At 56.3% G+C, this 65,050-nt stretch overlaps 5 protein-coding genes across 5 annotated transcripts; 1 reads left to right on the top strand and 4 right to left on the bottom strand.

Annotated features, from left to right (window-relative positions):
* Positions 1-7,786: 7,786 nt before the first annotated feature.
* CDK5RAP1 (CDK5 regulatory subunit associated protein 1) lies at positions 7,787-14,435 on the bottom strand. The gene is made up of 13 exons (XM_036395905.1): positions 14,154-14,435; positions 13,461-13,564; positions 12,964-12,998; positions 12,188-12,288; positions 11,841-12,051; positions 10,995-11,115; positions 10,488-10,718; positions 10,131-10,228; positions 9,965-10,020; positions 9,719-9,849; positions 8,693-8,842; positions 8,152-8,292; positions 7,787-8,028 (listed from the first exon to the last, which is right to left on the bottom strand). The coding sequence occupies exons 1-13, from the start codon at positions 14,392-14,394 to the stop codon at positions 7,948-7,950; spliced, it is 1,701 nt and encodes a 566-aa protein (XP_036251798.1). The 5' UTR covers positions 14,395-14,435; the 3' UTR covers positions 7,787-7,947.
* Positions 14,436-15,461: 1,026 nt separating this feature from the next.
* LOC118694696 (bactericidal permeability-increasing protein-like) lies at positions 15,462-22,286 on the bottom strand. Its single transcript, XM_036395879.2, has 15 exons — positions 22,172-22,286; positions 21,253-21,352; positions 20,513-20,641; positions 19,933-20,088; positions 19,494-19,557; positions 19,006-19,069; positions 18,472-18,563; positions 18,131-18,307; positions 17,856-17,915; positions 17,563-17,730; positions 17,209-17,276; positions 16,940-16,982; positions 16,526-16,589; positions 15,957-16,033; positions 15,462-15,691 (listed from the first exon to the last, which is right to left on the bottom strand). The coding sequence occupies exons 1-15, from the start codon at positions 22,284-22,286 to the stop codon at positions 15,644-15,646; spliced, it is 1,425 nt and encodes a 474-aa protein (XP_036251772.1). The 3' UTR covers positions 15,462-15,643.
* Positions 22,287-23,236: 950 nt separating this feature from the next.
* LOC118694721 (bactericidal permeability-increasing protein-like) lies at positions 23,237-30,387 on the bottom strand. The gene is made up of 15 exons (XM_036395906.1): positions 30,273-30,387; positions 29,345-29,444; positions 28,605-28,733; positions 28,004-28,159; positions 27,561-27,624; positions 27,056-27,119; positions 26,518-26,609; positions 26,177-26,353; positions 25,896-25,962; positions 25,611-25,777; positions 25,257-25,324; positions 24,988-25,030; positions 24,574-24,637; positions 24,005-24,081; positions 23,237-23,398 (listed from the first exon to the last, which is right to left on the bottom strand). The coding sequence occupies exons 1-15, from the start codon at positions 30,385-30,387 to the stop codon at positions 23,351-23,353; spliced, it is 1,431 nt and encodes a 476-aa protein (XP_036251799.1). The 3' UTR covers positions 23,237-23,350.
* Positions 30,388-34,313: 3,926 nt separating this feature from the next.
* Positions 34,314-42,396, bottom strand: LOC118694564 (bactericidal permeability-increasing protein-like). The gene is made up of 15 exons (XM_036395700.1): positions 42,282-42,396; positions 41,201-41,315; positions 40,822-40,950; positions 40,230-40,385; positions 39,817-39,880; positions 37,877-37,940; positions 37,329-37,420; positions 36,988-37,164; positions 36,730-36,789; positions 36,437-36,604; positions 36,083-36,150; positions 35,814-35,856; positions 35,400-35,463; positions 34,830-34,906; positions 34,314-34,564 (listed from the first exon to the last, which is right to left on the bottom strand). Exons 1-15 carry the CDS (start codon positions 42,394-42,396, stop codon positions 34,517-34,519), a joined length of 1,440 nt encoding a protein of 479 aa, XP_036251593.1. The 3' UTR covers positions 34,314-34,516.
* Positions 42,397-47,950: 5,554 nt separating this feature from the next.
* On the top strand, positions 47,951-61,153 carry KIAA1755 (KIAA1755 ortholog). Its single transcript, XM_036396001.2, has 14 exons — positions 47,951-48,148; positions 50,828-51,025; positions 51,522-52,809; positions 52,918-53,082; positions 53,619-53,742; positions 54,048-54,165; positions 54,794-54,880; positions 54,965-55,081; positions 55,414-55,512; positions 55,753-55,901; positions 56,792-56,930; positions 57,202-57,324; positions 57,940-58,131; positions 58,211-61,153. The coding sequence occupies exons 1-14, from the start codon at positions 48,146-48,148 to the stop codon at positions 59,195-59,197; spliced, it is 3,789 nt and encodes a 1,262-aa protein (XP_036251894.1). The 5' UTR covers positions 47,951-48,145; the 3' UTR covers positions 59,198-61,153.
* Positions 61,154-65,050: the final 3,897 nt, after the last annotated feature.

Raw genomic sequence — 65,050 nt, 5'->3', positions numbered from 1 at the left:
CCTCCAGGTTGCCCCTGCAGGTGATTCCCCAGGAAGAGGAGGGAAGGGAGGAAAACGACTCAGTAGGTGGAGAATAGACATAAAAATGGAGAAACCCAACCAAGAAAAGACTCTTTCCTCTGTTCTACATTTCAGCCTTCTCAGATTTTGGTGTCTCTGTCCAGCCTAGAGTTATCTGTGCCAATGATATTCTGTGCCAATAATGATAAGTCAGTAATTAGCCATATTGATAATTAGCTATGTCAGTGATCAGCCATGTTGATGACACTGTCCCTCCTGGCTGTCATGGCCACAAACCACTTGTCATGGCACTCACTGATGAAGGGATGACCTTGATCCCTTGGTTTTCCCTCACACCCATCCCAGCTTCACTTGGGCTGGGGTTTAGGCCAGGTAATGGCTCAGCACAGAGGGAACATTCCAGGTGCTGGATGCAGACAGTCAGGCAGGGGGGTTTGGTCCCCTCAGGAATTTCAGAGACTGCACCAACTGCCCAAATCCTTCTGAGAAAGGAAGAGAGAAAAGGGACGAATTCAATGAGCTGTAAACACATTGTCTTTGCTCTCCTTCTGCTTCTTGATTGGCTTACCATTTCAAAAGGGATTTTTGCTGTTTCCAGTGATTTCATACTGTTAAAAAGAGGCAAAAAAAGCCCCCAGCCTAATCCAGGCGCACACTCAGCCTATTTGTTCCCAAACAGCAAGGCTTTGAACTGATCAGAGTGAATGCTATCCTGCCTTGTAATCTCCAAGTGGATTTGGACGTGCTGCATTGTGGGTGAGGTGGATTTGAGGCAGATTCACACCCTTCTGTTACTCCTTACAATAAAAATGATTTTTCTTCATCTGCATTCAGCACGTGACTTGGTTCCTTTCCAAACTGCCAAAGGATTTTTGCATTTGCAAGGGTTTTGTTATTTATCTCTCCCATCAGCTACAGGAGTAACTCACATGTGAGGAATATTGAATAGGTGAGTCTTCTGGAAAGGTGGGGAACCACAGGGGCTGCAGCTCCAGAGCCAGGCCTAAGGGAAACCCAAACCCTGCCCAGGCTGCTGGACCCCCACTCTCACAGCTTAAAGTAGCTACAGAAACATGGTCAATGTGGCAAATAAATATTCCCCTCATTTGTATTTATGCAGATTTATTCTGCCCCTGTCCCTGAGCTGCTGGTTCTTTTAGTGTGTATTCCTGCTCCTGCCTGTTGCCAGTGAGCTGGGGGCTGTTTGACATGAACAAACACATCCCTGGGGCTCCAGGGAGACAGCTCCCCCCTAGGCTGGGGTTGGGACCCCCAGGGAGGGCAGTGGCAGTGGCAGTGGCAGAGCTTGCTCCTGGCTGCACTGGCATCAAACCTCATGCCAGGCTGGCAGTGCCACAGCCCTGGAGCTGAATGGCTGCAGGGTGAGAGGGGCCAGGGACAGATGCCCAAGCCCTGCAGCCTCCAGACCCACTGGCACAGCACTGTGTGCCACCAACCATTTCCAAGTGTCCACATTGGCTCTGTTGTGCATTCCTGGTGGGCAGCACCCACACCTTTCTCTGCCTCTGCCCAGCATGGGTCCCTCTGGTCCTGCCCAGGGCCCCAGAGCCCCATCCAACAGGCACAGGGGAATTCTGGTGCTGTTAGCTGAGAGTTTGCAGCCAGCATCCTCCTGGTACCACACTGCCAGGGCCAGGGCTCCTGCTCATATCTTCTGAGGGGCAAAATGTTCCCCTGAAAACCCTGGAGGTTTTCGCTGCTCTTTTCCCAAGGTAAAGGTGTGGCTGATGTGTCACCAGTGCCACAGGACCACAGCCCAGCCTCTCCTGCTGCTCCTTCAGTCCCTTTACCTCACCATTGTGAGCAGACCATACCCTGAGCAGCCAACACCACCCCTGCCCTGCCAATTAATGGCAGAGGTAACAATGCCAATGAGATGTGGGCACAGCCAGAACACCTCACTCTGGCTGCAGCAACACCCACACCTGGGGGCTCGGGGAATGGGTCTTGGTGCTGACGATCTGTGTGTGTGCTCAGTGCACAAAGATGAAGGGCAGATGCTGGGTGTCCTTTGATGACAGTGGCAGAGCTCTGTCACACGAGGACAGGATGGGTGGCAGCCTTTGGCCCGAGCTATTGAATCTGTAACACCTCATTGGGCACCTTCAGTTTCCAGTTCCTAAGGAAACAGAAGGAGGAGGGTGAAGTAGGCTCGTTTGCTGTGAATGATTGCAAAAAGAGGTGTAAATATTTCCTCAGCAACCCTAGAGCCAAAATGCCAAACGCCAAACCTCTCCTGGTGGCATGGTGCCATCAGGCTGGGTCCCACCTCTGCTGCCCCCGAGGCAGGGTTGGGCAGCCCCTGGCCACTGTGAGCCCCGTGGGGACAGCAGCAGCACCTGCACTGCTCTGACCCCACCGATATTAATGAAAACAGTGCCATGGGGAATGTCCCCACTGCTGGCACCACCCAGCCCCAGGGTGCCAGGACAGGTGACTCTGGAACAGCTCAGATCCTCGCCAGCTCTGGCTTCAAGGGCGCTGATGGGGTTTTTCCTGAGGTTCCTCTCACCCTACTGGGTTGCCCTGTGGAGTCTCTCTCAGGCTTCTGCACCCAATGACGCCTGTGTGCTGTGCAGAGCACCCCAGGGGTACTGTCAGCACTGCCACTGCTCTACTGGCTGCTGAGTGCGGCATAGGGAAAGCTTTGCCACCAACAGTATCAGGGCTTTTCAAAATGGATTTGGATAAGAAACTGTGGGAAGAATCTTCCCTTTAATGAAATGTCAGAATGTTTCCCATTTTTAAAGGAAAGCTGGTTGTGGAATTGCCTCCTGTTTGGTTCTGATAGCTTCAACCAAAGCCTCCTACTATTATTTTTTAAACTTCCTGTAGTTAAATTACAGAAAGATGACATAAGAAAAAAAAAAAGAAAAAGAGAAGGAACAGATTAAAAGACACTAAATAACCCAAAGAGAAGGGAGCAACTTGTTTAGTTTCAAAACCCCATAATCAGCCTGACCAAAAGTGAATCTCATTTCTGTTCCCATCATTGTCCTCATGGATGCAGGAAGGGGAGGAGGACAATCCTTTCTGCCTGTTCATTTTCACAGCAGTGTGTTGAATATTAATCACTCTCAGACCCTCTGCTGGAGGCACTGCTGCAAATTGCCTATCCTGCAGCCACTCTGTAATTCCTACATGTGAGCCACAGCTGGGGCAAGCGAGGGATCCCACAATGACCTCGCTCTGTAAGTGGCAAACACACCCCCAGCAGTGTCCCTGAACACCCTGACAGCTCCATTAGACATGCCACTGTGCATCAGGCTGTTGTCATCCCTGGGCTTGCTCTCCAGGAATTAGACACCTTTCTCCTCCTCCTTAATGCAAGAAGTCGATGTAGGGCAGTGAGGTTGAGATTTGGGTGTTTTCAACACTGATGGACTTTGCTTTTGACACCCTTGAAGACATAATGAGAAAGCCCCAAGCCTTGTCCTTGTGCTGACAGCCCTGCCTGTCCCCAGGCTGGCCACCCTGCCTGTCCCCAGGCTGGCAGCACTCCAGCTCCACATTCCTGGTGGCAGTGGCAGCTGCCCCAGACTGGCTGCTGGGGAAGGTGGCTCGGGCCCAGCAAGAACAGGGACCCTGGGCAGGGACCCCCTTGAAATAATGTGAAATAATTCCCTTTCACATTTCCTGGTGGAAGTTCTGCTGAAGGGGAAGAGCCCCTGCCGGGCACACAAAGCACAGAAAGCAGTCCTCTGTTTTTCACAGATACAGCTGTCCAAATGAATTGCAGCACCTTCGCCTCACGGGAGGCATTTTAATTACTCTATTGACTCGTGTTCCTGAGAGCCCCAGGCGTGTCAGAGCTCAGGCTGGGATCAGAGGGATGCAGAGAGACAGGGAGGGAATGCATGACCACCCCTGAGAGCGCAGTGCTGCCCCACTGCTGCCCCATCACAGTCCCAGTGCTCTGCCCTGCACACCAAGTGGTGCTGGGCCATTCCACGCTGTCCCTGACCAGCATCAGACCATCTTCATGTCTCTGATCTGTGTCTGACTGTTAAATAACTCAGCAGCAGGAGAAAAAATACTTGAAAAAAATATCTGGAAGATATAGAGCCATTAATGAAAAACATCAGAAAATAGATATCAAGTAATGACACCGCGATGAGAGCTTATTAATAGGAAAGGCTAAAGATAAAACTAATTTAAACCTGATGAGACAAGACATCTCATCTTCAGGAGAATGAGAAGTCAATAGTTGTCTGTCAGCAAAGGAAATAAATTGCTCACAAGGGAGGAGGGAAAGCTGCAGGACTGCTGGGCCCCAGAGAGCAGCAGTGCCTGTGACAGACTGTGAGATACCCTCTGAATTCACAAACCCCACAGCTCGGAGCTGCCACTCACCACCTCTGTCATTGCCATGCAGGTCACAGCCCAGGAGTGCTCCAGGGAGGCACACAGACATGGAGGAAGGCTGGAGACACACAATGCCAACCTGGGGGGGCTGCAGAGCAGCCTGGGGCTGGTCTGGGGTGCACCAAGCAATGGCAATGGAGAGCTCATTGCATTTCCAATGGCAATGGAGAGCTCATTGCATTTCCAGCACAGCACAGAGTTCACCATCGGCTGCAGAGGAGCCTGCAGGAGCAGCTATACCTGCCCTGCCAGAGCCCAACCACTGCCAGTTTCAGAAAGGAGGGAACTGTAGAACTGGTTTTGGAAGTGGAAAACAGTTTTGAAAGCTCTTTATGTTGCATTAAATCCCAAAGCTCTGTGCAAAGAGCTGGCTTCAGAAATGGTGATGAAAAACTGCTGAAGGAAAACTCGCAGGACCCTCAGCCCACAGCAGTCCCAGAGCAGGGAGGAGGAGGAGGCCTGGGGGAATGGGCTGGCAGGCACATGGAGCCTGTCTGCTGAAGTGAAAAGCCACGAGAAAAGAGGAGGAAAGCATTTCCCCTGGCACAGGCTAGCAGGCTGCTGGCATCACTCAGAGGCAATGCCTTGTCACCTGCCACCCCCTCAGCAGAGCAAGCTCCAGCTGACCTAAAGCAAACTGTGCTTACAGGCTTCCATCAGGGAAAACATCCATCCTTCCCTCCACCAGCACCATGACATGCAGAGGGAACACAGACTGCAGAGCCCAAGGGCTTCTGGGGGAGGACATGACACGCCATGGCCAGCTCTGGCACTGGGAAAAGCCTGACTGCTCTGCCCAAACTGCTTCAAAAGTTTGGAGAAGGGAGCAATTTTGGGCAGGAGACTGTAGGCAGTGATTGGACTCAATTTTGAGGCTGTCCTTAGGCCAATAAAAGCCAGTGCTGAGCAGGGAACAGGGGCTGTGAGCACCTGCTGCTCTCTGTCCCTCCACTCCCTGAGCACAGCCAAGACCTGAGGACAAGCAAGTTTGTCCTCTGATGGGGGCCAGGGGAACAAACAGGCTCTTGTTCTCCCTGACAGCGACCTTTCTGCCAGGTGAAACTATTTGTGTGTGCCGGTGATGTCCAGCCTCACCCACACCCTGCCAGCAGAGAGGAAAGTGCAGGCTGTGATTTACGAAATTCCGGTGTCAGGAGACACCCTCAGGCCACGGCTTTTGGAAAGTAAATGTCATCCCAGCACTTCAGGTCTGTACTGGGAAACCTGATCTGCCAAAAGCCTCCTTAGGTGTTTGCCCATGGGTGTAACTGGGGCAGGACTGACTGTAAGGGCACAGCTTCGACCTGCAGAAGGCACAGGCGTACATCAGGGAGATGGGAGGTCTGGGAGGGTTCAGGTTCTCATCCCTGCTCAGGGTGGGAACAGAAACGTGCAAGAACACAAAGGAGGTAGGAGTCCAGCTTTCCCAACAGCTGGATTTAGGCAGCAAACCTGAAAAGTGACACAGAATCCGCATCCCACCTCCAGGCCTCAAGAAAAACAACACATTCCTTCTTCCACGCAGTGCCAAAGGACTGACTCAGCCTCCAAGGTCACCGTAAGCACTTCCTAATGGATGCTTTGCTGCCTTAAAACCTCGGTCTTCATTCCCGAGGCCTATAAAAACTAAGGAGGCGAAGCAAATGGTGAGTGCTATGGCTCCCCGGGGAGCCCGTGCAGTGAGCATTATCACCTCCTCATCAAAATGTAAAACCCAGCTCTCCTCCTCATTAGTCTCCCATTTTTAAAATAATGATTGTAAAACGGCCACAGCTGGCCTCAAAGCAGGATGGAGGGGGGAGGGCACAATGTGTTCTGCATTTCCTACTTGGAATAGATGCTCCTTGGGAGGTCAAAATGAGCAGGGAAAGGTGGGTGTCAGCCCTTTTTCCAGGGTGCTGGCTTGGGCCCTAGTCCCAGAATGCCTGGGAATTATGAGCTGAAAGATTTGCCACAGGGCAGTTAAATCTGGAGACGGCTCAGTGGGCTTGATGAGCCAAGCACGTTGGCCTCAGTGCCCATCTCCTCTGAGGGCTGTTGGCTTATACATGCTGCTGCTTCCTTTGGGATTTCACCCAAACTGCTGCCTCTTCCTGAAACCCCCCTGGACCACAGGCTCATGCTCACTGAGCAGCACAGATTCAGGCCCTGGTTTGTGAACTTGGGCCAAATACACATTCCCATGTGGAAGCAGGAGGGCAGATCAGCCCTGTGTGCCTTTCAGCCCCTCAGAGCCCACATGGACTGTGCTGTCTGTGCAGATCCACTTCCTGAGAAGGGACTCAGCTCTGATAATAAACAAAATGTATTTGTTTCTTGACGTCTAATGAATATTCAGTGAACCATGCTGTTTTCAAAGAGAAACAATTATAGCCCAGGAAGAGCTGAGCAGGAGAGGCAGCTTTTGAGCAAAACCCTTTCACATTTATTTTAAAATTCTGCAAATTCATGTTGTGACTGCCCTGCTACCAGCTGTTCCTTCAAAACTGGTCACTGGCTTGAGCCTTTTACAAGGATTTATTTTAATGACATGATTATCTGTATGAAAAGGGGTGATCCTTTCTCACATCTCAGTTTACTCACAAGTGCAGGTCACAGGTCCTTGTTTGAATTTCACAGAGCAGGCTGGAATGTGACACTGTGCAGCCAGGGTCAGCTGCAGGCTGATGAAAACAAGGAACTGTCAGATGCACTTGAAGAACTTACTGGCCATTTAAATCAGTACAACCACTTCTCTTGGTAAGCAAAGGGAAGGACATCCATAGATGTTTGGATTACAAAACTGCACCCCATGTTTTAAGCAGCCATCTCTTCCCTCGCATTCGCCAGGCCTGGAAACAAGGAAATCTTCTCCAGACAAGATCCAATCCTCCCCAGTACCAGAGGATTGTGTCTGGGGCTGCATTCCTTCAGCCCCAGACACAACAGATTCACTGGAGCATGTTAAACACCATTTTTCATTCCACAGTCCAGTGCCACATTCCAACACACAAGTGTGGTGTGGGTTCTTGCATCTCCTTTCCAAGCATTTTGCCAATATTTGGAAAGAATTAATTAATCTTCTGTTATTTCAGGTCTTTCTAGCCTTTGACAGTACTCCTGCCATTCTCCAGCAGCTACTGGGGCTGTGTTTTGTAGGTACTACCAGCTTTTTGCTCCTAAATTCAGCTGAGCTCATAGGAAGCAACTGCTCTGCACATGCATCTCAGGCTGGGCTGTGCCAGAGAACGTGATCACAGTCAGAGGACAGACCTGCAGCACTCTGAGGGTGGGACAAGCCTCAGGGCAAGTTAAAATACACAATCTCACAGTATGTGGATTTTGCAAGTTCACACACAGCTTCTACCCCTTTGAACCTGCACACACTATGACAGATAACTTGGCACCAAAGCAAAAATACATATGTATTTTATTATTTCATTAATAAATTTTAATATACATATATATCTTCCTGGTTCTACCATATCTCTCCACCTCACCACACTTCTTATTTCTTCAAGGAGAACATGTGCTGCTTCCATCCAGGGCAGCAGGGATCCCTCAGTGAGAAGCAGCAGCACGGGACAGGGTGGTCCGGCAGAGCGGAACTCCCCGCAGGGTCTGCGAGCTGGCAGAGGTTACCTGAAAGAAACAGCACAGGCCTTCAGGCACTGGGGAGGATCCATTCTAATTTTAGGCTCTTCTGGCAGCAGCTGCCCTAGAGAACAGCACTGTGCAAGGAAATGAGCACTGCAGGTAGGTCACCTTCACCATCACATAGTCCCCGGGCTGGGCTCTGCCTGGAGCCCCGGGCTCAGCAGCATCCTCCAGCTCGGCGTCGGGGAAGATCACCTTGATGTTGCCATCGTTCCTCCCACACAGCTCCAAGGCAGAGCGTTTGCTGGGCTGGAAAGAGGACAGGGAACATTACCTGCATGGCAATTGCTCTGATTCACTGCTGGGCTTTATTGCCTCAGGAATTAATTGAGCACTATTGATGGTATTAAACCCACATTAACCAAGCCCTGGAACACAGCACTGTGTCCAGAGCTGCTGAGTGACACTCACACACCAAAGCACAAATTCTGTGCTTGGCCAGAGATGCATCCCTAACTGATCCCATTCCCTGTGCTCAGCTCAGTGCTCTGGCAAAGTCAGGCTGTCTGCTTAAGTGTGAAGAAATGGTCTTGGGAGTCCTGGGATTACAAGGGGAAAGTGAGAAGGGAAGGCAGAAGTGGTGACTGCTGTGCACAGCCTCAGATCCAGCAAGAAAGGAGGAAGACAATTCCATTCCAGGCCCACTCACCCCTTCCACCAGCACCAGCTGGGCCTGTCCCACCAGTGCTGCGTTGGCCCTCGCAGCCTCCTCCCGGAAGGTGGCAATGAGCTGCTCCAGCCGCCGCTTCTTCACATCTGCGGGGACATCGTCCTGCAGCCGGTGATGTGCCCGTGTCTTCTGCACACACAGAGCCAGAGCAGCCCCTCAGCACCCAGCCTGAGCCCAGAGCCTTGTCTGACCCATTGCTCCTACAGCAACAGCTTCCCACATTCCAACAGCATTTCAGTTTGTATCACAAAGGAACTATTCCAGTGCCAGCCATGCCCTCATGCTCCTCACATCTTTCTCTTCCACCTTTTAGGCAGAAGGTCTGATGCAGGGCACTGAGTATCAGTGGCTGTGAAACAGTTTTGCAGCTCCTGTGTGGGATGTGCCTGTGCCTGTCCATCCATAGACAGGCAACAGATTCTACTACTTCTAATCTATATACTGAATGGCAATCCAAATCCCTTTGCTTCCTTAAGTTTCCCAACCTTTTGTCCTCTTCCCCAACAGTATCATACACTCTGGAGAGCATTCTAATGGAGACTTACCAACTACCCACTCTTCTCATGGAAACACCTTCTCAAAAAGTGTGAAAAATTCAAATTCACCACTTCCCTCCAGAGTTGACTGACAGACCCTCATAGCTGGGCTCCAGCCCAACTCCATTAGCACATTCCTCATCAGCAAATAATGGATTCTCAGCCTCTGCTGACACAGTTACTTCCCTGCAATGACCCTGCAGCATCTGCAGAGCCAGGTCACCAAGCAGTTACCAACCCTGACACTCCTACAGAGAAGGTGGAAGCCTCCCAGGCACAACAACAGCCCTTGCAGAACCACATACCCTACAAGGGCTACCTGGGACAAATGACATCTACCAGTATACCAAATCTTTGGGTATGATTTTCATCAGCTTTTTAAAAAATGTGTTAATATGAGAAAGAGTACTGAGGAGTTTAGGGGACACAGCCAGAGATAACAGCCTTCTCCACGAGGGCCTGCGCTCACCTGTCTCATGCTGTAGGCAAACAGGAAGCCAACGTTGTAGCGGACTTCCCGCAGCAAGGACACCGTCTGCAGGTGATCCTCCTCTGTCTCTCCACAGAACCCAGCAATGAAATCACTGCTCAGGCTCACTCCTGTAACAGAGACACAGCTGTACACTTCCCTCATGGAAGACAGGAATGCTGCACTCAGGAAAGGACAGTGAGATACAGTCATGCTGAATTCAGACCAAGCCAAAGGAACACGCACCTGGAATAGAGTCACGCACGTGGTGCACAAGCTCTAAATATGCTTCTCTTGTGTATCTGCAATGAACAGCACATGGATTTGCTAACTGGAAACCCACAACATCAGTGAGGAGAAACCAGCAGGCAAATCAAAGGGCAGGACACAGGGCTCCTCATGCGTGACCCACCCTCGCCGCATGGCCTCCAGGATTCGTGTGCTCCCACTCTGGGCTGGGAGGTGCAGCTGTTTGCAGATGTTGTGTCGCTCCTGGATGAGCTGCAGGACCTGCGGTAAGTGATCAGGACATGTCTCAGACAGCTTAACTGTACCTGGGTGCCAAAGGAAAGAAAGTCTTCCCTGGTTAAAAGCCAGCAAACTGCAAACCTGCCAGCTTTAGCCCCAACATCCAACTCCCAGGAGCTGCTGTTCCCAGTTTGGGAACCCACATTCTCTTTGTTTGGGAAGGCAGCACAGCCCATACCTCACATTTCAGAGCTGCCTTGCTGCCTCCAAGCAGAGGCCAATGTGTTTATTTTACACCTGCCTCATCAGGAAAATCCTTGGGGTGTGGAGAGGTGAAACGGATCCTCATTTCTGGATCAATCCTAGAGACCTGGTCCAGCAGGTGTGAGAAGCGCAAACCTCCCGCTTTGGCTTTGTAGACTGTGCTAAAGCCACGGCTGAGGCCCGGGGCAGCCACTGACTGAAACTGCACCTCAGACAGGTCTCGAAAGCTGTTGACATTCTGACCCAAGAGGGTCACTTCTTTCACTCCCTACAAAATAGAGAGGAAGAAATATAACCTGGGCAGGATGGCTGAGCTGCAAGGTCAGCCATGGTTTTACTGCAAGGAGTTTCCAACAGAAGCCCTCCCATCCCTGTCAGTGCATATTACAAGGGGAATCCAAAAGCCACTGGTGGAACCCCACCACAACCTCATCTCTGCAGATAAAGGCAGTGACACTGGTTACAAGTAGCACTGAAAACATTGTTACCAGGAACTACCCTTCCTCCCATGGCTTGGGACAGGCAGGAGGAGGCTCTGCCTCACCTGATCCGAGAGCATCCTCACTTCCTGCAGGATGGAGGCGATGGGGCGGCTCCTTTCCCGGCCTCGGGTGAAGGGCACGATGCAGTAACTGCACATGTTGTCACAGCCCCGCATGATGGACCTGCCCAGAGGTAAAGCATGGGTCACCTCCCTCCTGCAGAACCATCCACGCTGCATCCTGGCCAGGATGAGCCCAGAACTGCTGCCTGCAGCCAGCTCCACACACACACCATCCACATTGGATTCAGCTTGCCCTGAGCTAACACCTCCTGATTTTTTATGCACATTTTTAAGAAAGGTGGAAAGAGCTAATGAAGCACAGACAGCCACTGCAGCCTGGCAGTGATCAAAGATCCTTCTACATCCCACTCCTGCAGAGTGACACTGTCCTTCCATACACTATGGGCACACTGAGCAGATTTCATGTCTGACAATGCTACCACCAAAACTAAACAATCAGAAGTTATAATATGTTTCTCTCAGCAGAGAACGAGAAATAGCAGAACCTGGGGCAGGGGACCACAGAAGGAAGGGGATGAGAGAAGCATGGACTTCAGGAAGGGACAGTGGCACAGAAATCACTCAATGCAGCATCAGGCTGAAAGTCAGCATTCCCAAAGCAGAGGGAGAGAAGTCCACAACAGCCAGAGTTCAGGGAATGCTCTCCAGGGCTCAGTCACACAGCAAAGCAACAGCAAAAACACACACACACACACACACACACTCTGGGAGAGACAGTGCAGCCAGGCACTGCATCTCCTGGGCAGCTGTTGTCACTGACACATCTACTCTGCACAGATTTCCAAATCAGAGCCACGGAAACAAGCACTGGGAAAAGGTACTCACACAAATGCTGTTGTGCCACCTGCACTAGTCTGGACAGGCAGAATGTCAGCATAGGTCTCATCTAGGGACAGCAGGACGTTGGCAGCTTGCTGGCCAGACTCTGCCACTGCCAGCAGCCGGGGAAGATCACGGTAGGCATCAGGGCCTGCCACGACATCGACCAGCTTCTCCCTGTGCAGAATCTCCTCCTTAAGCCTCTCAGCCATGCATCCTGCCACCAAAGGAGAAGGCTCCTTGTGAGGCAGTGCCTGCTCTCCGTTACTCCCCTGCAGCCCCTTCCAGCTGCTTTCACCCCAGGCCAAGGTGTCTGCTGCCAGCGGGACTCAGGCCATGCAGCCCGGCCGTACCCAGGATCCCGACGCGGAGCGGAGCTCGAGCCTGGGGCCGCCGGGCCTTCAGCGCCTTGAGGTGCTGCAGACGGTTCCAGATGGCCTGCTCTGCCTTCTCCCTGGGGAGCCAGCACAACGGGCTACTGCAGCTGCTGCTCCTGCACTGAGCCCCAGCCTGAGCGCCCCAAGTGCTCTGTAAGGAGAATTCAGCTAAAGCAGGGAACCTAATGGCACCTGAGAGTGCGTTTGTGGTGTGCAGATTATGTCTTGTCTCTGTCTTATCTGCTATCACTTTGCTTGCCTCAGAGCATCTCCCCTGCAGAAATACTTTAGGGACTAGGCTCTTGGGGAGAAAAAGTGCCTTGGCCACACTACAAAGTACCCTGCAATAAGCATTTGGTGTCTTCTGTATTCAGAAAAAACAAGGAAAGTTCCCTTTGTATCAAGCTGCCCCTAAACATATTTCTTACACTTTTTAAGTACAGACACTGTACTAGAGAGTCGCTTCAAGAGAAGATAGACTATTTTAAAATAAAATCATTAATTGTGCAGGTCTCTCACTGCCCATGGCATATACACAGAGATTATACTACCAAAGAACTTCTCACTACCCAGAGAAGCAATTCACAGCACAATTAATGTTGTAAATCATAGCACCAGCCAGCCCTACCCTCAACTGAATAGCCAGTTTCACACCTGCACACTCCTTTCCTCATGCAACATCTTTATTGCCTTGGTTTTCAAATGGTAATTCCTTAAAAAGTGTCCCAAACCAGCGAGAAACATCTCCTTACCTCACGGAACAGGTGACAAGAAGAACCACATCTGCCTAAATCGAAAGCAACAAAAAGAGAAGAATCTATAAAAATCAAACAATAAGTTCTCATGCCCTGCCCAGGTAACCTGAAGAGGTAGACTATAAAACTCACTAAACTCAGGGAAAAAGACCTACCTGAGTACACAGTAGGTTTCAGCAAAAAGAGTTGCAAGAAAGAAACAGAAGACAAGCAGAGTCTTCACTAAATGGTAAAAGTAAACTCAAAGATGAGACAGGAGGATCCCGCTGTGTCCAATCCCTCTCCAACTGAGACAGAGCCCAGTAGTTTAAAGAAAAAAGACAACCCACAGCTTTCTACCACACTTGTTAAGCAGTTTCCTTCACTTCACAGAACTCAGACTGCAAAACTCGTAACATCCCACAGGGTTGCACTCCAGAGAAAAGCTGGGACTTGCAGGCACAGCCAGGGCATGAGGGCTGTGCTCCAGGAGAGCTGCCAAGGTGCTGCCTTACCTCACCCAGCTCCTTTGTCCTGGCATAGCCATTCTTCTGCAGGATGGCCCAGACGATCTCGGTGTCACTGACGTTCATCTGGCAGCCGTAGGTCTCCAGGTACACTGCAACAAAGGCCATGTGACACAGGAGCCTGCTCAGCTCCTATCCACAACCTGTCCTAGCCCCTGCTCTGAGGGAACAAGCCCTCAACCTCACCACTGGAGCCAGGCAAGCAGCACAAAAGCTGCCTGCACCTGCAGCCCACAAGGGATAAACCGAAGGGCAGGCTCTGGAAAACTGTGTGCTCTGCAACATGGCAGGGCTGGGCTGTGACTGCAGAGCAGCAGCAGCTGTGTCCTTACTGAGATACAACACTCAGGGCACTGAACACCATCCTCAACGGGGCACCACAGCCCCACAAGGGCTACCACAGCCCCACTGACAGCCAGCACACAATGCGGGCAGGTGCTAGAGCAAGCTGCTCTCTGCTCAACTCCGTGGTGGAAAAACACGACTTTGTAGCCAAGAACTAAACTCCTTCTAGCGTCAAAACCCCCTCAGGGCTCCAAAAGCAACCAAACAACCCATTTCCCCACTCTGCTCTGACTGGGAAGCACCATTGTCTGCACCTGCCTTACGGCTGCGCGCAGCAAGGCCAGAGCAGGGGGGTTCGGCTGACTCCAACAGCTCCGACCCCGAAGACCCACAGACCTTTCGGGGCCCCGGGGGTAGAGCCCGGCTCAGGCGGCAGCTCTGGCGACGGCCCCGGCTGTCCCGCGGCAGCTGCCTTCAGGAAGTGCCGCAGGTCGGGCCCCGCGGGCAGCGCGAAGCCGCGCCACGCCGGCCACGGTCCCGGCCCGCAGCGCGCCCTGCGGGCGGCCCCAGTACGGGGAGCGGCCCCGGGCGGGCGGAGCAGCCCCGCCGCCCGCAGCGCTCGGGCCCCGGGCAGCATGGCCGCGGCCGGGGGGGGCGCTTTGGGGGACGGACCGACCGGCCAGGGACGGAGCGGCCCCGCCGTGCGCCGACAATGCGGCTCCGCCGCCGCCTCCGCCCCTCGGCGCCGCGTTCCGCCCCGCCGCCATTCCGGGCCCGCCCCGCTGCTGGGCGGCGCCGCCGTGGGAATCCCAAAATCACAGAATTAATTAGGTTGGAAAAGAACTCCGAGGTCATCGAGTTCAGCCTGTGACCCAGAAACACCATTTCAGCCAAAACAGGGCACTGAGCGCAATGTCCAGTCTTCCCTTAAACACCTCCAGAGACGGTGACTCTACCACCTCCCTGGGCTGCCCATTCCAAGGCCTGACAACCCTTAATGTGAAGGAATTTTTCCTAATATCCAAAGTAAAAGTCCCCTGGTGCAGCTTAAGACCACGTCCTCTCAACCTGTCCCTTTTTCCCTGGGAGCAGAGCCTGACCCCCACATGGCTGCTCCCTCCTGTCAGGGAGTTGTGAGGGTGAGAAGGTCCCCTCTGAGCCTCCCTTCTTCCAGGCTGAGTCCCCCCAGCTCCCTCAGCCTCTCTGATGCTGCAGCCCCTTCACCAGCTCCATTGCCCTTCTCTAGACATGCTCTGAACCTCCATGTGCATTTTGAAGTGAGAGACCCATAACTGGAAAAAGGACTTGAGGTGTGGGCCTCACAAACGCCAGGGGGACAATCCCTTCCCTGGTCTGGCTGCCCTACTGGTTACAGGCCATGCTGATAGAGGCCAAGATGTCCTTGACATTCCTGGCCACCTGGTGCTGATGTTCAGCTGCTGTTGACAGCAACCCCAGGGCCATTTCCACTGTGCTCTTTTACACCACTCTACCCCAAGGTGAAGTGAAGGCACAGGACAGCAGGACACAGGTGATCCATGGTGCCTCGCTACAGCCATGGAAACAGACCAACGAAGTGGTCCTGATCCAGCTCCAGCTCCTACCTGGCCCAGTGCAGCCCCAAGCACAGACAGTGACACCAAGAGCAGAGCCGAAGCACGAACACCTTTATTGCTGCTGAGAGGGAGGAGGAGAGCGGGTGGCCCAGGGCAGGGGACCCCCAGCTCATGGTAGCACCGGGTGAGGCCCCAGCAGGAGGATGGAGGGTCCGGGCCAAGGCAGCAGTGCAGGACAGTGGCAGGACTGGTGGTCTTCAGCTCAGGCAGGGAAGGGCAAAGTGGTGAATGGAGCAGATTTAGTGCTGAAGGGCTCTCATCACCCTGTCTTCATCCCCGGGGCTGGAAGCGAACGTCTGCTCCAAGCAGCAGGAAATTCTGGGAGAAAGAGAGAAAGCGCTGGGCTGCTACGGGCCCTGGCAGCTGCACTGCCCAGCGCCCACCACATCCCTGAAGGCAGAATGGATTGGGACCTGTGCTCTGGTTTGCTGCTGGGCCATTGGGATCTCAGTGAAGAGCACCCTCCCATTTGTCACTTTCCAGCACAGCTGAGGGAACTGGATTTGGAGGCTGTGCTGGTAAGCAGGGCTTTGTGGGCAGCAGGATGGGCCCCAGCTGGGGCCAGCTGCTCCCTCTCACTCACCTGGTGGAACCTCACAAGGATATTGGAGAGCTGAATCCTGTCCAGAAGTGGCAGAGGGAAGCCCTCATCTAAGCGGGCTGGAAAAGACAACACATGTGTCTGCACTGGCATGGGAATAGGAGTCAAGGGAGCACGGAGCACTCAGAGAAGGTGGCCACCTCCTTCCCCCAGCCCTTTCCTCTCCTCCACTGCTCCTGGGGCAGGCAGAGGAAACTCCTGCCAAGCTCCACAGAAGGGCTGCCTGTTGTGCCATGACAGCCCCCTTGGCCACTCCTGCCACCAGCCCCACTCTGGTCTGAGCTGCTGGCGAGGCAGGAGATGCAGGGATTCGGGGAGAGGGTCTGGAAAGCATTAGGATCTGCACAGGGCTCATATTTTCCATTGCGTTTGCTGCTGGGAGCCTGTCAGAGCAGCAAGAGGCTCCCTCTGCTTCACTGCCGCCTCCTGCACACACTTTGCCCTGCATCAGCCTTGGCAATGAGGATTTAATTAGTGAGCTGGGACCCCTTGGATGGAGCAACCTGAGTCGGGGGTGCTCCAGCAACACCATTCCCTCAGTAGGTTCTCACCATTAAGATGTGGGAGGAGAACATTGGAAGTCAGGATGTTCATTATGGACTGCAGAAATTGCACCTGGGGAGTGGGGAGAGAGGGAGGAAAAGCTTTAGTCTGCAGGACAGGAGACATGCGGGCACTGGAGGACAATTCTAAAAAGAGACAAGAAGCTGGGCTGTGCACAACACTTTGCAGAGACCAGCAGCTTTGTCTGTTCACACTGGCAGTGTAGGAAATGTTTGGGGTGAGAGCAGCAATGGATCAGGCTCTGCATCCTTTCCCAGCCTTGCAGGCTGAGGCAGGAGGTGGCTGCAGGGTCAGTGTGGGGTCCCATGTTGGGAGGCAGCGAGGAATGAGTCCCTGTCCTGGCCCCCAGCAGGCTGCCAGCTCCATGCTGGGGGCTCTGGTTGTGGTCAAGGATAGCTTACCTGGAAAGTGCCAACAGCTGAATCCTTCAGAGAGAGCCTGATCCTGCACAGAGACAGAAGTGGTGCTGTGGAGGATGTGCCAAGGGAGGGAGCAATCCCACCCATCCATGGCCATGCAGATCCCACTCCCTCCAGCTCCAGCTCATTCCTTCCCTCCACAGCAAGCCCACGTCCCAGGGACCTTCCCATCCCCTCTCTGTCCCTGGGCACCCAAAACAGAAGGACCCCCAGCCACCCCCTGCCCAGTCAGTGGCTGCTCCCCTCTGTACCTGCCCACATCCAGGCTCCCAACTATGCGGCCGGATCTCACGTTGATGACAGCGGACACGTTCCCTGTCTGGGGAGAGAGCACAGAGCTCTGGCAGTGCTCACCCCACCTCAGCCCAAAGCAGACAGCCAGGGGAACAGCCCTGACCAGCTGAAACACACCACTGCCCATCCAGGGGTGTGTCTGCATCCAGCATTAAACCTGGCATTTGTCAGCTCAGGAATTGTTCAGTTGGGGACACCCTCACTGTGCCTGGACAGCACCTGGGTGCGCCCCTGGCAGGATCTGGGCAACAGGACAGGGCACAGCTCAAACTCCCTTCTGCCCCATCACCACAGGCCGTGTCTGAACTCACCAGGCTGAGGAGGAAGAGAGGAGCCAGGCTGGAGTTGGGAAGGATGGCATAAGCCTGGATATCCACAATGGGCTGGAATGAGATTCCTCCTGGTCCAATAGTCAGGAATGGAGCAGTGGGAGCGGACAGCCTGAACTTCATTGGCATGTTTGGATACTTCTCCTCCAGCTGTGTGGGAGTAGGGAGAGGATGGGAATGATGGCACAAACCCCCAGTCCTCAGGGGAGAACACCTGGCACAGAGCAAAGCCTGTGTGTGCAGGAGCTCTGGGCAGGCAGGGCCAGACTGCTCACCTGGGGAATGAAGGCTGAGAAGATAGAGGTGTCCAAACTGAATCTCGCTTCCTTTGGGATCTGCAGGGAGATGATTGTCACACTGGGGCAATGTGGCACAGAGCAGCCCATGGCGAGCCCATTGCATCCCCAAATGCTGCCATGTGTGACAGCCCAGCCTCATCCCACAGCCCCCAGGCTCTCTCTCTGTGGCTTCTCCAGGATTGCTGGCTGCTCCTGGAGCTCCTCAGCAAATGGAACCTCTTTCCCTGCCCTGTCCCACTCATGCCACTCACCATGGCCTCTGTGATTTCAAAGACCAGTGCCCCAGCCTCGTGGTAGGCAATGCCGGCTGTGTTGAAGAAGTAGCTGGAGGCTCCAAAGTAAACCATGCGCTCGTGATCCGAGGGGAAGGCCAGCGGCAGAGGTGAGAAGGGGACGGAGGAGCGGTGGGCCAGGGAGTAGAATTCACCCTGGGAGGAGGGAGAGACGTGGAGAAGGGCTGCAAATAGCAGTGGGTCTCACCTGCTGACTCACGCTGGCAAACAGCATTTGCAGCAGGTTCCAAAACCTCGGCTCCCACCTGCCTTTGGCAATGGCATTGGCCAAATCAAGTGTTCCCAGGGCTGCTTCTCACCTTCAGGTCTGCATCCAGAGACTGGGCGGTAGCTCTTGGGGGTGCCACCAAGGAGTAATTGATCCCAGTCTTGTTATCTATCCTGACTGTGACTGCAAACCCATGGAAGAGAGATGAGTATGAATGACATGGTTGGCAGCAGATGGCCTGCAATGGCATCTGGGCAGTGCCGTGATTGGGCTTCCTGGTGCACCAGCTCACTACCCACTGCTCCTCTGCTTGCTTTTGCTAGGAAGCAAAAACCCCCACTTTTCCCCTGTCTTTTTCACAGCCATTTCCTGGACCTGAGAAGTGGCCATCACCCCCAGTTAAGGTAGCCTACGCCCCCACCAGCCCATGGGCACAGATACTGCAGGTATTCCCACAGCCAGACAGGACACACAGTGATTTCTCTCTGCTGAGAAGGTGCTCCCCAGCTCCCAGCTTGGGTGCCAGAACACCCCGAGATGGAGAGTGGACATAAAGTAAAACTTTCCTCACAGCTGGGAAAAACAGGAAGAGCAGCTCCTAAACCCACTTAAAGCCCCCCAGTACCTGGCATCGTCTGGACCTGCTTCTGGAGCTTGTTTTGTACAGACTTGGCCACATTATCACACACCTGTGGGACAGAAAGGCCACAGAGCTGAGCAGGGGCAGCTGGGTCACAGCTCCATGACAAAGCTTGCTTAAGTAAATGAGCACACAGTGATGATTGCCTCCATTCATCAGGCAGCACATTAAGTGTCCAAGACACAAGCAGGGTTTATACCTACAAGCATCTGCCTGCAGCAATTTCCCCTCAGCACAGTTCAGCTCTGGGGAGACCCTCGGAAGGGAAATCTCATGTGGCCCATACAGGAATGAACCGTGCTGAGTAGCCAGGGAATGGCTGAGGAAGAGCAACAGAGAGGATTATCCTACCCACAGGGGTGTGCTCTAGCTATATTTGGATCCCTATACTTGATCCTTTGAGCACATTACCTACAAGTGAGGACTAAAGACAACCAGGAATCCCAGGGCTCTGCCTTTCACTGCTCACATACCGTGGTCTCTAAATGATTGTGCAACAGGGACGTAGCAGTCTTCTTGAATGTGTTGTAAAGCCACCTACAGAGAAACACAGAGAGAAGCCCTGCCTAGCTCAGTTCCATACTGCAGAAGTATATGCCCAGGAAAGGGAGACGATATAGAACATCATTCTCAAGCAAGACCCGGGAACATCATTCCTACACTAAACTGGCATCTGGCTTTGCCCCAGGGTTTACATTTGAAAACAGACTCACTGGTAAACCCCACTCACCACCTTAAATGTCCAGCCACAACAGGAGAAATTCAGGCAGATTTAAGACCAGGCAACATCAGATTTGCCAACAACATACTCCTCACACGAGGGCCCCATTCTAATGGCAAAGCATCATTCCCATGGCATTCCCATATGGGCTAACACACAGCATTTCCAGAACTTCCAGTGAAGTCACATACGCAAGCTTGCCAGAAAAGCGCAACCCAACTTTGGAGGCGCGGGCACTGCAGTCCGAGGTGCTGATGGTGGGCCTCCCAGTGGTGTCACTGCCCAGCCTCAGGATGAATTTGATCGAGATATTTTCCACCTTCAGGTCAAAAGATCCGGGCCCACGGCTGCAGGGAGAAGGGGTAATAAGAAAGAGATATTTGTCAAAGCCAAGGCCTGGTGAAGAGACCTCAAATCTGCTTGAGGATGCATCAATCTGGATCAGTCTCCCCTTTGTATGGTGCATCCAGAGGAGATTTGGAAAGTGTTTAAATTCAAGGGGAAGCAAATTTCACTGGCACATAAACTAGGAGAGGTAACTTTTACACAGAGAGGAGTGAGAGCAATTAGGGGTGGTGAAAGAGAGACCTGAGGGTCGATGTATAACTCCCCTTTCATGTGCCTTGTTCCTGCCTCCCACCCTGTTTTATCCGGGGGATCAAAGTGACAGCTGCCCAAAACAGAAGGGAGAGGAGAAAAAACCTGTCGAATTCAAGAGTGGGAGACACAGAGTAGGTGCCTGAATAGGGAAAGGAAGAGCTGGCCACTCACATAAAGAGAAACTTCACCAAGCAGTCCCCATTCAGCTCAACAGAGGCATTGGAGATGGAGACCTGCAGGCCCACATTGGGCACTGGGGTAATCCGTGAGTGTGGCAAGCGGAAAGTGGGAATGTGCAGCCTAAAATATACAAATAAAATGAAAAATCATGTTACAGTGGTTCCACACTCCCAAGGACAAGGCAAAGGAGGGATGGAGGGAGGGAGACAATCAGGGAGGGAAGAAGGGTGAGCAGGATGGAGTCACTGCACTGGCAGCATTTCCAGCTGCAGTTCTGATGCTGCAAAGCTATGCCTGGCAGGGTCACACAGTGCAGAGTGGCACCTTTGGGAATGGGGCCCTTGCAGCCACCCAAGGCAGCTCCAAACACTGCGCTGCAGAAGAAGAGAGGCACCCGGGCAGCAGGGAGCTGGCATTTCCACAGGAACTGGGCTCCTGCTTCACATGCCTTGTCCCACAGGCAAGGCCATCTCCACTACCCAGGCTGTGATTGCACACAGTCCACCCATGCCCACACTGCTGTGACCCTCGTTCCATTTTTCGCCTTGGGCAAGGAGAAAAACAGGAACATGCACCAAGGACACAGGCCAACATCTCAGGGAGCTGTGGAGGGGACAGGATGGTCCTCACTGCTCAGGGGGCTCTCCACCATCCCCACTCCTCCTGCCCCTCGCCCTGGTCAGGAGGGCAGTGGGTGGCTCCAGGCCACTGGCGAGGCTCACAGGGCTTACCTGGAGAGCGAATAGTGCAACTCCCCCGATTTACCCGAGAAGTCTGGCAGCTTCAGCTGGGCCAGCTCCTTCTCCAGGATCGCGATCCCCTGCTCTTGGGCTACAGGGACACAGGGACAGCGTCACTCCACCACTCCATCATTCCAGCCACAGGAGCTGCAGCACACACTGGGCATGCAGCAGAAGGATCAAAGGAGAGATCCAGGTGATGCTGCCTCCCAGGCTGGTTTTAAAGCAAACCTCCGTGCACACAGCCCTGAGAGCACACAGGCAATGCTGCCTGGAGCCCTGCTTGCAGCCCCAGGGGAAGGTGGTGGCTGCAGAAAGGAGAGAGGTGTCCCAGCCTCACTCTCCAGGCAGTGCACTGGGGGAGAGCTGCATGAGGTCTGAGGCCCTGGGATGCTGTGTATTACTCACACAGTGTATTTCAATCCATAACTGTGCTCTGCTGGAGCCAGGGCCCTGCCTGCCTCGATAAAACCAGCACGGGGCCCATCCATCTCTGTCACAGCCCCTCCCTAAACTCCCCAGCTCCTCTCTCCTCTGCAGCTCCCTCTCCAGGGCTCATGGCTCAGCTGCCTGGATGTGCTGTGGGACCAGCACCCTCCTGCTGTGCCAGCCTCCCACACTGCCTGGCTGCAGCTCCCTGAGACCCCACAGGGCTGGGCCCCTCTGCAGGGGCTCCATCAAGCTCTGGTGTAGGGGGCAGGCAGGTGCAGCAGGGGAAGCCCTGGCCGATGGTGCATTTGGCACCCTTGGCCAAGGATTTCCCCACCCTGTCCCTGTGCTCCTCACATGGGCACCCATGGCCAAGGATCTCCCATCCTGCCCCAGGACCCTGCACTTCTCACAGGGTACCTGGCTCCACACCTCTGCCACCAGCACATCTGTCAGGAGAGAAATCAGAAGCAGAACCCACCATAGTCCAAGCCTGCCTGGGTGATCCTCACCACGAAGCCGGGGTTGGTGGCTGTGCTGAGTGCCAGGCACAAGGCCAGTGCCCCACAAGCCACAGCCACGCTCTGCATGCCCATCCTGGCTGCCCACATGCCACGTTGTGCAGGGCTCTCCCTGCCCACACCACCTTTATATCCCTGCCAAAACAGGAACCTTGGGCAAAGGTGGTGTTAGGAACCATGGGGGCCTCTCTGGGACTTCCTGCTTGGCTACCACCCTGCTCAGCTGTGCTGCTGGCACCGTGGGCACATGGCCCAGCACAGAGGCACACCTGGTGCCACTCTCTGAAGGCAGGGAAGGAGCAGTGGAAACTGGGAGGCAACAGCCCAGTTTCCAGCTCTCTGTCACTGCCAGCCTGGGAATTCCCCGGGCAGCTTGTACCAGTGCCAGAGGCAGGACTGCTGCTGCTCTCCAGCCTCACACTGGCAGGTGTATGTGGGCTGGGAACCAGATGGAAAACCCGTGGACACAGGAAGAAAAATGAGACCACCCTGCCTCAGTTTGGAGAGAACTTGGAAAGAGAAGTCATCAGCCCAAAATAAAGCCTCTCTTAGCCATATCCAGGAGAAGTTCATTGTCACCCATAGGATTGGTCAATGGTCAGGATCAGTGACAACTGAGGTTGTCCCTAGACCTACAGGAACTTCAGCACAGAGAGGTCATGGTAGGCATCAGGGCCTGCCAGGACATCAAGCAGCTTCTCCTGTGCAGAATCTCCCCCTTAAGCCACTGTACTTTTTCCAATCACTCTGTCTCAAGGCTGGAGTGAAGGCACAGGAGAGCAGGACACAGGTGTTCCGTGGTGCCTTGGAATGACCATGGAAACAGCCAAACCAGGTGGTCCCAATCCAGCTCCCACATGGCCCTGTGTGGCCCGAGGTGCAGACAGTGACACCAAGAGCACAGCCCCAGCACCGACGCCTTTATTGCTGCTCAGAGGAAGGAGGGGAGGAAATGGCCCAGGGCAGGGGACCCCCAGCTCATGGTAGCACCGGGTGAGGCCCCAGCAGGAGGATGGAGGGTCCGGGCCAAGGCAGCAGTGCAGGACAGTGGCAGGACTGGTGGTCTTCAGCTCAGGCAGGGAAGGGCAAAGTGGTGAATGGAGCAGATTTAGTGCTGAAGGGCTCTCATCACCCTGTCTTCATCCCCGGGGCTGGAAGCGAACGTCTGCTCCAAGCAGCAGGAAATTCTGGGAGAAAGAGAGAAAGCGCTGGGCTGCTACGGGCCCTGGCAGCTGCACTGCCCAGCGCCCACCACATCCCTGAATGCAGAATGGATTGGGATCTATGGCTCTGGCAACCCCTGTGCCAGTTTTTCCCCCGGCAGGCTCTGGAGGCATTTCACAGCCACACTTCACTACAGATTTTCAGCATCCCCATTGTGACCCTGCTTTGGGGTTTCCCAAAGGCACCCCACAACAGGGGCTCTCTCTGCTCCTCTGGACCTGGTACAGCTGCTAACAGCTGAGGAGGCAGGGGACTGCATCCTAGCAGGCATCACAGCATCCATCCAGGCACTGCCAGTCAGGGAGAGCAGGGATTTGGGGCTGACACTGCTATAAAAAGCAGCATTGGAAACTCAGACCCCAGGCTTAAGAACTGGAGAATGATGTGGTGCCATCCCAGACACCCAAAATGCAGCCAAGAAAAGCAGAGAACTGGTTTTTGCTGAGAGCTCCCATCGATCACATCATGGCACAGCTGAGGGAACCGGATTTGGAGGCTGTGCTGGTAAGCAGGGCTTTGTGGGCAGCAGGATGGGCCCCAGCTGGGGCCAGCTGCTCCCTCTCACTCACCTGGTGGAACCTCACAAGGATATTGGAGAGCTGAATCCTATCCGGCAGTGGCAGACGGAAACCCTCATCTAAGCGGGCTGGAAAAGACAACACATGTGTCTGCACTGGCATGGGAATGGGAGTCAAGGGAGCACGGAGCACTCAGAGAAGGTGGCCACCTCCTTCCCCCAGCCCTTTCCTCTCCTCCACTGCTCCTGGGGCAGGCAGAGGAAACTCCTGCCAAGCTCCACAGAAGGGCTGCCTGTTGTGCCATGACAGCCCCCTTGGCCACTCCTGCCACCAGCCCCACTCTGGTCTGAGCTGCTGGCGAGGCAGGAGATGCAGGGATTCGGGGAGAGGGTCTGGAAAGCATTAGGATCTGCACAGGGCTCATATTTTCCATTGCGTTTGCTGCTGGGAGCCTGTCAGAGCAGCAAGAGGCTCCCTCTGCTTCACTGCCGCCTCCTGCACACACTTTGCCCTGCATCAGCCTTGGCAATGAGGATTTAATTAGTGAGCTAGGACCCCTTGGATGGAGCAACCTGAGTCGGGGGTGCTCCAGCAACACCATTCCCTCAGTAGGTTCTCACCATTAAGATGTGGGAGGAGAACATTGGAAGTCAGGATGTTCATTATGGACTGCAGAAATTGCACCTGGGGAGTGGGGAGAGAGGGAGGAAAAGCTTTAGTCTGCAGGACAGGAGACATGCGGGCACTGGAGGACAATTCTAAAAAGAGACAAGAAGCTGGGCTGTGCACAACACTTTGCAGAGACCAGCAGCTTTGTCTGTTCACACTGGCAGTGTAGGAAATGTTTGGGGTGAGAGCAGCAATGGATCAGGCTCTGCATCCTTTCCCAGCCTTGCAGGCTGAGGCAGGAGGTGGCTGCAGGGTCAGTGTGGGGTCCCATGTTGGGAGGCAGCGAGGAATGAGTCCCTGTCCTGGCCCCCAGCAGGCTGCCAGCTCCATGCTGGGGGCTCTGGTTGTGGTCAAGGATAGCTTACCTGGAAAGTGCCAACAGCTGAATCCTTCAGAGAGAGCCTGATCCTGCACAGAGACAGAAGTGGTGCTGTGGAGGATGTGCCAAGGGAGGGAGCAATCCCACCCATCCATGGCCATGCAGATCCCACTCCCTCCAGCTCCAGCTCATTCCTTCCCTCCACAGCAAGCCCACGTCCCAGGGACCTTCCCATCCCCTCTCTGTCCCTGGGCACCCAAAACAGAAGGACCCCCAGCCACCCCCTGCCCAGTCAGTGGCTGCTCCCCTCTGTACCTGCCCACATCCAGGCTCCCAACTATGCGGCCGGATCTCACGTTGATGACAGCGGACACGTTCCCTGTCTGGGGAGAGAGCACAGAGCTCTGGCAGTGCTCACCCCACCTCAGCCCAAAGCAGACAGCCAGGGGAACAGCCCTGACCAGCTGAAACACACCACTGCCCATCCAGGGGTGTGTCTGCATCCAGCATTAAACCTGGCATTTGTCAGCTCAGGAATTGTTCAGTTGGGGACACCCTCACTGTGCCTGGACAGCACCTGGGTGCGCCCCTGGCAGGATCTGGGCAACAGGACAGGGCACAGCTCAAACTCCCTTCTGCCCCATCACCACAGGCTGTGTCTGAACTCACCAGGCTGAGGAGGAAGAGAGGAGCCAGTTTGGAGTTGGGAAGGATGGCATAAGCCTGGATATCCACAATGGGCTGGAATGAGATTCCTCCTGGTCCAATAGTCAGGAATGGAGCAGTGGGAGCGGACAGCCTGAACTTCATTGGCATGTTTGGATACTTCTCCTCAGCTGTGTGGGAGTAGGGAGAGGATGGGAATGATGGCACAAACCCCCAGTCCTCAGGGGAGAACACCTGGCACAGAGCAAAGCCTGTGTGTGCAGGAGCTCTGGGCAGGCAGGGCCAGACTGCTCACCTGGGGAATGAAGGCTGAGAAGATAGAGGTGTCCAAAGTGAATCTCGCTTCCTTTGGGATCTGCAGGGAGATGATTGTCACACTGGGGCAATGTGGCACAGAGCAGCCCATGGCGAGCCCATTGCATCCCCAAATGCTGCCATGTGTGACAGCCCAGCCTCATCCCACAGCCCCCAGGTCTCTCTCTGTGGCTTCTCCAGGATTGCTGGCTGCTCCTGGAGCTCCTCAGCAAATGGAACCTCTTTCCCTGCCCTGTCCCACTCATGCCACTCACCATGGCCTCTGTGATTTCAAAGACCAGTTCCCCAGCCTCGTGGTAGGCAATGCCGGCTGTGTTGAAGAAGTAGCTGGAGGCTCCAAAGTAAACCATGCGCTCGTGATCCGAGGGGAAGGCCAGCGGCAGAGGTGAGAAGGGGACGGGGGAGCGGTGGGCCAGGGAGTAGAATTCACCCTGGGAGGAGGGAGAGACGTGGAGAAGGGCTGCAAATAGCAGTGGGTCTCACCTGCTGACTCACGCTGGCAAACAGCATTTGCAGCAGGTTCCAAAACCTCGGCTCCCACCTGCCTTTGGCAATGGCATTGGCCAAATCAAGTGTTCCCAGGGCTGCTTCTCACCTTCAGGTCCAGGTCCAAGGACTTGGGTGTAGCTCTTGGGGGTGCCACCAAGGAATAATCAATACCAAACTTGTTATCTATCTTGGCTGTGACTGCAAACATAAGGGAGATAAGTAAGGAGATGGTCAGGAAAGCTGGCAGCAGATGGCCTTCACTGGCATCTGGACAGTGCCATGATTGGGCTTCCTGGTGCATCAACTCACTACCAACTGCTCCTCTGCTTGCTTTTGCTAGGAAGCAAAAACCCCCACTTTTCTCCTGACTTTTTCACAGCCATCTCCTGGATCTGAGAAGTGGCCAGTGTCCCCCAGCTAAAGTAGCCAAAGCCCCTGACATTCCGTGGGCACAGATTCTGAAGGAATTCCCACAGCCTGACAGGACACACAGTGATTTCTCTCTGCTGAGAAAGTGCTCCCCAGCTCCCAGCTTGGGTGCCAGAACACCAGGACATGGGGAGGGGACACAAAGTAAAACTTTCCTCACGGCTGGGAAAAGCCAGGAAGAGCAGCTCCTAAACCCACTTAAAGCCCCCCAGTACCTGGCAGCGTCCGCATGTACGTCTGTAGCTCATTGTGCACAGACTTGGCCACATTATCACACACCTGTGGGACAGAAAGGCCACAGAGCTGAGCAGGGGCAGCTGGGTCACAGCTCCATGACAAAGCTTGCTTAAGTAAATGAGCACACAGTGATGATTGCCTCCATTCATCAGGCAGCACATTAAGTGTCCAAGACACAAGCAGGGTTTATACCTACAAGCATCTGCCTGCAGCAATTTCCCCTCAGCACAGTTCAGCTCTGGGGAGACCCTTGGAAGGGAAATCTCATGTGGCCCATGCAGGATTGAACCGTGCTGAGCAGCCCCCCGGGGTAGGGGGCAAGGGCGTGGCCAAGAAAGAGCAACATTAAGGATTAACCCACCTACAGGGGTGTGCTCTTGCTCTCCTTACATCCCCACTTCTGAGCCTTCTGGACGTTACCAACAAGTGGGAGCTTAAACACAACCAGTAAACACAGGACCCTGCCCTCCACTGCTCACATACCTTGCTCTCTAAATTCTTTCGCAACTTCCTCTCAATAACGCGGTGGAAGAGGTTGTAAAGCCACCTGCAGAGAAACACAGAGAGAAGCCCTGCCTAGCTCAGTTCCATACTGCAGAAGTATGTGCCCAGGAAAGGGAGATGATAGAGAACATCATTCTCAAGCAATTCTTCAAACATCATTCTCACCTGGGAACATCATTCCCACACCAATTTGGCATGTGGCTTTGCCCCAGGGCAAAGCCCTGTTTGAAAACAGAAACAGACTCACTGGTAAACCCCACCCAGCCCCTTAAATGTGCAGCAACAGCAGGAGAAATTTAGGCCAGATTTAAGAGCAGGCAACATCAGATTTGCCAACAAGCTACACCTCTAAACAAGGTCACATTCCAGTGACAGGCGGGCTAATACACAGCATTTCCAGACCTTCCAGTGAAGTCACATACCCAAGCCTGCCAGAAAAGCGCACCCGGACATTGGAAATGTGGGCACTGCAGTCTGAGGTGCTGATGGTGGGCCTCCCAGTGGTGTCACTGCCCAGCCTCAGGATGATTTTCATGTTGACATTTTCTACCTTCAGGTTGAAAGATCCATGTCCCTTGCTGCAGGGAGAAAGGGGAATAAGAAAGAGATATTTGTCAATTCCAAGGCCTGGTGAAGAGACATCACATTTGGTTCAGGATGCGTCAGTCCGGATCAGTCTCTCCCTTGTATGGTGCATCCACAGGAGATTGGGAAAGTGTTTAGATTCAGGGGAAGCAAATTTCACTGGCACATAAACTAGGAGAGGTAACTTTTACACAGAGAGGAGTGGGAGCAAGTAGGGGTGATGAAAGAGAGACCTGAGGGTCGATGTATACCTCCCCTTTCATGTGCCTTGTTCCTGCCTCCCACCCTGTTTTATCCATCATATCTGGGAGAGCAAAGTGACAGCTGCCCAAAACAGAAGGGAGAGGGAGAGGGAGAGGGGAAAAAACCTGTCCAATTCAAGAGTAGGAGACACAGAGTGGGGTGCCTGAATAGGGAAAGGAAGAGCTGGCCACTCACATAAAGAGAAACTTCACCCGCCAGTCTCCATTCAGTTCGGCAAAGGCGTTGGAGATGGAGACCTGCAGGCCCACATTGGGGACTGGGGTAATCCGTGAGTGTGGCAAGCGGAAAGTGGGAATGCGCAGCCTAAAATATACAAATAAAATGAAAAATCATGTTACAGTGGTTCCACACTCCCAAGGACAAGGCAAAGGAGGGATGGAGGGAGGGAGACAATCAGGGAGGGAAGAAGGGTGAGCAGGATGGAGTCACTGCACTGGCAGCATTTCCAGCTGCAGTTCTGATGCTGCAAAGCTATGCCTGGCAGGGTCACACAGTGCAGAGTGGCACCTTTGGGAATGGGGCCCTTGCAGCCACCCAAGGCAGCTCCAAACACTGCGCTGCAGAAGAAGAGAGGCACCCGGGCAGCAGGGAGCTGGCATTTCCACAGGAACTGGGCTCCTGCTTCACATGCCGTGTCCCACAGGCAAGGCCATCTCCACTACCCAGGCTGTGATTGCACACAGTCCACCCATGCCCACACTGCTGTGACCCTCGTTCCATTTTTCGCCTTGGGCAAGGAGAAAAACAGGAACATGCACCAAGGACACAGCCAACATCTCAGGGAGCTGTGGAGGGGACAGGATGCTCCTCAGTGCTCAGTGGGGCTCTCCACCATCCCCACTCCTCCTGCCCCTCGCCCTGGTCAGGAGGGCAGTGGGTGGCTCCAGGCCACTGGCGAGGCTCACAGGGCTTACCTGGAGAATGAATAGCGCACCTTCCCCGATTTACCCGAGAAGTCTGGCAGCTTCAGCTGGGCCAGCTCCTTCTCCAGGATCGCGATCCCCTGCTCTTGGGCTACAGGGACACAGGGACAGCGTCACTCCACCACTCCACCACTCCATCATTCCAGCCACAGGAGCTGCAGCACACACTGGGCATGCAGCAGAAGGATCAAAGGAGAGATCCAGGTGATGCTGCCTCCCAGGCTGGTTTTAAAGCAAACCTCCGTGCACACAGCCCTGAGAGCACACAGGCAATGCTGCCTGGAGCCCTGCTTGCAGCCCCAGGGGAAGGTGGTGGCTGCAGAAAGGAGAGAGGTGTCCCAGCCTCACTCTCCAGGCAGTGCACTGGGGGAGAGCTGCATGAGGTCTGAGGCCCTGGGATGCTGTGTGTTTCTCACACAGTGTATTTCAATCCATAACTGTGCTCTGCTGGAGCCAGGGCCCTGCCTGCCTCGATAAAACCAGCACGGGGCCCATCCATCTCTGTCACAGCCCCTCCCTAAACTCCCCAGCTCCTCTCTCCTCTGCAGCTCCCTCCTCCAGGGCTCATGGCTCAGCTGCCTGGATGTGCTGTGGGACCAGCACCCTCCTGCTGTGCCAGCCTCCCACACTGCCTGGCTGCAGCTCCCTGAGACCCCACAGGGCTGGGCCCCTCTGCAGGGGCTCCATCAAGCTGTGGTGTAGGGGGCAGGCAGGTGCAGCAGGGGAAGCCCTGGCCAATGGTGCATTTGGCACCCTTGGCCAAGGATTTCCCCACCCTGTCCCTGTGCTCCTCACATGGGCACCCATGGCCAAGGATCTCCCATCCTGCCCCAGGACCCTGCACTTCTCACAGGGTACCTGGCTCCACACCTCTGCCACCAGCACATCTGTCAGGAGAGAAATCAGAAGCAGAACCCACCGTAGTCCAAGCCTGCCTGGGTGATCCTCACCACGAAGCCGGGGTTGGTGGCTGTGCTGAGTGCCAGGCACAAGGCCAGTGCCCCACAAGCCACAGCCACGCTCTGCATTCCCATCCTGGCTTCCTGCAAGGCTGCACTATGTTGGGCTCTCCCTGCTCACACCACCTTTATATCCCTGCCAAAACAGGAACCTTGGGCAAAGGTGGTGTGTGGAGCCACGGGGGGCGTCCCCAGGATTTCCTGCTTGGCCACCACCCTGCTCTGCTGTGCTGCTGGCACCGTGGGCACATGTCCCAGCACAGAGGCACACCTGGTGCCTCCCACCCAAGACAGGGAAGGAGCAGTGGAAACTGGGAGGCAACAGCCCAGTTTCCAGCTCTCTGTCACTGCCAGCAATCCCTGCCTGTGGCATCCTCAGTGGAGCAGAGCTGGGTTTGGCACTGGCAGCTGAGCCTGACAGAGCCACATGTCTGCAGCCTGCCCCCAGAAAAAGCTGGGAACAGCCTGGGCTTCCCAGGAGCAGGGTCCCAGCCCTGCTGCTCTCCATCTCTGTCCCTGTCCCATGGCTCTCCTGGCTACTCTGTGAGCTGCTTCTGTCACACCATGGACCTGCCAAGGGCACCAGAGCAGCCATGGGCCACCAGAGCAGCCATGGGGCACAGCAGTGGCTAAAGAAGGCGGGTCACAGCTTCTCACCTCATGTGAGCAGATCACAGGGACCCCCACACCCAGCAGGGCTGGCAAAGGGGCACCTGCCTGGGCTGGACAGCTGCACCAGGGCAACTACCTCAGTGCAGTGCCCTGCAACTCCAGATCCTATCACGGGTTCCTGCACAGAGCAGCCACGCACAGGAAGAGACATTCATCACCCCAGGATCAAACTCCAAAGACATCACTTCTGAGGCTTGATATGTCCCAGCTCCTGTCATGATGGCTGGATACAGGGGCAGGATTTGGGTGCAGCCAGGCAGGTGTGAGGGAGGAACACCCCTGTGCCCGCCCAGGCAGGACAGCTGGGCTGGCTGGTCTCTCCTTGCAAGATAAGGGTGATGGAGGAAGAAATAATTCAGTCAATTTCATTTCCTGTGCCTGGTGTCCAGGCAAAGGAAACCTGATGGCTGCTGATGCAGGGAGATCTCATGCTGGATCCAGGGAAGTCCTGGCTGCCAGAGGCAACATCCTTCAGCCTGTGAGAAGAGCTCCTTGTGCCCAGAGCTTCTTTTGCCCAGAAAGAAACATGTATGAACAAAGGAGAAAGGCAAAAGCCAAATCCTCACTCACAGCCTCCTTGGCATTGTGACCCTCCCTGTCACCCATCATCAGCTCTTAACTGGGTCTGGCTCAGTTCAGAGCAGGAGATCCCAAACCTGCCATGGTGACAAGCCCATCTCACTGAAGGGCTGTGACAAAACAACGTTCAAGATGTTCAGGAAGAGCATGGAGGAAGCAGAACTCTTCCATAAGGAGAAATGAAATTTTATAAGGAATAGCATAGAGAGGAAGCAAAACCAGGAAGTCTTCCCCCAGGCTTTGAGCAAATTTTGAAGTTGAACTGAAAAACAAGCCTTCAAAGAGCCGAACTCTGACCAAACACTGCTGTGTTTGGCAAGGAGCAGCCAAAACCACATCTAAAGCTCAACATATGTGCCGGTCCCGGTAGTGCTTCCTGCAAGTGGTGACAGAGGGAATGGAACATGAGATCCTGCCCTGCTGGTCCCCAACCCTTTGGACGGGTAAAGGCTTCTCCTGCTGAGCTGCTCTGCCTGTCCTGGGAGTGTGGGGTCTGCTCCACTGGGGAAAGGCTGGCTCCCCCAGGCTGCTGGAGAAGGAATGGGAATGGTCACATGGGAACCAGGAGCCCAGGAGGAGTCCTGTGCTGCTGCTGTCCTTTGCCCAGGACTGCAGGTCAACACCCCTCTCTCCACTGTCTATAGGCTCCCCCCCTGCTCTGCAGGTCAGAAGTCCCTCTGGCCCCACACGCTCCTCAGCACGTGTGGGCAGTTCCCCATCCTGTCCCTTCTCTTTCCACATCTTTCTTGTGGTGCTGTGGCTCAAGACCCCCTGCAGCCACGTGCTGGGGCTACCAAGTACTACAAACCAGACAGGGGTTTGCTCTTTGGGCTCTGAGCAGTGCAGGCACATTTGCCATCTGCAAGAAAATCTGAATACATCTTTGTTCTGTGGTGCCATAACCTGCTCGTTTGCCATCTGCAAGGAAATCCAGACACATCTGTGTTCCCTGGTGCCATTACCAGTGGGGAATTCCCCGGGCAGCTTGTACCAGTGCCAGAAGCAGGACTGCTGCTGTTCTCCAGCCTTCCACTGGCAGGTGTATGTAGGCTGGGGAACCATAATGAAAAACCTGTGGGCACAGGAAAAAAAGTGAGAGCAGTGTGCCTGGGTTTGGAGAGAACATGGAAAGAGAAGTCATCAGCCCAAAATAAAACCTCCCTTACCCGTTTCCAGACAGTACAAGTTCATTGTCACCCATAGGACTGGGCAGTGGTCAGAACCAGTGGCAACTGAAGTTGTCCCTAGACCTACAGGAACTTCAGCACAGAGAGGTCACGCTAAGCATCAGGGCCTGCCATGACATCAACCAGCTTCTCCCTGTGCAGAATCTCCCCCTTAAGCTTCTTCGCCATGCATCCTGCCACCAAAGGATCCAGCTGCTTTCACCCCAGGCCAAGGTGGCTGCTGCCAGCGGGACTCAGGCCATGCAGCCTGGCCGTACCCAGGATCCCGATGCGGAGCAGAGCTCGAGCCTGGGGCCGCCGGGCCTTCAGCGCCTTGAGGTGCTGCAGACGGTTCCAGATGGCCTGCTCTGCCTTCTCCCTGGGGAGCCAGCACAACGGGCTACTGCAGCTGCTGCTCCTGCACTGAGTCCCAGCCTGAGCGCCCCAAGTGCTCTGTAAGGAGAATTCAGCTAAAGCAGGGAACCTAATGGCACCTGAGAGTGCGTTTGTGGTGTGCGGATTATGTCTTGTCTGTCTTATCTACTATCACTTTGCTTGCCTCAGAGCATCTCCCCTGCAGAAACACTTTAGGGACTAAGCTCTTGGGGAGAAAAAGTACCTTGGCCACAGCACACAGGGGAGCGTCGGGAACGAAGCCGCCGGCGAGGGACGGGAAGACACCGCCGCCGCCTCCGCCCCTCGGCGCCGCGTTCCTGCCCCGCCGCCATTCCGGGCCCTGCCCCGCTGCTGGGCGGTGCCGCCGCGGGAATCACAAAATCTCAGAATCAATTAGGTTGGAAAAGAACTCCGAGGTCATCGAGTTCAGCCTGTGACCCAGAAACACCATTTCAGCCAAAACAGGGCACTGAAATCCTGGCCATGTCCAGCCTTCCCTTAAACACCTTCAGGGACGGTGACTCCACCACCTTCCTGGGCTGCCCATTCCAAGGTCTAACGACCCTTAATGTGAAGGAATTTTTCCTAATATCCAACGTAAAAGGCCCCTGGTGCAGCTTAAGACCATCTCCTCTCAACCTGTCCCTTGTTCCCTGGGAGCAGAGCCTGAAACCCACATGGCTGCTCCCTCCTGTCAGGGAGTTGTGAGGCCTCACCCTGAGCCTCCCTTCTTCCAGGCTGAGGCCCCTCAGCCTCTTTGGTGCTCCACCATCTCCCCTGGTTCCATTGCCCTTCTCTGGACATGATCCAGCACCTCCATGTCCTTCTTGAAGTGTGGGACCCAGAACTGGACACAACACAAACCCTTCCGTGGTCCTGTTTCCCCACTATGGCTGGTACAGGCCAGGATGCCCCTGGCCTTGTTGGCCACCTGGTGCTCATGTTCAGCTGCTGTTGACAGCACCCCAACGGCCTTTTCCACTGTGCTTTTTTCAACCACTGCCCCAAGGCTGAAGTGAAGGCACAGGACAGCAGGACACAGGTGATCCATGGTGCCTTGGAATGACCATGGAAACAGCCAAACCAGGGGGTCCCAATCCAGCTCCCACATGGCCCTGTGTGGCCCGAGGTGCAGACAGTGACACCAAGAGCACAGCCCCAGCACCGACGCCTTTATTGCTGCTCAGAGGGAGGAGGAGAGCGGGTGGCCCAGGGCAGGGGACCCCCAGCTCATGGTAGCACCGGGTGAGGCCCCAGCAGGAGGATGGAGGGTCCGGGCCAAGGCAGCAATGCAGGACAGTGGCAGGACTGGTGGTCTTCAGCTCAGGCAGGGAAGGGCAAAGTGGTGAATGGAGCAGATTTAGTGCTGAAGGGCTCTCATCACCCTGTCTTCATCCCCGGGGCTGGAAGCGAACGTCTGCTCCAAGCAGCAGGAAATTCTGGGAGAAAGAGAGAAAGCACTGGGCTGCTACGGGCCCTGGCAGCTGCACTGCCCAGCGCCCACCACATCCCTGAAGGCAGAATGGATTGGGACCTGTGCTCTGGTTTGCTGCTGGGCCATTGGGATCTCAGTGAAGAGCACCCTCCCATTTGTCACTTTCCAGCACAGCTGAGGGAACCGGATTTGGAGGCTGTGCTGGTAAGCAGGGCTTTGTGGGCAGCAGGATGGGCCCCAGCTGGGGCCAGCTGCTCCCTCTCACTCACCTGGTGGAACCTCACAAGGATATTGGAGAGCTGAATCCTGTCCAGAAGTGGCAGAGGGAAGCCCTCATCTAAGCGGGCTGGAAAAGACAACACATGTGTCTGCACTGGCATGGGAATGGGAGTCAAGGGAGCACGGAGCACTCAGAGAAGGTGGCCACCTCCTTCCCCCAGCCCTTTCCTCTCCTCCACTGCTCCTGGGGCAGGCAGAGGAAACTCCTGCCAAGCTCCACAGAAGGGCTGCCTGTTGTGCCATGACAGCCCCCTTGGCCACTCCTGCCACCAGCCCCACTCTGGTCTGAGCTGCTGGCGAGGCAGGAGATGCAGGGATTCGGGGAGAGGGTCTGGAAAGCATTAGGATCTGCACAGGGCTCATATTTTCCATTGCGTTTGCTGCTGGGAGCCTGTCAGAGCAGCAAGAGGCTCCCTCTGCTTCACTGCCGCCTCCTGCACACACTTTGCCCTGCATCAGCCTTGGCAATGAGGATTTAATTAGTGAGCTAGGACCCCTTGGATGGAGCAACCTGAGTCGGGGGTGCTCCAGCAACACCATTCCCCCCATTGAGTTCTCACCATTGAGACGTGGGAGCAGGGTACTGGAAGTCAGGATGTTCATTAAGGACTGCATCATTCGTACCTGGGGAGTGGGGAGAGAGGGAGGAAAAGCTTTAGTCTGCAGGACAGGAGACATGTGGGCACTGGAGGACAATTCTAAAAAGAGACAAGAAGCTGGGCTGTGCACAACACTTTGCAGAGACCAGCAGCTTTGTCTGTTCACACTGGCAGTGTAGGAAATGTTTGGGGTGAGAGCAGCAATGGATCAGGCTCTGCATCCTTTCCCAACCTTGCAGGCTGAGGCAGGAGGTGGCTGCAGGGTCAGTGTGGGGTCCCATGTTGGGAGGCAGCGAGGAATGAGTCCCTGTCCTGGCCCCCAGCAGGCTGCCAGCTCCATGCTGGGGGCTCTGGTTGTGGTCAAGGATAGCTTACCTGGAAAGTGCCAACAGCTGAATCCTTCAGAGAGAGCCTGATCCTGCACAGAGACAGAAGTGGTGCTGTGGAGGATGTGCCAAGGGAGGGAGCAATCCCACCCATCCATGGCCATGCAGATCCCACTCCCTCCAGCTCCAGCTCATTCCTTCCCTCCACAGCAAGCCCACGTCCCAGGGACCTTCCCATCCCCTCTCTGTCCCTGGGCACCCAAAACAGAAGGACCCCCAGCCACCCCCTGCCCAGTCAGTGGCTGCTCCCCTCTGTACCTGCCCACATCCAGGCTCCCAACTATGCGGCCGGATCTCACGTTGATGACAGCGGACACGTTCCCTGTCTGGGGAGAGAGCACAGAGCTCTGGCAGTGCTCACCCCACCTCAGCCCAAAGCAGACACCCAGGGGAACAGCCCTGACCAGCTGAAACACACCACTGCCCATCCAGGGGTGTGTCTGCATCCAGCATTAAACCTGGCATTTGTCAGCTCAGGAATTGTTCAGTTGGGGACACCCTCACTGTGCCTGGACAGCACCTGGGAGCGCCCCTGGCAGGATCTGGGCAACAGGACAGGGCACAGCTCAAACTCCCTTCTGCCCCATCACCACAGGCTGTGTCTGAACTCACCAGGCTGAGGAGGAAGAGAGGAGCCAGGCTGGAGTTGGGAAGGATGGCATAAGCCTGGGCATCCACAATGGGCTGGAATGAGATTCCTCCTGGTCCAATAGTCAGGAATGGAGCAGTGGGAGCGGACAGCCTGAACTTCATTGGCATATTGGGGTACATCTCCTCCAGCTGTGTGGGGATAAGGAGAGGATGGGAATGATGGCACAAACCCCCAGTCCTCAGGGGAGAACACCTGGCACAGAGCAAAGCCTGTGTGTGCAGGAGCTCTGGGCAGGCAGGGCCAGACTGCTCACCTGGGGAATGAAGGCTGAGAAGACGGAGGTGTCCAACTTGAATTCTACATCCTTTGGGATCTGCAAGGAGACGATTGTCACACTGGGGCAATGTGGCACAGAGCAGCCCATGGCATCCCCAAATCCTGCCACGTCTGACATCCTCATCCCACAGCCCCCAGGTCTCTCTCTGTGGCTTCTCCAGGACTGCTGGCTGCTCCTGGAGCTCCTCAGCAAATGGAACCTCTTTCCCTGCCCTGTCCCACTCATGCCACTCACCATGGCCTCTGTGATTTCAAAGACCAGTTCCCCAGCCTCATGGTAGGCAATGCCGGCTGTGTTGAAGAAGTAGCTGGAGGCTCCAAAGTAAACCATGCGCTCGTGATCCGAGGGGAAGGCCAGCGGCAGAGGTGAGAAGGGGACGGGGGAGCGGTGGGCCAGGGAGTAGAATTCACCCTGGGAGGAGGGAGAGACGTGGAGAAGGGCTGCAAATAGCAGTGGGTCTCACCTGCTGACTCACGCTGGCAAACAGCATTTGCAGCAGGTTCCAAAACCTCGGCTCCCACCTGCCTTTGGCAATGGCATTGGCCAAATCAAGTGTTCCCAGGGCTGCTTCTCACCTTCAGGTCTGCATCCAGAGACTGGGCAGTTGCTCTTGGGGGTGCCACCAAGGAATAAGCTATCCCAAACTTGTTATCTATCTTGGCTGTGACTAAACACAAGGAAGAGAGATGAGTAAGGAGATGGTCAGGAAAGCTGGCAGCAGATGGCCTCCGCTGGCATCTGGACTGTGCCATGATTGGGCTTCCTGGTGCATCAACTCACTACCAACTGCCCCCTCTGTTTGCTTCTCTTTAGAAGAGGAAAAACCATTTTCTTCCTCCATGTTTCTCAGCGATACAAACCATCTACTGGACCTGAGAAGTGGCTCGGGTCCCCCAGGTAAAGCAACCCAATCCCCCCAAGTCCGTGGGCACAGATTCTGAAGGAATTCCCACAGCCTGACAGGACACACAGTGATTTCTCTCTGCTGAGAAAGTGCTCCCCAGCTCCCAGCTTGGTTGCCAGAACACCAGGACATGGGGAGGGGACACAAAGTAAAACTTTCCTCACGGCTGGGAAAAGCCAGGAAGAGCAGCTCCTAAACACACTTAAAGCCCCCCAGTACCTGGCAGCGTCCGGATGTACGTCTGTAGCTCATTGTGCACAGACTTGGCCACATTATCACACACCTGTGGGACAGAAAGGCCACAGAGCTGAGCAGGGGCAGCTGGGTCACAGCTCCATGACAAAGCTTGCTTAAGTAAATGAGCACACAGTGATGATTGCCTCCATTCATCAGGCAGCACATTAAGTGTCCAAGACACAAGCAGGGTTTATACCTACAAGCATCTGCCTGCAGCAATTTCCCTCAGCACAGTTCAGCTCTGGGGAGACCCTCGGAAGGGAAATCTCATGTGGCCCATGCAGGAATGAACCGTGCTGAGCAGCCAGGGCGTGGCCGAGAAAGAACAACATAAAGGATTATCCCACCCACAGGGGCAGGAGCACCGACTGCCCTGAAGCTGAGCTTTGCTCAGTTCCTACAGTTCTGCGTGCCAGGACAGGAGAGTGCATCCCTCTGCCTCTGTCATGCACAAGTGAAGCCCTGGCATTTGTGGGGATTTTATTGCTGGCTAATCACTACCCTGGGAAATTTATTGCGGGGCACTGTCCTGCAGATGGCTGAGGAAATCCACACAAGCTCTTTTCAATGTTTTCACTGTAACATCACAGCAACCACGGGCAGGATCTGTCTGTCATCTGTCTGACTGGGCATGCAGCCCACAGAGCTGATGGTCAGATGCAGCGCTGCGGAGGGGCAGCGACCACACTGACAGAGATGAGGAGGAGGAGGCGACACAGCTTTGGGCATGGCCTTAGTGACGGCAGGTTGCAGCTCTTCCCTGTCCCCAGTGATATTTTTCTGTCTGTGCTGGAAATGCTCCATTGCTGCCTGTGAGGATGTCGCTGCAGGCAGAAGAATGCAGTCCCAGTGACTGGGATTTCCCCATGACCCTCATTTCTCTGTGACCTGGATTTCCCTGTGACAGGATCTCCCTGTGAATGGACTCCCAGAACTGGGAGTACTAGAACTGCCCAAGCATTGCAGCAACAGCAGGAGGCAGACACAGGCTGCCTGGCCTGGGTCGAGGCCCAGCTGTGCCCAGGGTGCAGCTCAGTCCCTGCTCCTGCCCTCTCCTGCCCATTGCCCCTCACACCATGACTCCACAAAGACAATGAAGAATGTGTGTGGGGCAGAGGGAGTTTGGAGGAGGAACAGAGGGCAGTGGGGTCCCTTTGCAGTCCCAGAGCTGTCCTCCTTCCAGGTGACAAAACAGCAGAAAAGGCCTCTGAGCCCTGGTGCTGTTCCTGCTGCCAGACCATCTGCTGCCACACACCCCAGGGGACTTGGGAACAGTGTTGCATGGAATTGGGAATAGAGCCTGGGCAGGATGGGATCTGCTGCAGGAATGGGATTTGCCTGTTCTCCAAATGCCTCCTTCCCAAGCAAGGTTCACATCCAGAGAGGCTGTAACTCATGCCAGTTATCCTTGTAGTAATTATTGCTAACAGCTTGTTTCCGTGTCTTGTTGCAGGTCTCCTGCACGTCAGTGTCTGTAGTAGGCAGCGGTACCAGAACTCCCTGACCCCCTCAGTAAAACAAAACACCAAATGTCTCAAATCCAGGAATGAGAGTTTCCCCTCAAGTGCTCCCCAAAGCCCTCCAGAATATGGCTGGTTAAAGGACAGCTCTGATCAGGTTACAATGAATTTGGCTGAGACATAAGATCAAATTAACTGACCACATGGAAAGAAAAGTCTTTGTTAATTAGGAACCAATTATGCTGGGCTTTGGCAAAGTCTCGAGGTTTCAAATTCAGCCTGAGTCACTCTATCCTATGGAGCCTGTGACGCCCATTCCTTTGTTTTTACTGAATTGGCAACACAGTCATGTGCTCTGGCTATAGTTACATCCCTACCTCTGATCCTTCCAGCACATCAACCACAAGTGAGGGTTAAAGACCACCAGAAAACCCAGGGCCCTGCCCTCCACTGCTCACATACCTTGTCTTCCAAAATCTTTCGCAACCTGGACTCAATAACGCGGTGGAAGAGGTTGTAAAGCCACCTGCAGAGAAACACAGAGAGAAGCCCTGCCTAGCTCAGTTCCATACTGCAGAAGTATGTGCCCAGGAAAGGGAGACCCTAGAGATGCAAGCCCCTGGGAACATCATTCTGGCATCTGGCTTTGCCCCAGGGTTTACATTTGAAAACAGACTCACTGGTAAACCCAACCCACCCCCTTAAATGTGCAGCCACAGCAGAAGAAATTTAGGCCAGATTTAAGACCAGGCAACATCAGATTTGCCAACAACATACTCCTCACACAAGGCCCACATTCCAATGGCAGAACCACATTCCCATAGCAGGTGGGCTAACACACAGCTGTTTCCAGACCTTCCAGTAAAATCACATACGCAAGCTTGCCAGAAAAGAGCACCCGGACTTTGGAGATGTGGGCACTGCAGTCCGGGGTGCTGATGGTGGGCCTCCCAGTGGTGTCACTGCCCAGCCTCAGGAGAATTTTGATGTAGATATTTTCCACCTTCAGGTCAAAAGATCCATGGTCCCGGCTGCTGGTAGAGGGGGATGAGAAAGGGAAGTTTGTCAAAGCCAAGGCCTGGTGAAGAGACCTCAAATCTGCTTGAGGATGAATCAGTCTGGATCAGTCTCCCCCTTGTATGGTGCATCCAGAGTAGATTGGGAAAGTGTTTAGATTCAGGGGAAGCAAATTTCAATGGCACATAAACTAGGAGAGGTAACCTTTAAATAGAGGGGAGAGAGAGCAAGTAGGGGTGGTGGAAGAGAGACCTGAGGGTCCACGTATAGCTCTACCTTCACGTGCCTTTTACCTGCCTCCCACCCTGTTTTATCCATCATATCTGGGGGAGCAAAGTTACAGCTGCCCAAAACAGAAGGGAGAGGGGGAGGAGAAAAAACTTGTCCAGATCCAGAGTGGGAGACACAGAGTGGGTGCCTGAATAGGGAGAGGAAGAGCTGGACACTCACATAAAGAGAAACTTCACCCGCCAGTCCCCGTCCAGCTCAGCAAAGGCGTTGGAGATGGAGACCTGCAGGCCCACGTTGGAGATCGGGGTAATCCGTGAGTACGGCAACTGGAAATCACGAAGGCGCAGCCTAAAAATATACAAATAAAAAGGAAAGTCATGTTACAGTGGTTCCACACTCCCAAGCACAAGTCTAGGGAGGGAGGGAGAAAATCAGGGAGGGAAAGAGGGCAAGCAGGATGAACAGGCCAACATGTCAGGGATCTGTGGAGGGGACAGGATGGTCCTCACTGTTCCAGGGGCCCCAGCCTCCCCACTCCTCCTGTCCCTCGCCTGGGTCAGGGGGCAGTGGGTGGCTCCAGACCACTGGCAGGGCTCACCTGGAGAGCTCATAGTGTACCTTCCCCACACGCAAGACACGAGAGTCCCCTGAGATATCTGGCAGCTTCAGCTGGGCCAGCTCCTTCTCCAGGATCGCGATCCCCTGCTCTTGGGCTACAGGGACACAGGGACAGTGTCACTCCACCACTCCATCATTCCAGCCACAGGAGCTGCAGCACACACTGGGCATGCAGCAGAAGGATCAAAGGAGAGATCCAGGTGATGCTGCCTCCCAGGCTGGCTTTAAAGCAAACCTCTGTGCACACAGCCCTGAGAGCACAAAGGCAATGCTGCCTGGAGCCCTGCTTGCAGCCCCAGGGGAAGGTGGTGGCTGCAGAAATGAAAGAGGTGTCCTAGTCCTCACTTTCCAGGCTGCCAACCAGGCGAGGTGTGTGGGAGGTCGGAGGCACTGGGCTGCTCCATGCCCATTGCTAGCAGGTGAAGCTGGATGGAGGTTATGTCCTAGGGAGCAGCACAGCATCAGTGGGTGCTGCACCCCAGCCTCCGTCTGAGAGGGGGAGTCACGTTCTCTCTCACACGGCTGGCAGAGCTGCCTGGTAAATGAGCTGTTTCTCACACAGTGTATTTCAATCCATAACTGTGCTCTGCTGGAGCCAGGGCTCTGCCTGCCTCGATAAAACCAGCACGGGGCCCATCCATCTCTGTCACAGCCCCTCCCTAAACTCCCCAGCTCCTCTCTCCTCTGCAGCTCCCTCCTCCAGGGCTCACGGCTCAGCTGCCTGGATGTGCTGTGGGACCAGCACCCTCCTGCTGTGCCAGCCTCCCACACTGCCTGGCTGCAGCTCCCTGAGACCCCACAGGGCTGGGCCCCTCTGCAGGGGCTCCATCAAGCTCTGGTGTAGGGGGCAGGCAGGTGCAGCAGGGGAAGCCCTGGCCGATGGTGCATTTGGCACCCTTGGCCAAGGATTTCCCCACCCTGTCCCTGTGCTCCTCACATGGGCACCCATGGCCAAGGATCTCCCATCCTGCCCCAGGACCCTGCACTTCTCACAGGGTACCTGGCTTCACACCTCTGCCACCAGCACATCTGTCAGGAGAGAAATCAGAAGCAGAACCCACCGTAGTCCAAGCCTGCCTGGGTGATCCTCACCACGAAGCCGGGGTTGGTGGCTGTGCTGAGTGCCAGGCACAAGGCCAGTGCCCCACAAGCCACAGCCACGCTCTGCATTCCCATCCTGGCTTCCTGCAAGGCTGCACTATGTTGGGCTCTCCCTGCTCACACCACCTTTATATCCCTGCCAAAAAGGGAACTGCTTGTCATGGTGGTGTGCGGAGCCACGGGGGGCGTCCCCAGGATTTCCTGCTTGGCCACCACCCTGCTCTGCTGTGCTGCTGGCACCGTGGGCACATGGCCCAGCACAGAGGCACACCTGGTGCCTCTCACTGAAGGCAGGGAAGGAGCAGTGGAAACTGGGAGGCAACAGCCCAGTTTCCAGCTCTCTGTCACTGCCAGCAATCCCTGCCTGTGGCAGCAGTGGATGCTCAGTGGAGCAGAGCTGGGTTTGGCACTGGCAGCTGAGCCTGACAGAGCCACATGTCTGCAGCCTGCCCCCAGAAAAAGCTGGGAACAGCCTGGGCTGCCCAGGAGCAGGGTCCCAGCCCTGCTGCTCTCCATCTCTGTCCCTGTCCCATGGCTCTCCTGGCTACTCTGTGAGCTGCTTCTGTCACACCATGGACCTGCCAAGGGCACCAGAGTAGCCATGGGCCACCAGAGCAGCCATGGGGCACAGCAGTGGCTAAAGAAGGCGGGTCACAGCTTCTCACCTCATGTGAGCAGATCACAGGGACCCCCACACCCAGCAGGGCTGGCAAAGGAGCATTTGCCTGGGCTGGACAACTGTACCACTACTTCAGTGCAGTGCCCTGCAGTAGTCACTTCCAGACCCTGTCACAGGGCTCCTGTACAGAGCAGCCATAGAGATGAGGAAACATCCATCACCCCAGGATCAAACTCCAAAGACATCACTTCTGAGGCCTGATATGTCCCAGCTCTTGTCATGATGGCTGGAGACAGGGGCAGGAGCTGAGTGCAGCCAGGCAGGTGTGAGGGAGGAACACCCCTGTGCTCCCCCAGCCAGGAGAGCTGGGCTGGCTGGTCTCTCTTTGCAGGACAAAAGTGAGGGAAGAAGAAATGATTCAGTTACTTTCATTTCCTGTTGGGGTCCAGGCACAGGAAACCCATGGCTGCTGATGCAGGCAGATCTCAAGCTGGATCCAGGGAAGTCCTGGCTGCCAGAGGCAACATCCTTGAGCCAATTAAGGATGTTGTGAAACGCAGCTGTTGCTCAAGCGCAGCAATCCCTTGGGGCTGCAGCCTCAGGAGACCCCAAGGGATGAGGCCATGTAGTTCCTGCTACAGGAACTCGGCACGTGAAGATCGAGGATAGAGAGACCAAGGCATTCTGTTCCCCTTTGCCTTTCGTCCCACAAGTTTTCAGCAGGGTCACTTGCAGGCTGCCTGTCAGACAACCAGTAAATGCCCACCAGGCTTGTATGAGTGGCTACAGCTTTTGAAAGGGGCACAGCAGTCACTGTCAGCTCTGGGACCTGGGAAACAGGGACATGGCAAGGATGGTGCCTGCAGAGAGGGACAAACCACCCAAGGAAGAGCTGTGTCCCACAGGCACCCACCATCACCACCCACAGTGACTCTCCATCAGTGCCAGCCCAATCCATCGCTGGGAGCCAGGAGCCTGTGAGCAGAGCTCCTTGTGCCCAGAGCTCCTTTTGCCCAGAAAGAAACATGCAAGAACAAAGGAGAAAGGCAAAAGCCAAATCCTCACTCACAGCCTCCTTGGCATTGTGACCCTCCCTGTCACCCATCATCAGCTCTTAACTGGGTCTGGCTCAGTTCAGAGCAGGAGATCCCAAACCTGCCATGGTGACAAGCCCATCTCACTGAGGGCTGTGACAAAACAACGTTCAAGATGTTCAGGAAGAGCATGGAGGAAGCAGAACTCTTCCATAAGGAGAAATGAAAATTTATAAGGAATAGCATAGAGAGGAAGCAAAACCAGGAAGTCTTCCCCCAGGCTTTGAGCAAATTTTGAAGTTGAACTGAAAAACAAGCCTTCAAAGAGCCGAACTCTGACCAAACACTGCTGTGTTTGGCAAGGAGCAGCCAAAACCACATCTAAAGCTCAACATATGTGCCGGTCCCGGTAGTGCTTCCTGCAAGTGGTGACAGAGGGAATGGAACATGAGATCCTGCCCTGCTGGCCCCAACCCTTTGGACGGGTAAAGGCTTCTCCTGCTGAGCTGCTCTGCCTGTCCTGGGAGTGTGGGGTCTGCTCCACTGGGGAAAGGCTGGCTCCCCCAGGCTGCTGGAGAAGGAATGGGAATGGTCACATGGGAACCAGGAGCCCAGGAGGAGTCCTGTGCTGCTGCTGTCCTTTGCCCAGGACTGCAGGTCAACACCCCTCTCTCCACTGTCTATAGGCTCCCCCCCTGCTCCCCAGGTCAGAAGTCCCTCTGGCCCCACACGCTCCTCAGCACGTGTGGGCAGTTCCCCATCCTGTCCCTTCTCTTTCCACATCTCTCTCGTGTGCCGTGGCTCAAGACCCCCTGCAGCCACGTGCTGGGGCTACCCAGGGGTGACAGGAGCTGGGTTGTGGCTGTGAGCAAGGACACCAGCCATTTTTGCCATCTGCAAGGAAATCCAGACACATCTGTGTTCCCCGGTGCCATTACCAGCCCGGGAATTCCCCGGGCAGCTTGTACCAGTGCCAGAGGCAGGACTGCTGCTGCTCTCCAGCCTCACACTGGCAGGTGTATGTGGGCTGGGGAAGCACCAGGGAAAACCCACGGTCTCAGCAAGAAAAGTGAGAGCAGCCTGCCTGGGTTTGGAGAGAACTTGGAAAGAGAAGTCATTAGCCCAAAATAAAACCTCCCTTACCCATTTCCAGCCAGGACAAGTTCATTGTCACCCACAGAACTGGGCTGTGGTCAGGACCTGTGGCAACTGTGGTTGTCCCTAGACCAACAGGGACTTCACCAGCCTCGGAGAAACCCTGTCATCGAGGTGTGGGGAGCTGCGGCTCCTGCCCACTGCACCGCTTGTGGTGCCAAAGCTGATGCTGTCCACTGTCACCTGCACATCTCTGACAGCCTCTGACCCAGCAGCAACTAAAAATACAGCTGAGAACATGTGGGGGCTCCTCCACGGTTGTTTTCCCAGCTGCAGGCTCAGCATGACCCAGCCTCATCTGTTCTTGGAGCTCGAAGAGCTCTGGGCCAGTGTGGGGTCACTGCTGATGCCAGCCCTGACCACTTGATCCAACACAGACAGGAGGGACACCCAGAGACCCCAGAGCTCACAGACTCAGAGCCCCATGGGGCACAGCCAGCAGCAGATGTGGGGATGGCCCCTGGATGTGGGCAGGAGCCACCAGGGTCCCACCAGCAGCCAACCCCAGAGACCAGCCCTGATGCTGGGCTCAGCATTCTCACCCTCCCTCCACCCCAGCATCCAGTGACAGCCCAGGGGACCCTTGGGACCAGCACTGCACTCAGTGTGTCTCCCCCTGCCAAGGGCTGCATTCCCCAGACAGGCGGGCTCCTCTCGCAGCACGCCAGCTTGTGACACAGTCTGGGAGCCTCATGGGAGACAAAAGGGGACACAGAGAGCCAAAGGGGTTGATTTTGCAGAAAAGTAAAAATAAAAATGCAAGAATTGTGACCTCGAGCAGAGCCTAGGGGGATCTGAATGGTGGCTCTGTGCCGGCAGAGGGGCAGGGCAAGAGGCCATATGCAGCCTGTCCCAGCAGCTGCTGAGGACAAACAGGACATGGAGAATGGGAGCAGCAGAGGAGGGTGAGCTCATGGGGTGAGGGGCCCCGGGGGCACCCGGGTGGCCCCCAGAAGCTCTGCCTTTTGCTGGACTTGCTCCCCAGCACCCTGACTCTCAGCCTTGCTGTCTGAGGCTGGCCAGAGGGCATGGGGAACTGCTCTGGGGGATGTGGGGATGCAAAGCTAGACCTGCTGATTACCTCTGCAGGTTGTCCTGACTGAGCACAGGTGGCAAGAGACACCTCAATGTGCAGGTGGGGAGCTGCTGCTCTGGGTGCAGGGTGTGGGGTCCCTCTGGGCTCAGCTCCGCATCTCTCTCTTCCTGCTTACCAGTACCACAGAGGGATCCATCCTTTGTGCTGGTCCAGGACACAGTCACACTGTCTTCCTCCCTGCCCTCAACGCCCTCTCCTGGCCCTGTTATCCATTAAGAGATGCAAGAGCCACAGCTCTTGGGTCCATTTCAGAGGTGACCATGCAATTAAAAAAGGTCACAGCCTTGAGTTCACCTTCCCCTGCACTCAGAGGAACTATGAAAAACCTGAAGCTAGTGAGTGAACTAGAGAAATTACAGGAGCAATTGGCTGCTGATGGGGATGGTGAGCTGCCCAGCTGGTCCCAGTTGGCACTGGGGATGCTGGCTTGGAGCCAAGGGCCAGTCCTGCGGTGGGCTCAGCTGGGCACCCCAGCCTGGTACCCATGGCCAAGCCTCTGCCCACCCACAGGACCAGCACTCGTGATCCATACGGGCAGCGGGAGGCTCTCAGCAGCTCCCAAGGAAATGGGAAGCGAACGCGAAGGCCTCACTGGCGCCGTCCTCCCTCCCACACGCCAGCAGCCCAGCTGCACCTCCTCCCGTCTCGGCTTGTTTTCACAGCGTGTCCTTTGGCCGCTCGCTGATCCCTGGACAAATGTTCACTAGCGAGACAGCCCCGGCAGGCTGCAGCCCACGCTGAGGCCGTCCCACCCGCCCCGGTGCTTTCCCAGCCCCAGTCCCGGCCTTGAGCCCATTCCCACGAATGCAACAGTGGAAATGATTGCAGCCTGAGCAAGGCACAGAGAGGCTGAGAGTGCTGGGTGTTGTGCAGGGCTGGCAGAGCTGGTGATGCTGTGCCCACAGTGCATGGGGCTGGGAGAGCTGTGACCAGCATGCCTGGGGTTGGGAGAGGTGTCTGTGCCCAGGACTGGCAGGGCTGTGTGAAGCAGCATTTTGCCTTAGGAAAGAACAAATCTGTGGCTTTGGCTCTTATGCTGGTTGTTTTTGTACAGTTCTGGTTGCTGAATCCCATGATCCTGCCCCTCAGTAGGTCCTTCCCATCCCTGGAACAGTTCAAAGTCCCAAGAGAGGCACTCACTGTCCTGATGCTGCGCTTTTGGGGCAACTCAGGAATGGGAACTGGGAGCCACAGGATCCATCCAGGACATAGACCACTGCCGAGGAATCACACTGACCCCGGATGGATTGGAAAAGAGGGACACCCCCGTACAAAACTCCTGTATGAGCACATCTGCACACATGTACAAACACATGTATGCACACATGCACACGTACACACACATGCCCATACAGCTCTGCGTGTTCCCGGTGTGTTCCAGGACCCTTCGCCTGCAGCTGCTCCGGGGGGACGGGGTCTCTTTCTCCCTCCACTCCGATCCCATCCCATCCTGCCGGGGGCCGCCCCCCGCCCGCGGGGACACACAGGGGACTGTCCCCGGGGGCCGGGTCTCGGGAGCGTGCGGGGGGCTCCCGCCGGCGGGCACAGGAAAGCGGCCCACCGCCCCCCCGGCTCTGTCCGGGCCACCCCCGCCAGCCCCCTCCCTCCCCTCCCCCGCCCCGCCCCGCTCCCGCTTTCTTCGCCTTTTCTTTCTTTTCTTTCTTTTCCTTCTTTTTTTTTTTTTTTTTTTTTGTTTCTTCTTTTTTTCCCCCAGAAGAGGCGCGGCGGGCGGAGGGGACCGGGGGGGCCGGGGCTGCCCGCCCCCGCCCGCGGCTCCGGAGGCGGCGGCGCCGGGAAGAGCCGCCGGCGGAACGGGGACCGGCCGGGAGCCCCGGGCCGGGGAGAGCCGGCGAGGAGGAGGAGGAGGGACGGGACGGTCTGTGCCGCGGCCCCCGGCCCCTCTGCCACTTCCTGGGAAACATGGTAATCCCTGGGGTAATAATCCCTGTCCCTGCCGCTGCCCCTCCCCGTGGCTGCCGATCCCGCGGGCACCGGGTGGGTACGGGGTGGGCAGCGGGAACGACAGCACAGGGAGGCCGGGAGCGAAGGGGGAAGGAGGTGCAAAGGCAGAGGTGGGTGTGGAGGTGGGTGTCAGGGCAGAGGTGGGTGGGAAGGCAGAGACAGATGTGAAGGTGGAGGTTGGGTGTGCAAGTTTGGGAATCAGGTGTGGAGGAGGCCGTGGCCGCTTGGGCAGGTGTGTGCGGGGCTGCATCCTGCGATGCTTAAACTTCCCTGCAAAGTTAGCGAGGGGGATGGCGTGCAGCGGCCGGGAGCTGCCGTGTGAGCCGTGCCAGCGCCGGGGACGCTCGCAGAGCGATTGGGGCGCTGCTCACCGCAGCCGGCACGTGCCGTTGCCCCGGGCTCTGCGCTGAGCGCGGGCCCCGCTCTGGGCCGGGCTGAGCGCTTGCATCGTGCCCTGCCAAAGCTGGTGACAGACAGAGGAATTGGTATTCAGGACTGGTCCCAGGCTCAAACCTCTCGTTCCTGAGCAGCGGGGAGAAAGGAGCTGGAGCTGAGTCACCCTGTGGCTTCGGGCATGGGTTAAACAACTTTACCACACCAAAACCCCAAAGCCCAGCCCGTCTTGTTGATGTAAACCAGTTTAAAAATATGGGTATTTGGGGAGAAATATCAATCTCTATTTAACAGCGCTTTGGCTTATTAAAATGGAAATAGCTTTGCAAATGTAAATCTCCTTATGCTCCCTAATGCCTTTGTTCCAGCTCCCTCCCAGCGGGTGGAGGGGCTGCTTTTGGATTCCTATGGGCTCCTGGCCGGCCCGGATGCAGCTTCGCCGAAAAACTTGGAGCTGCTGCACCATGGTTACCCCGAAAAGCCTCCCCCAGTGATGAAGTGCTTTGTCACACTCCATGAAAACATTTTTGGTCAGTCATTCCAGGCCAAAATATTCCCCAGCACAACTCAGGCTGTGTCTGGTGCCTCTATCAGTCCCTGGTTCTCTACTGACATTGGCTCACACAGTCCCTGCCACTGCATGAAGTCCTGGGTGATAAGACAACAGGAAACAGCCTCAAGTGGTGCCAGGGGAGGGTTAGACTGGATACTAGAGAAAAATTTCTTCACTGAATAAGTTGTCAAGCACTGGCACAGGCTGCCCAGGCAATGGTGGAGTCACCACCCGTGGGAGGATTTAAAAGACTGTTGGAGGCAAGGCAGGCAGTTCTGGCTCATCTCTCATGGCAGCATTCAGAGCTGGATAGATCCTCCTGTGCTGTTGTGGCTCCTCGCCTCAGTGTTGGGATGGGGAGGAAGTCCAGCTGGGTAGTGCTGGGCATGGAGGTGGTGGGCACCCGGATAAGTTCAGCACTGGGGACCAGGTGGCTGCACCAGGGCCCCACTGGAGCAATATGAAATGGGGTGCTGGGCTTTGCCCTTCATCAGGGATCTTCCAGAGTAAGGTCTCCAGTCCATTCTAGGAACTGTACACAATAAGACAAAGCTTGAGGAGAAAGGTCCAGGGGCAGAAAGCCTGGACAGGAAACACAGTGGCAGATCAGGGCCCTGAGAAGGGACTGGCTTGCCTCATCTTCTGCCCAGCTCTCTGGCTTCTCCTGTCAGGTGTAGGGGCAGGAGATTCCTGTGTCAAGACATGGAAAAAAAGTCATGAAGAATTAACCAGAGCATGACTGCAAAGTGCTTTAGCTAAAGCGCATTAAAACTAATTAAGCTGAATTAACCATGGCCCTTTTGTCTCTGTATGGGCTCCTGGACCAGGGATTAGCTGCCTGAAAGTAATGCTCACCTTGAGCTAATCCCACCAGACTTCCTGGGTGCTCTTACGGGAGGGAGGACGACCCAGCTGCTCGGATGATGCTCCTCTTCCCCACTCACCAATGGGGTCCCCTTGACAGGTGTGCCAGACTCATCTCTGAGCTGCCAGGAGCGCAGCCCGGGCATCACAGGAGCTGTGGGATGGGTTCTCTCCATGTACCAGCCATGCCACACAGCCTCCAGCTCCTGCAGCACTGAGAGAATGAACTGGGAACGGCTGGTCCACAGGTGGCACAGCACCAGTGTCCTCACCCTGCTCTGGGGCAGTGCGGGGGGATGCAACACAGCAGAACGCTTCCCAGAAAATACAGGAATAATTCTGAGTTTGGCGAATTCAGCAATGAGTCTGGACCAAAACACCCTATCCATCTTCAGATGTTTGTCCTTCCTCCCATCTGCTGCATTCCTGCAGCGAGCTGCGGAGCCCGGCACAGCCCCACGATCTGTCTGGTCTGACTCCTCTTAACCCCTCGGCTGCTGCGGCTCCTCTGCCTCCTCATGGCTGGCGGCCGAGCAAGGCGGCTGCTGCCTCGGGGCTTATCCCAGGCTCCTTAACCACAGCCCGGCGCTGGGAACCGGACCCGCCCCGCCTGCGCCGTGCTTGCTGTGCTCCATCCCGGCTCCTCCCGTTTCCAGCCCAGGAGGGTTTGGAGCCCCTGAGCTCAGCAGCATTGCCAGTGTGGGCATCCCAGGGTCCCGACAGTGGCACAGCGCAGCGTGGGATGGTGGGCAGAGACAGCGGGTCAGGCGGAACGGTGTCCCTGCTGCGGGGCCGCTCTCCCACCAGCGACACTTGCCTCTCTCCCGCAGGATGCCGGGTCACTGGATGCGGCGGTGCAAAGTGCTCTCCAGGCCCTCTACCCGCCCTTCGAAGCCACGGCTCCCACCGTCCTGGGCCAGGTGTTTCGGCTGCTGGAGACCAGCTACCAGGGGGATGGGCTCTGCTGCCTGCTCCAGTTCCTCATCCCTGCCAAGCGGCTCTTCGAGCGCCTGCGGCAGGCGGCCTGTGTAAGCCCCCGTGCCCCACCACGGTGCCCCCATGAGCCGCTCCCAGACACGGAGGTTTGCCCTAAGGGGTCCTGCCTGCATGGGCACGCTGCCCTGTGGGCTCCCTCCCTGCACGTCCACTCCTTGTCCCATCCGCTCCCTGCAGAGGGGACCACGGTACACCCGGCTCCCTGGGATTTGTCCAGCGTATGTGGTTCCTGCAATAAGGGCAGAGGGGCTCTGGGGTCATATTGTCTTGATCCTAGAGAGGCTTAAGCAGGGGTTTTCCCTCTGTAAGCACATGGGTAGACTCTGCTCTGTGGGAATAGCCATGGCTCAGGGTGGACTTGCAGGGCTGTGCTGCAGGGCCTTGGCTCAGTGACGTGCATTGGGTCACCAGGCTTTTTCATCCTCGTCATGGGAGGCACGGGGCTGGGCAGCAAGAGCATGTGGGGGTGGCTGGGAGGCACCGAGCTGGCAGGGCTCCCTCATGCACTGTGTTCTTCCTCCTTCCCAGGCTCCCTACTTTAACCGCATCTTTCTCCATGAAGGCTGGCCCTTGTGTCTGCACGAGAAGGTGGTTGTGCACCTCGCACCGCTCAACCCCCTCCTGCTGCGCCCCGGGGACTTCTACCTGCAAGCAGAGCCCTGTGAGGAGCACACAGCGCGTGTCACCATCAAGCACCTCTCCCTGGACCTGCGCTCCGTGGAGGAGACACCTGTCCCCGAGGCCACCCACGCTCTGCTCTTCACCAACGCATGGCTGGAGGAGGTGAACAGCAGCTGGGCCGGAGCTCCCCTGCACACCTGCCTGGTGGCCACCGAGAACGGCGTCACCCCACTGCCATGGAGCCGGATTGCCACGCCTGAGTTCACTGACAAGCCCAGGGCTGGAGCTGACAGTGTGCCCGCTGGTGCCTGGCATGAACCTGCTCCTGAGACTGCACCTGGCACACTTGTGCTCCATGGCACAGTGAATGTCCCCACGCCCTACAGCAACATTGTGGGCACCATCCCAGGCTGCAAGGCCACCTCTCGGAAGTCAAGCCAGGGACGATACCCGGGACTGATCAAGGTGGAGCAGGCAGGTCTGCGGAAGAAGCCAGCCACGCTGGCTGTGCCCAGCCTCAGTGAAATCATCAGCCAGAACCTGGAGGGGGAGTATGTGGACCTGCTGGAGCAATCCCAGGAGGACTTGGATGTCCTGACCAGATCCCTGTTGCCCACCTGTCTTCCAGGGAGCATAAGGGCTGGGGCTGACGAGATGCTCCCCTGGGCAAATGGGGGATCAGGAGCAGATTCTTGGCCCTGTGGGGGAGCACTGAGCTCAGAGGAGAGTCCCTGCAGCCCGTGCCTGGGGAGTAAGATAAGCCAAGAGCCAGGGTCACATGGCCCAAAGTGCCGCCAACGTGACTCCTACATGGCCGCGCTGCAGAACCCAGTGAGCTTCGGCTCTGGGCTGATGGCAGCCATCCTGGAGGAGCCCGACAGCCCTGGCTCCGAGCTGCCCCCTGCCACCCCCCGTGAGACCCCCACACAGCACAGGAAGGGGGCTGGCAGCCCCATGCTCCTCACCCGCCAGTCCCGCCGAGCGGCTCCTGCGGTGCCGGGCCGAGGGGGGTTGGTGCAGAGGGGCAGCCCCCGGCTCCCCCCAGGTTCCAGCCACAAGTTCTCCTTCCTGAAGGGCACGCGGCTCGGGGCAGCCCCCGAGGATGAAAGAGTCAGCAGCCAGCACGAGGGGGCCTGGAAGAAGATGTCGGCCATCTACTCGCCCAGGATGGGCAGAGCCAGGGCAGCAGGGAAAGGTACCATCCTGTGGGGCTGTGGCACCTGACCAGGCTCTGCTGGAGCTCTGCTATTCCTCTGCTTCGCTGAGTGTCACCAGCTCCCCTCTCCTCTATCCCTGTGCACAGGTACGAATGCAGCCACTGCTGCTCCTGTGGAGGAACGGTCTCTGGAAAGTTCCAGCTGCAAGAATGGTCCCTCTGTGCCCAGCACTGGCACTGCTGTTCGGGAGCCTCCAGCCTGGCAGGACCTGCACGCTGGGCTGCTGCGCTCAGGCATCATCTGCCTGCCAGGTACTGCTAGCACCATGAGCCTGGGGAATGGGCGGGAGAGGCCTCTGGATGGAAACACAGGCTGCTGGAGAGAGTGTTTTGCAGGAAGGTTTCAGGGCTTTGCTGGAGGCCAGAAATACTCCAAGCGGAAAATTTTTTTTCAGCTGGGCAAAAACATTAAAAACATAAATGCAGGCAGCCTGTGCAGAGCAGCTGCCCCGGTCCCAGCCGCCCCAAGCCCTCCCACACCATTCCTCTCCAGTGAAGCTGTTCAGCTTTAGCTGCCAAACACTAAACATTTGGCTCCTTCTTTTTCCCAAGAACCAAAAAGCATTAACAAAACCCATCTTCTCAGGAAAAACGTCCCCACCAGCTCTGGAATTCCAGACATTCATGCCAAGAGCACCCCTGGGCTGGCTATCCTCCTCCCAAAGGGCCAGAGGGGCTGCACCATGGCAGGCTGAGCTGAGGCAGCACTGATGGTTACCCCAGCCCATTGTGGGGTGCTCAGGTCTGGCAGCTGGCTGCCAGAGGAGTCACTCACCCTTTCTCCACAGGGAGCTCGGACAGGCTGGGCAGGGCCCTCCTCCTGGTGACCACCAGTGGCAGTGCCTGGCGGGCTGCGTGGTGCTCAGCTGCCGAGCTGGCAAGGCTCATCCTCTGCCTCTGCTCCCTCCCCAGGTAAGAGCCAGCACAACCTGCCAGGGACCCCCAGCTGCTGCCTGGCTCAGGGCTCCCAGGCTAAGTTGGGATGGATTCCCAGCATCCCACACACTCTGGTTTGGGCACATCCCTGAGGTGCCTGGACCATGCCCCTGCCAGAGGCACGTGCTCTGAGACCTTGGCAGGGACATCCCACAGGGATGAGGCTGCTGCCTGTGCCTGTGGGTTCCTGCCTGCCTGGGGGTGCAGAATGTGGGAGGGAGCTTTGAGAGGGCCCTGTCCCAGAGAAGGACCCGCACTCCTGCTGTGTTTCCCCTCGCTAGGCAAGAAGTGAAGAATGGTGAGAGGCGAGAAGCAAAGGATGCTGGGCTGACGGTTGTGGTGGATGCCCGGAAGCAGCCGCCCGCTCCCGTCCTATTCTCAGCCCTCCGCTCTGTCCAGGTATGCCAGGCTCTGTGTGCCTGTGCCATAGACATGCCAGGGGTGTCCCTGTCTGGGAGGGAGTGCTGCCTCCTTTTGGGGGTCCCTCAGAGCCTCCCTGTGCCCACTCTCCATGTGATCCCTGAAGGTCCCTTCTGAGCCCTGCCATCACTCAGCAGGCATCACCAAGAGCCCTTCAGTATCTTGATATGTGAAGTTACCAGGAAATGGGCTCTGCAGTGACAATCCACTGTCATGGCAGAGTCCTTGTGCCAATGCCCAGGTAGTGCCACAGGAGTGCCCTGTGCTGTCCAGGGGCTATGGGGTCCCCCCTGCCACAGCCTTTGTATGCCCAGTAAAACCCACATTGGCCCTGATGCTCGTCACATGGAGAAGTGTCACTGGTGTCAGAGAAGGGGTTCACTCATGAGGCTCTTCCCATGGTCCTTTGCCAGGGAGGCAAGGTGGCTGGGACAAGGTCATGGCCTGAGGGAGATGTTTCCATCTCCTACACCAGTTAGAGTGGGAGCCTTTTCCTTTGCAATGAGCTCACCAGCCTCAGCTGACCCAGGAAAGTCCCACACTGCCGTGGGTGACCTGAGGGCTTTGTGTGGGGTTTGCCCTGGTGATTCTCCCCTGCCTCCCACAGAGTGTGTCTCCAGGCTGCATTCACAGCATGCTGCTCCTGGCCGAGAAGGAGCTGGTCTCCCACCGTGAGAAGCTGTCTGGGGTGCAGGTGAGCCTGTCCCTGTCCCCTGAGCTGGTGCAATAGGGGGTTATTCTCTGCTCCAGGCAGCCTTACAAGCCCTGTGCCCTGCAGGTGGAGACCCTGACATCGCTGAAGGCTCTGGGCCGCCACGTCGACAGCTCCCAGCTGCCCCCAGAGCTGGACGGTGCCTTCCCCTACTGCCACGGCGAGTGGGTTCAATTCTTCCAGGTGTCTGTTACCACGCCATGAGCCATTGCCTCACCTCCCCTGTGTCCCTCTGTCCCCACTGCGTCTTATGTGTCCCACACACATCCCTGGAAAAGCAACAGGGAGGGCTGGGAGAGGGGAATGAACAGGAGAGCTCTGAGCACAAGGAAGGTCAAGCTCCTTCCTTGTGCTCCTGCCTGCAGCTGCCCATCCACCTCCTCACTCCCTTCCTCATCAGTTTTAACCCAGTGCCTCACAGTATTTCCTGCTCTGTCCTGGTGCTTCTCCTCCTCTTCCTCCTGCTCCTCATGGGCAGGCTGCCCCCACTGACCCACGGTGTGTGTCCCCCACAGAAGCTGCAGCCCTTCACAGCCAGCCTCAGGCGGGCATCGGAGCTGCTGCAGCACTGCATCCAGGAGCTGCAGAACACCAATGCACTGGCTGGGACACAGGTAATGGGTGGCAGCACCACAGGTTGGGGACATTCCCAATGTGCCCATCTGCAGTGCAGCCACAGCAACATTTCCCTCCAGTTCCCCAAAACTTGGCATAACCATTCCCAGACTGGCTGCTCTTGGCCACGGGGCTGTTCCCTGTCCCCTCTGCTCCTGCCTGGGGAGCAGCCCCTGTGCTGTCTGAGACCCCAGGTGAGGCCCCAGGTGAGACTCCTCTGACCCTCCCTTCCTCCACAGGATGCAGCTGCAGGCATCAGGAGGCACCAGGAGCTGATGCAGAAGGTGCTGAGTGACGCTCAGCTGGTGCGGGTGCAGCGCGAGGGGGGGTTCCTGCTGGCCCGGCTGCGCAGGGAGGCCGCCCGCCTCTGCGCCTCCGACCACATCAGGTAGGACAGGGCAGTTCTGCTGGTCAGGGGGGGGGACAATGCCAGGGACCCCTGCTCCTGCTGGCTGACAGAGCCACCTCCCCATGGACAGCCCGGTCCCCGTGAGCCCAAGCTATTGCCATGATCAATTCTGCTCTGGAAGCATGGACCACATGTCTGGGACAGCCCATTGCAGGAGTCCCCTCATCCTCACTGGGGCCAGATCCCTGAGAGGGTCTCCTGTCCCAGGCAAGGCCAGATCTGTCGCGCTCTGCAATGCCGGCGGCAGTGCCTTGGGCTGGGCTCGGGAAAAGCCACTAGAGGGGGCCAAGTCCCGGCCATGCCGCGCCCAGCCAGCTCTGCTGTGCTGTGCTGTTCTCCTCTGGCCATGCCGTGATCGTCCGGTGATGTGCACTTGTCTGGCCGTGCCACACTCATCCAGTGATGTCACAATCTGGCCGTGCATGGCTCCTCTGGCCATGCTGCAGTCATCCAGTAATGTCACCCCCACCTGGACGCGCCATACTCCTCCAGTGATGCCGTCATCTGGCCATGCTGTTACTCTCCAGCCATGCTGTAACTGGGCCATTCCATACTCACCCGGTGATGTCGCTGTCGGCCGGGAATGCTGCACCCATCTGGTGATACCGCATTGCTCCAGTCACACCATGCTGCTCCATAGTCATGCATTGAGGCAGCACTGCTCCACTGCTCCCTCCTGCTCCCTTCTCTCCCTGTACTGATAGACGGGGCTTTCCCATCCCATGGTCCCTGCTATCCATTTGCTCCATGGCTTGGGAAGATATCCAGGTGCCTGCAAGGCTGGAGCTGGGCAAGAGACCTGCTCCCCTCCACTTTGTGCTCACCTGGCAGCACCTGGCCCTGATGGCCTCTCTCCTCCCAACCCCCAGGACTGGTATGGAGTTGGCTGAGGGTCTGTATAGTCAGCTGGAGGAAGAACTTCACAACCTCGTGTCCCAGTCCAACAGCTGCCTGGAGCGCCTGCAGTTCCTCCGCAAGGTCCGGGAGCTCGAGACTCAGTTTGGCAAGGTGAGCTGGGTGTCCCTGGGGTGCCACAAGTTGAAGTTTGCCCTCTGTCTTGTTCCATGATTGAGTGCTTTGCTCACGTTTCCTTTATTTTTGATGATGATAGAAGCCTGGAGAATGGCAGGATTGCCTGAGCTTTGATTTTCATTATAGGTGTCTGTGTGTGACTGAGCATGGGCTGGGGTGCTGGGCTGGGGCAGGAAGGGGAGGTGCTGTGGACACGCTGCTGCTGCCCTGGCTGGTCCCTCCTGATCCCTGTTGTGCTCTCTCACAGCTGGGGTCCTGGCTGGATGGGGAGGCAGCAGCTCGGCTGCAGGAGATGGGCACCGAGGATTGGAGTCCCGACAGCTGCCAGGGCTCCACCGAGCACTTCAAGGAGTTCCTCACCCAGGCCACAGTATGTCTGGAAGGGCTTTACGGTAACAGACATCCCCTGGGTTTGGAAAGAGGCTTCTGGGCAGAACTGAGTGTCCCCGATCTGTTGAGTCACACTGCAGTTGCACACTCAACAGTTGGGGACTGTTGAGTCCCCAGCATTGTGGGGACTCTGGGCAGTCCTGCTCCTGTGAGGGGGTGGCTGCACTGTTCCTTGATGTGTGCTGGGCTGGGACTGCTGTCCTTGCTGCACTCCATCCTTTTTCCTACATAGCCTGGGCATCCATCAGACAACAAATAACATTGTGATGAAGATCTTCTGGTTCCCCTGGATGTGTAGGCCCTTTAGTCACCCGCACTGCAGGGAGGGTGAGGCATGGTGACCCCACTTAGGACAGGAGGTGCATTGGGTGCATTTTAAACCAGGCCAGGCAGAGCAGAGATTTGGAGAATCCCATTGCTTTGTTAGTTCTCACTTGCCCAGAAGTGTTTCCCATCCAGCTGTAATGGTGATGGATGGGCTAATGGCGATGCCAAATGCCACCTGCAGTGCATCACCCTGCACATAACCTGCACATGTATCCCAGGTCAGCACCATTCCCAAGTGTGGAGCTGATCCCTCCTCCTGTCCCTGCAGGCTCGGTACCAGCATGGCCTCACCCTGTGCCAGGAGGCAGCTAAGGTCCGAGGCAGGACATTCCCTGAGGCAGATGCCTTCCAAGTGTCTGCAGCCCTTTTCCAGTCAAAGCTGATGAGCTTCTCCCAGCAGCTGGAGCGACGGCAGGCAGAACGGGAGATGCTGCAGGAGCTCGTCCGGTTCTCCAACAAGGTGGGTGCAGGGGATCTCCCCCCGCAGGACATGGTACTGCTGGTGGCCACGAAAGCAGCCACTGTCACCTCTTTTGCAGGTGGCAGGGCTGAAGCTGGACTGCCGGCAGTGCTCGGCCCGGGCGCAGCGTGGGGAGGGCCAGGCACTGCGGTGCCTGCAGAGATCCTTCCAGAAGCTCTCGGTGGAGTTCGCCCTGGAGAAGCTGAAGGAGATGAAGGCTCAGGTGCGCAGGATGCAGAGCAGCCAAGGGTTGGCAGCCTGGACAGAGGCACAGCACAAGTACCAGGAGACCCGGCAAATCCTGGAGGAGATGCTGGCAGAACTGCAGGAGGCCTGGGGAGCACAAGCTGACGGGCACGGAGACTCCTCCAGCCCCCCCAGCCCAGGGTCTGCAGCTCCTCACATGGAAGTCCCGGTGTGCAGAGCAGCCCCCAGCCCCGAGCCAGCAGTGCTGGGGGGCAGGGGGCTGGCAGAGCAGCCAGAAACCAGCACTGAGGGGCCAGGACAGCCCCAGGGACCGGGACAGTCCCAGCCCAGCACCACTCCTGGCTCCACGCTGGGTGTGGAGCAGAGCTCTCTGCAGCCCCACTGCCAGCTGGAGCCTCAGGATGCCTGCACCTCTCACCACCACATCTCTGCTGACACCCCCCATCCCAAGCCCAAGAGCAAAGCTGGCCTGGGAGTGACAGGACACCTCACCCAGGAGCGCAGCCAGCCCCGTCGGAGGCGTCCCGTCACCCTGCCTCCCTGGACACGCTTCCCAGGAGCTGACCCACCATGTCCTACTGCTGTGTCCCATGGGACTGCCTCAGATCCCAGCACAGCTGGTGCACCAGCGGGGCCACAGGCAGAAGCTGCCCAGTACTTCCAGATTTCCAGCCAGAGCAGTTTCTCCTCTGAAGACTCAGATTCACAGAACTCCATGGAAGAAGTCCCAGCAGCAAACGTGGCTTTGCCCAGGGACCTCCAGAATCCAAGACCACCCTGCCCATCCGAAAAGGCCCACCAGATCATTTACCTGGAGAACCACCACACTGAAAGTTCAACTAAAGCAAATGCCAAGTAACCAGTCCCTCCAGTTTCTGTCCAGCTGCATAAGTCTAGATCACAGACTGGATGAGACTTCCCATGCTCAGAGGTGGGATGCTGGAACTTCTTGCCCCACCCTCAGTCCAAGAATCTTTGGTTCCCTGTTCTTAGTGTTCTACCTGCCATGGATCAGCAGTAATTCCATCATCAGCTCACAGGGTTCATTCACAATCTACCAGATGTGTAGCAATCCTCCCATAAAGTGCCTTTATCCCTACCTTGTCTCAGGCAGTGGGGAGGGTTCCCACATTAGAAACTGTGCCTGGAGTATCCTAGGGGAGTGCAGACCTGTGAGATGTTCCTGTCACTCACTATGCTCCCTGCTCCACTGGATGATTTTACCATCCCTATGCTGCTGCTGCAGCCCTGTCTGAGCCCCAGCAGTGGGCCCTGGGTTTGTATGTGCTCATTAACACAGGACTAACTCCATTAGCATTAATAAACCTGAAGAGAAGCACCTGGATGGTCCTCATGGAGGAGAATGAGAAGTTGTGTCCCACTGAGAGCCAGCTGCTGGGGTTCCAGGTTCCAACTGTTCCCACCACCCCAGCACAGTGCCCACAGGCACCTGGTGCCACCAAGAATGCCCCCTGTGCCCCCTACATGGGCTGTGCCCACAGCCTGGCTCTCCTACTTGCTGCCAGCACCTTGGCCCTGCTAAAAGGACCCTTTTGTAAGGGTTAAGTGCCTCAGTCTCCTGTTCTCCCTCCCAGTACATGAGCACAGTGGTGTCATCCTGCCCAGCCTCCCCACTCTGTTTTGGGAACGTGCTGTCCTGAAGCCTTTGGGACCCATTTGGTCTGGGTGCGACCCTGCCGATCCCAGCCCAAGGCAGCCCGAAGTCCCCAGAGACGCTGTCCCCGCAGGCACATCCCTGCTCAGCCTGTTGGGGCAGCCGGGAGGGGGTGATGGCAGGCGGGACCCCGACTGGCGACTGGCGGGGCCAGGCCCTGGCCGGCCGCCCCCCTGGGCAGCCACAGCATGAGCTAATCAAGAGACATCAGAGGAGAAGCGATCTCTGCCTTGGAGGCCGTTCCAGAAAAACACCCTCCCCTCCTCCTCCTCCTCCTCCTCCTCCCAGCCCAGCACGGTCACGGCTCGCACCCTGCGGGATGCTGCGCCTCGGCAAAGGGCACTCGCCCATCCCAGTCTGGCCGAGCATCACTCATACCCCCCTCAGCCTTGTTTTTGCCAGATCCCAGAGCCAAGCCCCGCTGAGCTCCTCACGGCCCCAGCTGCCCCCCGCGGGCGCCACGCTCCTCCTGTCTGGGTCATTACTGAAGCATTAACGGCACCGACCCCGGCCCTGCCCTGTCTCAGGACCTCTGCCTCTCACCACTCCTGGTCCTACACAGTTGTCTGCTCTTTACTTCTCCCTACAGTTTTTTTAGACTCCATCTTCCCCAGCTCAACACGGATTTCCCTACTGATGATTCTGTCCCAGCTCCACTGAAATCCTGGTCGCTGAGTCCATCCCATTCCTTTTGGTTTGAAAGTCATCCTGGAGAACCTGGACAGGTCTGCACAGCCTGTCCTGTGGAGCCTCGAGTTTGTTCCGTTCTCCAATAATGCCACGTCCTGAGTGGCACCAAGGTCCCTGAGCCAGGACATTTCTACCTCTCCATGATATGTCCCTGCTCCCCATCCCCATGCCCTACAGCTGGGTGTGCCCATGTGGCCAGTGCGAGCCGTGCCCATCTGGATGGGACCCAGCTCACTGCCAGAGCCAAAAACCTTTTCTCCCTCCAGCATCATTCCAAGCCAAGCCTGACAGTTCCCTTGCTCAATTTTCCACCCTGTTGAGAGCTGATCTGCTCTATCCCCCCCATTACAGCTTTTAGGTTGGAGAAATAGCACTTTCCAGTGAAAAGGAGAGTCATTTTTCAAACCAGATGGAATTATGATTCTTCTGAATAAAGCAAACAATGACTTTCCTGTTGTTTTCTTTTTCCATAAGTAAAATAAAAAAAGGATATTTTGCAAATCCTGAGTTTAACTGATAACAAAAAGGGGAATTTCCGGCCTGTGACTGGAGGGTGAATCGTTTCCCTGGAAGGGTTCTGTGCACTCCAGAGCTGTCAGCCCCCACAGCTGGATGGGCATACCCAGATCCCTCCTTCCCTCCTACCAAAACGTGTTTTGCAACATTCTGGCAAAAATTTTCTTATCTTTGCTGATCCTTCAGCACATGATTTATGACTCCCCAGTTTGACCAATTAAGCCATAACCTTTCCAGAAAGGCAAGTACAGGAGTTAATCAATGTCTCCTTTCCCTTGTGAAATGGCAAAATCATTTGTCAGGGGCTGGCAGGGATCCAGCAGTGTGGGCTGGTCAGGGTCTGGCAGGGCCAGGTGCAGAGCACCCTCCAACCTTGGAGGGAAACTCCCACAAAATCCCAGGAAATACTTTTTTCCAAAGGAATAAAGGTCAAAAAGGTTGGGTGCAGCAGATGACAAAACCAGCTCAGAGAAGTGGAGGGCCCATGATCAGGTCACAGATCCCAGCCCCAGGGAATGACCTTCTCTTCCCCATGGCAGTTCCTGGGTCGGCCACTCCCCCTGTGCTTCCTGAGCCCCAGCAGGGCACACGCTGCTTGGGTTGGCACGGAGCAGGGAGCTCAGACCACAGACAGCCACAGCTTCTTCTTCCTCCTCCTTCTCCTCCTCATCAGCAGATTCCCATCAAGCTCTGCCCTACAAACCACAGGGGCTGCAGGGTCAATGAGTTCAATTGTGATAAGACAGAGCAAAGAGGAAAAACAGAAGAGGAAGAGCAAGAGGCACTGGGGTTCCCGCACTCCCAGCCACTGCCACAGTTGTGCCCTGTCCCAGGCAAGGAGGAAGTGTGGGAAATGGGTGACAAGGCAGAGATGCAGTGACGACAGCATGTGGGAAAATTCAGAGCCACCCACATGGGCCCCTCTGCAGTTCTGGTGCCAGCAGAGCCACCACAGGCCCATTCCTGTCCTGGCAGCCCCTGAATGGGGTTCAGCCACAAACAGCCCCGGGAGTTCAGAAGCACAAGTTGGGGGCTTGGTCCATGCCACAGTGGAAACTGTCTTGCCTGGATTTGTCCTCCTGGGTGACAGCCAGGGCGGTGGGTCTGGTTTCAGCAGGTAAACACAGAGGCAGCTCTGGGTGCAAGAGGCAGCTGAGCTGTGGGACAAGGACACTAGCTCAGTCCTGCCTTTGGGACATGGCTGCAAGCAGAGGTATCCAAGAGAAGCTTCATTATCTCCAAGTGCTTGCTGTGGCAGAGCAAAAAGAGGTCTTGCCTGTCACTGAGCTGGGGTTGCTGGTGCTCTGGGGAGCTGCAGGATAGCCATAAGAAATGAAAAACCAGAGAAACCAGTGATACCAGAGGAAAACAGGAAGGGTGAGGGGTAACGCCAAAGGGTAGAGCTCCAAGGGCTGGACGTAACTCAATCTGATCTGAGCTGGCCAGGGAAAGGCCAACCCAGCTGCATTCCAAAATCCCAGCTGCGCTGCATCCCCGAGGGATGGATGGAAAATGCCTTTGGCAGTGCTTGCTCAGGGCCCTGCAGACACCCGCCCTGGGAAGATGATGACAGCACACAGGTGACCTGCATGGGGGACACACACGGCTCATGGGTTTTCCCCGGGGGAACCACCCAGCTTCAGGCATTAAATCCGGATGTGTGAACTCACAGAGGAGCACAAACACTCCATGCACCATCTGGGGAGCACAGACCCTTCTTGTTTCCCCCTGCAGACCCGTTGGAGCCTGCAAGCTATGAAGGTGGTGAGGGATTACCAGGGAGCGGTGCCCTGGGGGAACAGAGGCCCTGGGGAGGGAGGGCTGGGGGGGTTCCAACAAACTGCTGGGAAATGACAGCCAGAGGCTGGAGTTCAGTTTGCACCAGGTACGGCCAGATCACTTTGCAAAACATTGTGTTTGGCTCATGACTGTCCTGGCAGTGGAGGTGAGCCCATCCTGCAGCACTGCAGCCCACCCTGGAGTGCTGGGGGACCCTGCCACAGTGGGACTGGCCTTGTGGCCATCCTGGGGCCACCAGCCAGGAAAGGTTTGGCACAGATGGAGAATCCACCTCCCCTGTATGCATTGCTGCTGTCCAACACAGGACCCACCTCCCAGGGGCTTGCTTGGGACCTTGCCAGGGAAACCTCCAGCTTTCCTACCCCACCGTGCTTGCAGACCCAATAAACCCGGAGAATTTCGAGAGGGTTTTTTTTCTCTCATTTCTTTTAAATAAAAATACAGACTCCGCCTAAAAACAAAGGCATGACATAATTAATTCCTCCTGAGCCCCCCCCCCCCCCCGGGAGCTCAGAGAGGCTGGTTATCAGCTGCTGGCCGGTCCCTCCAGGCCATGCTGGTTCAGGCTCCGCATTTTTCGGGAACAGCTTCTGGCTCAGCCCGTGCCGTGAGCCGGGAGCCAGAGCCCCGGGCTGGTCCGGCAGCCCCGCACATCCCTCCCGCTGCCCCGGGAGCACCGGAGCTCCACGGGCCGTATCTGCCCTGCGCTGCCACACCGGAGCGCACCGCGCCTGCCGGGGGGGCAGGTGGAAAAACAATCTGCTGTTCCTTAAAAAGCCACTTCTCCTCCCAAAGGAAAGGCTGCAGTGCTTGGGCTGGCACAGCTGCCCACAGCTGGGAACAAGCCCCCCTTTATGCCGGCTCTAACCCCACTGCCTCGGGAGCCCCGCGCTGCCCTGAGCCCGTCCTGCTCAGCCCCGGCCCAGCGCCAGAGCTGCCTGTGGCAACCAGAGCCCCAAAGCCAGCGTGATGCCACCACCAACCCCATCCTCCCTCTCCCCAGCCTGAATGCCCTTATGGACCCTTGGCTGCGGCTGCTGCCGAGCCCCTCGGCTCTGCCCACCGCGCATGGAGCAGCTACAGGACTTTCATCCCGGCTTTGGGAAGTAATTTCCCATGCTCACATCAGGGGTGTGAGAGGGGTCGTTGCTGCATCTTGCATGCCAGGATGCCCACACAGCCCCCAGAGCTCCCCGCTGGCCCTGTCATTGTGGACATAAAACATTTTGTCCTGAAGTCACATCCCTGCAGGGTCCCTCACAGACCCTCACCCCGGGATGATGCCGGGCACCCCGCACAGGTGCGGGGGGGCTGCAGGAGCAGCGGCTGGGCTGAGGCTGAGTTTGGGGAATACCCGGGGCGGGAAGCAGCGAGGAGATGGGCAGAGCTCCTGAAGTCGGTTGACGACTTAACAGGGCAGACACTGCCCCTTTTCAGGGGTTGTTTATCTGCCTGCACAAGGGACTGAGTCAGGATGTGCGGGCACTGGAGGGGCTGCAGCCGCCCCGGCACACACCCAGCAGAGCAAACAGCGGCTCTGTGTGTGCAGGACACACGGCAGGGACCGGCGCTGCAGGGACCGGCGCGCTTTGAAGCAGCTCCAGGAGAGGGGCGGGGGCGAGGAGAGTCGCAATCCTGCACTGAACACCTTGAGCAAATGAGGAGTTATTCTGGGCTTCAGCAGTGCAAACACCCTCTTAATGCAACCCTGTCTTAGTAAGAAGAGTAAAAATAACAGTCCAGCAGTGTGGCTGGACTACCATGGGCGGCATTTTCCAGTGCCTGGGCAGAGAGATGCCTCCGCAGTACAAGGTGGTGAGTGAAGTGGGCACTAAAGCTGCAAACAAGGGAGGTTTCCTCTTGGTGAGGTGCTGGGACCAAGCCCAGAGCTCCCTGGATAGCCCCTGAGGGACAGCCCTGGCTGGACAGAGCCAGAGGGACAGCCCCGGGACACGGCCCCAGGGGAGAGCCCCGGGACACGGCTCCAGGGGACAGCCCTGGGACACGGCTCCAGAGGACAGCCCTGGGACA

This window comes from Molothrus ater, chromosome 17 (genome assembly GCF_012460135.2).
Source record: "Molothrus ater isolate BHLD 08-10-18 breed brown headed cowbird chromosome 17, BPBGC_Mater_1.1, whole genome shotgun sequence".
Classification (NCBI taxonomy): domain Eukaryota; kingdom Metazoa; phylum Chordata; class Aves; order Passeriformes; family Icteridae; genus Molothrus; species Molothrus ater.
The sequence above is the reverse complement of the archived record's forward strand: the minus strand, read 5'-3'. Positions and strand labels throughout refer to the sequence as shown.

Excerpts from the sequence above, each read along its gene's own strand:
- LOC118694696 (XM_036395879.2), bottom strand. The coding sequence starts at position 22,286 with ATGGGCATGCAGAGCGTGGCTGTGGCTTGTGGGGCACTGGCCTTGTGC. Across the intron at positions 19,558-19,932 it reads CGCTTTTCTGGCAAGCTTGC|GTGGCTTTACAACACATTCA; the intron begins GTATGTGACTTC and ends GTTTCTCTGTAG. Across the intron at positions 16,034-16,525 it reads TCTCCTCCCACATCTTAATG|CCCGCTTAGATGAGGGCTTC; the intron begins GTGAGAACCTAC and ends TGTCTTTTCCAG.
- CDK5RAP1 (XM_036395905.1), bottom strand. The coding sequence starts at position 14,394 with ATGCTGCCCGGGGCCCGAGCGCTGCGGGCGGCGGGGCTGCTCCGCCCG. Across the intron at positions 10,229-10,487 it reads CCAAGGATTTTCCTGATGAG|GTCCTGCAGCTCATCCAGGA; the intron begins GCAGGTGTAAAA and ends CACTTACCGCAG. Across the intron at positions 8,843-9,718 it reads TTGCCTACAGCATGAGACAG|AAGACACGGGCACATCACCG; the intron begins GTGAGCGCAGGC and ends CTGTGTGTGCAG.
- KIAA1755 (XM_036396001.2), top strand. Across the intron at positions 56,931-57,201 it reads TCGAGACTCAGTTTGGCAAG|CTGGGGTCCTGGCTGGATGG; the intron begins GTGAGCTGGGTG and ends GCTCTCTCACAG. Across the intron at positions 58,132-58,210 it reads TCGTCCGGTTCTCCAACAAG|GTGGCAGGGCTGAAGCTGGA; the intron begins GTGGGTGCAGGG and ends CCTCTTTTGCAG.
- LOC118694721 (XM_036395906.1), bottom strand. The coding sequence starts at position 30,387 with ATGGGAATGCAGAGCGTGGCTGTGGCTTGTGGGGCACTGGCCTTGTGC. Across the intron at positions 24,638-24,987 it reads CAGCTGTTGGCACTTTCCAG|GTGCAATTTCTGCAGTCCAT; the intron begins GTAAGCTATCCT and ends CCCACTCCCCAG. Across the intron at positions 24,082-24,573 it reads TCTCCTCCCACATCTTAATG|CCCGCTTAGATGAGGGTTTC; the intron begins GTGAGAACCTAC and ends TGTCTTTTCCAG.
- LOC118694564 (XM_036395700.1), bottom strand. The coding sequence starts at position 42,396 with ATGGGAATGCAGAGCGTGGCTGTGGCTTGTGGGGCACTGGCCTTGTGC. Across the intron at positions 37,421-37,876 it reads GTACATCCGGACGCTGCCAG|TCACAGCCAAGATAGATAAC; the intron begins GTACTGGGGGGC and ends CCTTGTGTTTAG. Across the intron at positions 36,151-36,436 it reads CTCTCTTCCTCCTCAGCCTG|ACAGGGAACGTGTCCGCTGT; the intron begins GTGAGTTCAGAC and ends CTCTCTCCCCAG.